Below are 72089 nucleotides of genomic sequence, written 5' to 3'. Positions count from 1 at the left end.
CCTATTTTGTTGCTACCAACCATTGGTGAGGTCGGTCGGCATTGTTTTTGGTAGGTCGGCCATTTGTTTGGTCAATCAGCCATATTTTCTGGCGAGGGCTTCTTTTTTGCCTTTTTCAAGCATTTTTCATGCCAGTTGTGCCAGCTGGAGCACACATACCTATCCTCCATACACGTGTATGGAGGATTTGCACCCTTTGCACCCTTTTTGCTCTAGCTTCTTGAGGAAGCTTGAACCCTTTGCCTTAGCTTCCCCAAGAAGCTTGGACCTTTGCCTTAGCTTCCCCAAGAAGCTTGAACCTTTGTTCTAGCTTCTTGAGGAAGCTTGATCCCTTTGTCTTGGTTTCTCCAAAAAGCTTAGGCCCTTTTTGTTCTATAAAAGAGGGCCTCCCTCCTCCTTTAGAGGGGTTGAACAAAAAAATCAGAGATATATATCAGAGATATATATCACACATGCCACTCTCTCTCTATATCTACCCCTCTCTCTAGATTGTGTGTGTATTAGTGTTCAAAAGTGTGTTTTTGTTCCTATTTTTGCACTAAAGAACCTAGTGTTACACCATATTTCGGTTATTAAGGTGTTGAGGGACTACTTTCAGAGTTTTTAGTTTGATTTTGATCAGAGGAAGGGGCTGGAGTTGCTGTTCTTGAAGTGTTCTTCAAGGGTGAGCACTATTGTTTTATATTCCCCATTTTTGCACTAGCTTTTAGCTTATCTTGCATGCGGTTTTGAGCTTAGTGTTTAACTGATAAAAGTTCTATATTTTCATGCTTAAGATGTTTGTTTAAGGTCATTTTGGTGTTGGGGGTCGTCCTCCCCCTCTTAGGCCTTGTTTGGCCTCTTTTTGTGCCTTCTTTGTTGAGCTTTGGAACTTTCATGTATTGGCCTTCTCACCACTGAAATCTAGAGGATTTTCAGTGGTGGTGAAGTGGTTTTGAGGTCTTGTATAGGGGAGGGACACCCCTCTCCCTTTGTGTCTCATATGCTTGTGTTTTTTGCTCATAAGGGTAGCATGCATGCTTAGTCGATTTTGGCTCCATCTCAGTGGGTATTTAGTGATATTTGGTCATGGTTTACCTTTGTTTTAGGTCGGTTTGTTGCCCCCTTGCATGCACCATACACTTGCCTTGCATTCCTCTATTTTGCTTAGAAATGCATCATGCATTTAGACCACCATGCTTGCATGTTTTGACTTAGCTTTGTGAAGTTTTTAGTCATGTTTTAACATGTTTAAGTTTTGTTTGGTGTCAATTTGGTCATGCTTGCCATGCTTTATATAGCCTCTTTGCATTCTAGCTTGTTGGCTTCGGGTGTGTGAGTCATTAGCATGCTTCATTTGAGCTATTTCAGTGATTTGGCATCACTTGTCATCATATTTCAGTCCATGTTTCGTGGCCACACACTTGCATTTGTCACCTATTCTATACTTTGGAGAGTTGTTGTTTCATGCTCCTTACTTGGACCATTGCATGTGCCTCCATGATTTGGTCTTTGGATGACCTTCTCATTGGGTTTTGGGGTTTGTTTTGGTGTATTATAACTCTGATTTTATTTGCCTAAATCATGTCATGTTCGGTTGTAAGAGGTGTAGTGCATTTGCCCTTTTGGGCCTTGTGTGCGTCTTGTTTTGTGCCCTTCTTTACAGCATGTTTTGGCTTTGTTCCATATGAGTTTTAGCTTCATTTTGGTCTGCCTCTTGACTGTTTTGAGTCGCTTTGACCATTTGGGGCTTGGTTGACATAGTCATGGTTCAAGTCTCGTAGCTAGATTTGAGCTTTAACTCCATTAACATGCCATGTTTGCTTTGTGTAGTCGATTTGGCATCATTCTTCATGTGATTTCAAAGTTTATTAGAATGTCATATCCTCATATTTATCACATCTCGCTCATGTTTGAAGGTTGTGCATTGTGGCCTAATTAATGGACCAACATGTGTGCATGTTTATCTCGCATTTTGGTGCCTTATTTTTGGTATTTTGGCCACTGTTTTGGGGCATGGCTGAGGCCTCCCATTTCAGTTTAAGCCCACCCTTGCACACGGTTGCATGTTTGGCATGTTGCATCTTGTTACATCATTTGCATGCTTGCATTATATCATGGTTGCATGTTCTTGTTACATTAGCTTAGCTTGCATGTTAGGTCGCATTGCATTGTATCTTGCATGCTTAGCACATTTTACATTTGCATGTTTAGGTTGCATGGCATTTGGCATGCTTTGCTGACTTAGCCCCATATTGCATGCTTGAAACATTTTTCATATTTGAGCCATATTGCATACATGCATTGCATTGTGTTTGGTTTGGGGTGTCAAACCAAACATGAGGTATGAGGTGTGTTCGTACTTAAAGTGACGAAACACGCCTCAATCCTCGGTCACCGACACTCTTGATCCCAACATGATAGAGTGTGTAGCATTCATTTCTTTTCGTTGCATTCATTTTACATTGATTTGCAAACTTGGCACCTTTGGCTATCATGCATCGAAATGCGTGATTGGTGGCCCAAGGACCGAGAGCCATGCTCCCTTGAGTTCATTGCATGATAGGGAGAGTGGCTATGCACACACTGCCTTGAAAATACCTTGCCATGCACTGTCTATCCACTGTTGTAGCAAAACCAGTATTCTGCAGGAAGAAATGGCCGGTCGGCAATCTTGAGTGCCGGCCGACCACAAAGGTTCAACCGGTGGACCAACTTCTGGTCGGTTACCATATTTCCATAGCCGGTGGTCAGATATCTCGGCCGGTGATATCCCATAATGATCAGGGAGTAATTTAGAAGCATCCTAAGAATTTTCACAATTATCAGAGGTGCAGAATAGTGCAAACAGAGGCAACAGAGGCATGGCAACGGGTTTCCGAGCAAGACAAATCGAGCATGCATCATTCCATCATTCCGAGGCAGGACTACGACCACCTCCTTTTCTAATTAATTTTTTTAATTAGTTAGAGTTTTGTAATAATTAATTAGCTAGAGCAGTTAATTATTCATTTGGTTTGTATTAGTCTTTCAGACCCTCCGAGAGAGGGCAATGTTGTAATAAGTGTGCGTGAGTGTGTGCATGTCTTCCAACCCCACGTTTTTCTCCCTTTTATTTACTAGCTTTTGATGGTTAGTTTAGGGCACGTTTCAATTAGCATACTCATGATAGCATGTTTGCATCATTCATCTGTATTGCATGCACCGGGCTCAGCGCATCATGCTAACTGCATTGTATTTCAATTCCAATTTGAATACATGTATCAAGTTTCATTTCACATGACATCTTAGAGTAGCCGAGCCTATTTCTAGTTGCATTTTGCATGTGTTACATTAGCCATCTTAACATGAACTAGGATCATGCATTTGATTACTAACTAGTTTCTGTTTTGGCTTGGAGTACTAGGTAAGCATTTACGCTTTAGCATCCTTGCACGTGTGTGAGTGTTGCCATGACAGCATGCTTACCATGAGGCTAATTGCTTATGTGATATAACTACCTGAATGCCTGTGGGTGAAGGTTGGGTTGTTTGAATTCGAATAATTCGTCAAAACCCGTGTTTTAGCCTACTTGCGAGTAGCAAACCTCAAACCATTTTCCAAACAAAACAGATATGCGATGCTTTGTTCCAAATTAGGCGATCTAGTCTATACTTGTGTGTTGTGCACATCACATAGTAAAATTCTAGCTAATTAACTGGAATAAGAACACATATGTTTTCAAAACAAAATATCATGCTTAGTAAAGGCCGATCTTCGGATCGGGCGAGTGGGGGTGCTCATAGCTGACCTTCCCCAATCGTACCCAAGTTCCCAAGCCGAGGCAACTTTGGTGATGACGGACACGTGGCCTTAGGCAACGAGTCAGGGTTTCCTAAATTCCCCCAAAACAAAATATTTAGGTGGCAACTCTGTATCTGGAAAAGCAGTCCATGTTTGGCACTTCTTTCTAAAAATCTGTTTTTCAAAACGATTTGTCGGATTTGGACTCTTTGGTGATTTATCAATCTCACATTACACATTGTGAGATCAGATTAAGAACCGTGACAATTTGAGTCCGAACTGTAGTGAGCCCAAATGAACAAAACGGGGATCCCCTCCCGGGACGTTTGGGGACGTCTACAGTTTCTGGCGACTCTGCTGGGGATTTAGAGAACTTGACTCGAACTCATGATATCTCGTTTTGACTACACTTATGTGTTTCTTTGCATTGTATTTGCATCGGTGCACCTAGGACACCGTGTTTGCCGTCTGTTATTCCTGAACAGTTTGCCGGAGGCTTGCTTTGAGAAGCGTGCCATAAGGCTGACCGGTTACGGGCTTTGCCACGATGGGAACATAAACCCCGATTTTTACCGGGGCTCCCTTTTTGACCATTCGACCTAGTGCATATTCGGAATCCATAGTGACTATTCCTAACTAGGACAGGTTGCTTACCCGATTCTAGGTTGTTTGAAACTGCTGTGTGCGTAGTGAAACCCTAGTTCCTGACAAAATAGGACAGGGAAACCCTACCCCAACATAGGGGTGTTTTGGCTCTCACTTGTTTGCTATGTGCTTTTAGAGTGTGTCTCGACAAGAACGCACGTATCAGTTTACAAGTTTGGGTATCAGGACTGAGGGCACCAGTATCGGTATTTTGGGAATCAGTCATCTGCGGATATCAGATTCAGATTTGGGGGCAGTAATTTGGGAACACTGATTGGTGTTTGAGAACAGTGAATTCAGCTTATCAACTGTGTGTTGTGATGCCCAACTGTGTGTTGTGTGTTTATTTATGCTGTTATGCTGCCCATTTGTCTGGTTGTTTATTTCCTTATTATTGCTTTATTTATCTTTTTGCTAGGTAGTTTAGCACAATTGTTTCCGGCCAAGCGGATATTCCCTAAGCGGTCTGGACTAGAGGTCGCCGACTCCATCGATCTGAGGATCTGGTAGATGGACAACCAGCGTTCTATTCTTTACCCTCAGTTGCTAGACGGAGGTCAGTAAGGAACAGTGCATCGGAACTGAGATTGCCAGATCAGTGGTCTTTGAACAGTCGGGTTAAGATTTCTGAGTCTACTGCAGAGGCAGATACACCAGCAGTTCAGATAAATCAGGGCAATATGTTAGGGATGGAAGACATGGTGCGCCAGCTCCAGGAGAGCATGAAAGCCATGCAGGAGGACGCTGTTCGTCAAGCAGAATTTGCCAAACAACAGGCTGCTGCTATAGCCCAACAGGCAGAGCTAATTACCCGGTTATAACAGCAAACCGGAGCATCCACTTCACACCAGGCTCCTCCCCCAACAAGAGTCCCAATACCTGAGGAGACGGCGAATGTCTAGAATGCCCAAGAGGATACAGACATCCCAACAGGGCCGACTCCGCCCCCGATTCTACCACAACTATCCAAGGCACCCACGCCTATCAATCAACCGGACTCTCCCTTTGAGTTCGAGGTGGACCCTACAGCATTGAAGTTGAGCAAGCTTGAAAAGTTGTTCAAGAAGTCCCAAGGGGTAAAGTCCATCCCAGATATTGAGGACGGGTATACCGACGTGGCTGTGACGCTGCCAAATCGGTTCAAGATGCCACAAATCGACCGCTTTGATGGGTCCGGGGATCCCATGGTGCATCTACGTTTATTTTCGGATATATTAAGGCCGATGGGCCTCATCAGACTACAGAAGCTTTCATTGTTTGGGCGGACCCTATCGAGTGTGGTGGCCATCTGGTACGCAAAATTGGAAGATGATATCAAGCGGAACTAGGATAAGATGGCCGAGGCTTTTGTCGCCCAGTACTCCTATAATACGTAAATCGAGATTACAACCCGTGATCTTAAGACAACTAGGCAGGAGCCTAACGAGAGTTTTTCTGAGTTCGTAACCCGGTGGAGGACCAAGGCCTCAATGATGACCTTAAGGCCCACAGATAAAGATCAAATTCGGATGATTGTGCGCAATCTCCAGCCTAAGCTTATGCAGAAAATGATTGTCCTCCCCTTCCCCACCTTTTCAAATCTGCACGAGATGGGGGTACAAATCGAGGATGCTTTGAAGCAGGGCTTGATTGACAATGACAGAGAGCAACCCAGGAGAACCTTCAACAACCACAGTACGAATGCCGGCACAAGCAATGCTGTAGCTGCCAGATCTCAGGAAGTAAGCATGGTCACCACCAACACCCCAAGAACCCTTGCAGCTACGCCATTCACCGGTGCATCCGGTAGTAGTTCGCAAATAGCCAAATACCCACCTAAAAGCCAAAGAACCTTTGCTCCACTATATATGCCCCTGTCCAAAGCTCTGGGGGTTTTAATTAAAAAAAGGGCACTTGAAGCCCCTAGAGCCGCGGCCATTACCGAAAAAACTCCCCCCTTCCCATAACCCAGCCAAATACTGCTCGTTTCACCAATAACACGGTCATGACACCGACCAGTGCTTCCGATTATGCCATGAGATTCAGGATCTCATTGATAATCGGGTGATCATGCCTCTAGAGAAACCCAATGTCACAACCAACCCTCTCCCACCGCACAACCAAGCTCCACCTCCCAAATGCATCAACTTTATCCAGACCGGGGTCATGTCATACTACCCCAGTATATATATCACCCCATCCCACCTACCCAAGCCGGAGGTGTTCCTTTTCGACAGCATAGACTTGTGCATGTTGGACATCTCCCAAGCCCGTCCCAAGCCAATGGTGGTGATCATCGAAGATGGAACAGGGATGATTTTGGAAGAAAGTAGGGCTGTTGGCTCAGAATTCGAGGAATCTGGGAGTTTTGCTGAGGAGGTATATAATCCGAGTGATTACATTGTGTCAGCAGGTCAAGCTGGGCCGAATCTGGAATTGCCGACAGGGGCAGAAATTTGTTTACTACAGGGGGATGGATTTGGTCAAAAAATAGATGACTTAGCAGCTTTGGAAGGGGATATGGCCAACCTGTAGTTTTTCGAAGAACAAGACTCGGTAGTTAGCTGGTTTGATTTTGAGGAGTCAACAGAGGCTACCGGGTGGCTTGAGGGTCAACCAGATGTTGTTGAAGAATCTCAGCCGGGACAGGGTCTGTCAGGAACAAGGACATCAGTTGTGGTCGGAAAGGCCGAGGACCAAAATGCATCACCATAGAGCGTCGGCGCCAAGAATTTCGCTCAGGATTTGAACATTTTGAATACAGGGAATTCTGAACAGCAGATTGCATTGACACAGCTAGAACGGGAAGGAATTGAAGACTCTGAAAGAGCCAGAAAAGCTAAGGCCCCTGTGGGGACTGAAAGTGTTGTGTGCGCAAGAACAGAGGGTACTACGAACACATGGACAGAAGGTATTGTGAGTACAAGGACAGTCATACCGGAGCCGGACAGGTGTCTGTTGGCTGCCGAGGGAATGTGGTGGGAAGACGATGACTTATGTCTTGCCCACACGGATGAAGACTAGGGAAACAATCAACCGGATGAAACCTGGTATATCGACGAAGTCAACCATATGACTAGGAGCGGGCGGTATTTCAAGCCCCCACACCTAGATCAGCTAGAGGCGTCCGGGAAGGACAAGGAGGCAGATAAACAGAAAGAGAAGCAACTCGAAAAAGAGGCTGTGTTGAAACAGTTGAAAAAGATACAAGCAAACATCTCCATCTGGGGACTGCTTATGGCTTCTCAAGTACATAGACAGGCCGTCATTTCAGCCATGGACAAGGCCAAACTCTCAATAGGCACCACGCCAGAGCAGCTAGTTGGATTGGTTTTTCTGGGAGGAGGTTCCCCGACGTTGACCTTTTCTGACAAAGAACTACCGCCTGAGGGCGCAAATCACAACAAACCTCTCTATATCTCTGTGGAATGTAGAGGTAAGTGGGTATCAGTGGTTCTTGTCGACACGGGATCCGCCATTAATGTGTGCCCATTGAGGACGGCATATGCAATCAGGTTAAAGCCTGCGGACTTCGTGCCAACTACCTAGGTGATTCGGGCGTATGATAACATGAGCAGGGAGGTGATGGGGACTGTCAAAATTCAGACCCAGGTTGCTCCAGGACAACACGAGATCGATTCCCATGTCTTGGACGTTCCCGCAACCTTTAACCTACTTTTGGGGCGGCCGTGGCTGCACCAGGTAAAGGCAGTCTCTTCCACCTTGCACCAGATGTTGAAATACCCCCACGGGAAGGGGGTGGCTATTGTTTTCGGGAATTCGTCAATCCATCTGCCGCCAAAAGTGTCTACACCAGTTTTGGAAATCGAGCACGGCACGGAGGATGTGTTCTTATCAGGGTTTACTCTGGCTGAAGCTCGAGTCGTGCAAAACATCTTGGCTATTAATGAGGGGGTGTATGTTAGAGCGCAATCAATATACCTCATGAACAAGCTTCAACACATCCCCGGAATGGGATTGGGAAAGAGTGGCCGGAAAGGCATCGCAGTATCGGCCGAAGTGCCGCATAACCCACATACCTTTGGCTTGGGTTATCTACCCACCAAAGAGGACTGGACGAGGAAAGGCAAAGAAATGGCTGGGAGAGCCAGAGCGAAGAAGGCGGGGAAACCATATGAGTTAATGCACCGACCCATTCAGGGTACCCTGAATGGACACTTCATTCGGGAGGGGGAGAATTTTCCATTCTGCGACTTCCCAGAGCCATGGTTGAATGTGGAGAGGAAGCACGTACCAAGTTTTGAGATTTTTTTTGACCTGCAGTTATCCGGGGATGATGTTACCGAGGAGCAGACAGACCCATCAGCTAAGGTTGAGCAGAGTAAAAATGTGGATTCCGAGAGCGCTGAAATTGAAATGGGGGTAGCACTGGCTTGTCTACTTTCAGATCCTCCGATCGAACAGAAGTGCTTGGGGGATAACTTCTCGGTGTCCATGATTGGGAATGAAACGGCTGTGGGCCTACCGTCAAACATTTTGGATGCATCCATCTCACCCTCTCTCATCTGGCAGTACGAGGAGGGATTTTTGTCAAACAGCATCAGGTCAAGAAGTGAGCCGGAATCTGATTCCACCAAATCTGTTGAGTCGGAATTAGGTTCTAGCTCGTCTGAGTCTGAGTCCGGTATTCTTGGGAGTGATAACCCGGATGCCACAGTCCTGTCCAGGTTGTCTTTTTCTTTCTCTTTTGAGTTTGTTGTAACAGAAGAATCTGACGATTTGGAATTGCTTAATGAGAACGGAATGGATGTGGTTTCTGAGTACTTTTCTGTGCTCTTGATTTATTGTATTAATCAGGACTTTCAAAATTTTGATGAAAACGACAAGGAAGAAATTCCTCCAGTTTTGCAACGCTTCATTGATCAAAAGCAGGAGAGATTTGTTAAACCTTTAGTTGTTGAAATCACTACTGTTAATGTTAGTACTAAGGAGGACCTGCGGCTGGTCCAAATCGGGTCCACGTTGTCTTCGGAGGAACACGAGCGCTTAGTCGCTTTATTAAAAGATTTCAAAGATGTTTTCGCGTGGTCCTACAAAGACATGCCTAGAACCGATCCTGAGATTGTACAGCACCGAATCCCTCTTGACCCAGAGGCCCGACCCATTAAACAGAAACTTAGAAGGATCCGTCCAAACTGGGCCCTCAAGATTAAAGAAGAGGTCACCAGGCAAATTGACGCAGGGTTCCTGCTGGTATCCGAATACCCAACTTGGTTGGCCAACATTGTTCCGGTACCGAAGAAGGATGGCAGGATCCGGGTATGCGTGGATTTCAAGGATTTGAACAGAGCCAGTCCGAAGGATGACTTTCCCTTGTCGCATATTGATGAGTTAGTGGACTTCACAGCGGGGCATGCTTTGCTTCCGTTCATGGATGGATTCTCGGGCTATAATCAGATAGTGATAGCACCTGAAGACCAGGAGAAGACTGCTTTCACCACCCCGTAGGAGACTTACTATTACAGGGTGATGCCGTTTGGGTTGAAGAACGCTGGGGCTACATATCAACGGGCCACGACCACAATATTGCACGACATGATCCACAAAGTGGTTGAGGTGTATGTGGACGACATGATCGTCAAGTTCAAAGAAAGAGAGGTCCACTACACCGCCTTGCAAAAGTTCTTCCAAAGGATCAGAGAATTTCGGTTGCAGCTGAATCCTCAGAAGTGTACGTTCGGTGTCACAGCAGGGAAAATGTTGGGGTTTCTGATTACACAGAGAGGTATCGAAGTCGACCCTTCCAAAATCAAGGTCATCCTAGAAATGCCACCACCAAGGACTGAAAAGGAAGTGCGAGGCTTTCTGGGTAAAGTGCAATTCATAAGACGGTTTATCTCAAAATTAACCTTGACTTGTGAACCACTTTTTGGTCTCCTGAAGAAAGGAAAGAAGTTCCAATGGGACGGCCGATGCAAAGCTGCTTTTGAACAGATTAAGGAATACTTACAAAACCCACCCGTGTTGTCACCGCCCAAGCCAGGGAAGTCGTTGATTTTGTATCTTTCAGTGACTGAGACTACAATGGGCTGCATGCTCACACAAGAGTCTGAGGACAAGGTGGAGAGGGCTATCTACTATCTGAGCAAGAAGATGTTGGAGTATAAAACCCGCTACACACCGTTGGAAAGGCTTGCTTAGCCTTGGTATGGGCTACCAGGAAGCTGCGGCACTACCTGTTAGCTCACTCTGTAATGTTGGTTTCAAGATTAGATACCATCAAATATCTCTTCGAGAAACCGGCACTTACGGGTAGGCTAGCTCGTTGGTTGCTGTTGGTTTTCGAATTCGATCTGAAATATGTGACGCGCAAGTCAGTCAAGGGAAGAGCGGTAGCGAAATTCTTAGCCGATCATCCAGTGGAATGAGGTGAAGCAGTTGAGTACTTATTCCCAAATGAGGCCATTTTGCATATCGAAGACGAAACTTGGACGATGTACTTTGACGGGGCGTCAAACCAGTACGGGTATGGGATAGGGGTGTTGCTGATAGCACCCGACAATTCCCGTATTCCACTAGCCTTCAAACTCCGATTCAAAGTCTCAAACAACGAAGCAGAATATGAAGCATGCATTGCTGGTTTAGAAGCAGCCCTGGAACTAGGGGAAAAACGGTTGGACATCATCGGGGACTCGAACCTTGTTGTATCCCAAGTTAAGGGAGATTGGAAAGTCAAAGAGGAAAAGATGATAATGTACCACCAAACCTTGGACCTACTGATTCCTCGGTTTGAGAAGCTAAACTTTACTCATCTACTAAGAGAAAACAACTGGTTCGCAGATTCGCTAGCAACTCTATCTTCCATGATAGACATCCCTTTTGGAGTCCGGATGCGTCCAATCATTATTGACCAGAAGTTTGCGCCAGCCTACAAGTCAATTGCTGCCATAGAAGAAGTTCAAGACGAGAACCCCTGGTACTACGATGTCTGGAACTTCTTGGAAAAAGAGGTGTATCCACCAGGGGCAAATGCCAAGGTTAAAAGGGCAATCAGAAGAATGGTCATTTAGTTCATCATCTACGGGGATAAATTGTATAAGAGGGGTCATCTGGAGATGCATAAGCTGTGTGTTGATGCCGAAGAATCGAAGCGCCTGATGGAGGCCATCCATAGAGAAGAGTGCGGAGCACACATGAACGGGGTGATGCTAGCACGAAAGATCCTTAGACAGGGTTACTACTGGTCTACCATAGAGGAAGATTGTATCAGCTTTGTTCGGCGATGCCACAAATGTCAGATCCATGCAAACCGCATGAACATCCCGCTGTCGAAGCTGTATAATATGACTTCGCCATGGCCATTTTCAGTGTGGAGAATCGATGTGATCGAGGCTGTCACTCCGAAGGGGTCCAATGGGAATGAGTTCATTCTGGTCGCAATAGACTACTTCACAAAGTGGGTTGAGGCCCAATCTTATGCAGTGTTGAAGGCTTCACATGTCGCAAAGTTCATCCGGAATAACATCATCTGTCGCTACAGGGTCCCAAATGAGATTATTTCAGATAACAGTTCCCACTTCAAGAAAGAAGTGATTGACTTGTTGGAGAAATACAACGTGGCTTTTCATAAGTCGTCTACATATCGGCCGCAGACCAATGGAGCAGTCGAGGCCGCCAACAAGAACATCAAGCATATTTTACAGAAGATGGCGGAAACCTATCGGGATTGGCCAGATATGCTGCCATTTGCTCTGTGGGGTTACCGGACTTCAATTAGAACATCTACTGGAGCGACTCCGTATTCGTTGGTTTATGGGATGGAGGTCGTTCTACCTATCGAAGTTGAGGTTCCGTCATTACGAGTATTGGCTGAGTGTTAGATAGCCGAAGTAGACTGGCAGCAGAGTAGATTTGAGGAACTCATGCTCTTTGATGAAAGAAGACTGAAACCACTGTACCACGTTCAAGGTTATCAACGAAGAATTGCCAGGTGTAGACACCCCATTTTTGACCGACCTTAAGACTCAGACGTCACCGATTGAGCGCTTGGTGATGTTGCATAATGTGCTTGTTCAGAAGCTTCAGAGTCACGGTCGTGAGCCCTGCCTCCGGACTTCCGAACCCTCTTCTGTGCCTTGTCTCGGTTTGCGAACCAAACTCGGTTTTCTCTGTTTCTTTTCCTGAGGGAAGGGAGAGGTCCCGTAGACTATCTCTCAATGCCCGTAGGCTACATTTGGCGGCCGCAGGCCATTTTGCCCATTTCGGAGTCCGGTTTCCGGTTTTCGGAGCCGTCAGGCCGTGTGCCTCGGTTCGGGACCGCCTAACCATCTCCGTTTGCTCTAATTTTTGTCATACTCCTTATTTGCTCCCTTTTGAGGGACACTGGGGGCTGAGAAACCCACTTCGTGGCCGAACGCCACTTTCGGTGCTTGACAGCCCATTTTCGGGACCTCGAACTGCGCGTTTTGGTCCCCGAGCATTCGTTTTGCAACGGTTTTCGTTCATTTTTGGCAGGTACCTCTGTTTCATCACTAGGAAGGTCACTGAAGGGTGGGAGGCCAGCAATTGTTGCAGCAACCAGTTATACATCCTCCGGCGCCCGTTTTTCGCACTTCCGGGCTAATGTTGAACACCTTGGGCCCACATTCTTGAACTTTGAACCACATATTTGTGATGTACACACATGGGAGGATCCTAAAAGTTGGTGGCCGGCCATTAATGTTACTTGACCCTTTTGACCCCCTCCTTTCCGGGCTAATGTTGAACACCTTGGGCCCACATTTTTGAACTTTGAACCACATATTTGTGATGTACACACATGGGAGGACCCTAAAAGTTGGTGGCCGGCCAGTAATTCCACCTGACCCTTTTGAACCCCTCTTTCCAAGCTAATGTTGAACCCCTTGGACCCACTTTCTTGGACTTTTAACCACAGGGTTGTGTTGTACACACATAGGAGGACACCATCAGTTGGTGGCCGGCCACTAAATCTGATTGACCCTTTTGACCCCTAGCCGGCCGGCTAGGGGGTGTGGCCGGCCGGCCACCTGCAGCAAAAGTAATAGGCCGGCCGAGCTCCTTGCACTGTGCACTTTACAGCTGTGGAGCTTTATCCCCCAGAAAATATCTTTATCCGGGGGATATTTTGTGGGGGAAAGTTTGTCTCCTTTTCCCCCACCTTTACACCCCCTTTTTGGCCCTTATAACAAGCAAGCTATATCATTTGTTGGGGTTAGAAAATTTGGTCTTCAAGCTTCCATACACAAAGCCATCTCTATACCTCTCATTTCCTTGAAAATTCCTAAGTCCCTAAGCACCATTTCTTCTACACCACCAAGCTCTACCACCACCACCTCATTTCCAGAAACAAGGAAGGCTTCTCAAAGGCTAAAGGAGCTGCAAATTGGTCCAAGAAGCAACAAAAGCTTTAGTCTTCAAGGGTAAGTAACACTTCTCCTCTTTTGACCCTTTTTCTTGATCCATTTGTAAGCCCCACATGCTTTTTGTTTCAAGCTCCGGCCCTAACTGAAAAGGGCCTTCTTTTGAGCTCATTTTAACTTTTCATTAAGGGCTCAACCCTGTTTGAGCCCTCCATGATGCACTTGCTTCATTGATCCTCTTATATGTCATAATCTTGCATGCTATTTTTGGCCCAAGAGTAATCTGTTTTTGAGCATGTTGTAAACTGATATTAGCCTTATTTTGAGCCCCTCTTCAACATTGAAGAAGGGCTCAACACCATTTGGGACTTCCATGTTGTACTTACCTTTATACTCCTCTTTTATTCCCCATTCTTGCATGCAATGGCAGCCTACCATGCTTTTGTTTTTGGACATTTTACAGTTCTGAAAAAGTGCTTATTTTGGTCCATTCTTCATATTTCATTTAGTTCCTTTCATGGTTTGGGGCCTCCATATGCCACTTCATGTTATATCTCTCTTTTATTCCCCATTCTTGCATGTTTAGTTAGCCTACCATGCTTTTGTTTTTGGCCATTTTACAGTTCTGAAAAAGTGCTTATTTTGGCCCATTCTACATGTTTTATTAAGGGTCTTTGGCTGTTTGGTGAATATTTTGCATACCTCATGTTATAGCCACTTTTGAGCCTCATTTTGCATCACATTTCTATCATGATTGTATACTGATTTTGGGGCTGCCATATACTGTAAATATTCATATTTTTGGTCCCTCTTCAATGTTGTAGAATGGAATTTTTCAGTTTGGATTTTGCTTATATCACTTGCTTCATTACCCATCTTTTGGCCCCTATTCTTGCATGCCATTTTTGCCATACCTATGCTTGCTGTTTGGCCATGTTTATAACTGTGAAAGTGCCTTTTTTGAGACTTCCTAGCTTCTGTCTTTGCATTGCATGTCCATATTGTGCATGTTTGGCATAGCTATAGGCCATTTCGGGTGCCTAAATTCGCATTTCGGGACAATTCCATGCATTTGGTATCATTTCGCCTCATTTCGGGACTGCTTTCCCCCATATTTTAGTGCTGAAATTCCATTAGAATGATTGCATGCCATTTCCATGCCATTGCATCGCATTTTGTCATCGCCTCGGTTTGCGTGCCCGTGTGCACGCATTTTGAGGCACTTCATTTTTTTTATCCGCCGGCATCCTATGTGAGTGTGGCTGAGGCTCACTCATGTTGGTATAAGCCCATATCATGTTTTCATGCCATTGCATCACATTCCGTCATTGCCTCGGTTTGCGTGCCCGTGTGCACGCATTTTGAGGCACTTCATTTTCATCCATCGGCCTCTTATGTGAGTGTGGCTGAGGCTCTCTCATGTTAGTATAAGTCCATGTTGCATTCTACATGCCATTTTCATGCATTTAGATCGCATTCTGTCATTCTCTCGATTTGCGTGTCCATGTACACGCATTTCGAGGTATCTCATTTTTACAGCATAGTGCATGCTAGGTTGTATCTTAGATCGCATTCTGTCATTCTCTTGGTTTGCGTGTCCATGTGCACGCATTTCGAGGTATCTCATTTTTACAACATAGTGCATGCTAAGTTGTATCTTAGATTGCATTTTGTCATTTTCTCGGTTTGCGTGTCCATATGCACGCATTTCGAGGTATCTCATTTTTACAGCATAGTGCATGCTAGGTTGTATCTTAGATTGCATTCTGTCATTTTCTCGGTTTGCGTACCCGTGTGCACGCACTTTGAGGCATCTCATTTTCGTAGCATAGTGCATACTAGGTTGTATCTTAGATTGCATTCTGTCATTTTCTCGGTTTGCGTGCCCGTGTGCACGCACTTCGAGGCATCTCATTTTCGTAGCATAGTGCATACTAGGTTGTATCTTAGATTGCATTCTATCATTTTCTCGATTTGCGTGCCCGTGTGCACGCACTTCGAGGCATCTCATTTTCGTAGCATAGTGCATACTAGGTTGTATCTTAGATTGCATTCTGTCATTTTCTCGGTTTGCGAGCCCGAGTGCACGCACTTCGAGGCATCTCTTTTTCACAGTATGGTGTATGTTAGGATTGCATCTTAGTTGCATGTCATGCATATTGCATCGTGTTCAGAATAGGAGTTAGCCCGGGCACGGGAAACGAGGTGCATTTCGTACTCCGAGTGACGGAATGTGTCTCAATTCCCCAGTCACCGACACTCCGGATTATCCATGATTGAGTTAGGTTTTAGCTGTAGTTTCATGTGCATTCATTCTATATTGAGTTGTGCATTTCGACTCCTCGGCCATCATGCCTCGATATGCGTGATTGGTGGCACGAGGACCGAGACATGCATATACCTGTGCAAATACATTGCTATGCCCCTTTCCTGCTCTCTGTTGCAGCAAAACGAAGAATCAGCAACTTTTTTGGGGCTTGGCACGCATTTCAAGAACAGGTGTAAACAGAGGCTAATTGGGGCATTCCGGTGGATTTTCGCGCAAGACAACCCGGACATGCATCATCCATCAGAAGCAAGGCAGTCCCTGGCTTGCATGCCAGTTTTATTTATTTTCTTAGTTAATTTGTTAATTAATTAGGAATTTGTACATTATTCGGACTGTAATATTTTGGACTGTACTATTCTTTCATTTGGGACTGTATATTTATTCAGACCCTCTGCGCGAGGGCACAACCATAATAAAGTGTGTGTGTGTGTGTTGTATGTCTTCCAACCCCACGTCTTTCTCCCTTTTATTTACCTGCCTATGATGGTTAGATTAGGGCATATTTCAATTAGCATACAATATGATAGCATGTTTGCATTCATTCATCTGCATTGCAATCACCGGGCTCAGCGCATCATACTAACTGCATTTGTATTTCAATTCCAAGTTGAATACATGTTAGTTGTAGCATTCCATATGCCATGTTTAGAATAGCCGGGCCTACTATAGATTGCATTTTTTGCATGTGTTGCATTAGGCATTTCTGTATAGTTAGGATCATGCATGATTTCTAATGAAGTTTCTATTTTGGCTTGGAGTACTCGGTAAGTTCTATGCTTTAGCATCCTTGCATGCGTGTGAGTGACTGCCATGAATAGCATGCTTACCATGAGGCTATTTGCTTAGGTGATATAACTGCATGAATGCCTGTGGGTGAAGGTTGGGTTATTTGAATTGGAATAATTCATCAAATGTGTGTTTTAAGCCCACTAGATAGTGGCAAAATCATGTTTTCTAAGCCCACCCGAGGGTGGCAAATCCACGTCTTAGCCTACCTGCGGGTAGCAAAACCTCTTTCAAAAAAACAAACATGAAATGTTTTGTTCCAATTCAGGCGATCCAGTCTATACTTGTATGCTGTGAGCATCACATAGTAACCTAGGCTAATAACCGGAACAAGAACTCACAATGTTTTCAAAAATAGATATCATGGTTAGTAGAGGCCGATCTTTGATCGGGCAAGCGGGGGTGCTCACGAAGTGACCTTCCCCAATCGTACCCAAGTTCCCGAGCCGAGGCAACTTTGGTGATGACGGACGCGTGGCCTTTTGGCACCGAGTCAGGGTTTCCTAAATTTCCCAAAATAAAATATTTAGGTGGCGACTCTGTATCTGGCAAAGCAGTCCATGTTTGGCACTTCTTTCAAAAATCAGTTTTCTCAAAACGATTTGCCGGATTTGAACTCTTTGGTTCAGACTTAGAACCGTGACTAACGAAAGTCGAGTCCGAGCTGTGGCGAGGTCCCCCGCGGGCTTGTTACAGTTTCTGGCGACTCTGCTGGGGATTTAGAGAACTTGACTCAAACTCGTGATATCTGTTTTTGACTACACTTGTGTTTCTTTGCATTGCATTTGCATTGGTGCGCCTAGGACACCGTGTTTGCCATCTGCTATTCCTGAACGGTTTGCCGGAGGCTTGTCTTGTCAAGGCATGACCATAAGGCTGACCGGTTGTGGGCTCTACCAGTATGGGAACACAAACCCCGATTTTACCGGGGCACCCTCTTTGACCATTCGACCTAGTGCATATTCGGATCCATAGTGACCATTCCAAATTAGGACAGGTTGCTTACCTGTTTATAGGTTGTTTGAAACCGCTGCGTGCGTAGTGAAACCCTAGCTCCTGACAAAATAGGACAGGGAAACCCTCCCCCAACATAGGAGTGTTTTGGCCCTCACTTATCTGTTATGTGCTTTAGAGTGCGTCTCTACATGAATGCATGTATCAGTATATGAGTTTGGGTATCAAGCCTGCGGGCATCAGTTCAGTATTGACAGCATCAAGCCTGCGGGCATCAGTTCAGTATTAACAGTATCAGGCCTGCGGGCATCAGATTAGTATATGAGTTTGAGCATCAGGCCTGCGGGCATCAGTTCAGTATTATGGGTATCAGGCCTGCGGGCATCAGCCAGTATTTGAGAATTAGTTATCTGCGGATATCAGATTCTGTTTTAAGGGACAGTGATACAGGGATAATAATCAGTGTTTGAGGACAGTGTGTTATTCAGCTTATTGACTGTGTGTTGATTATGCCCGGCTGTGTGTCATGCATTTTATTTTAAGCTATTATGCTGTCCGTTTATCTGTTTATTTATTTCCATTTCGCTTTATTTATCTTTTGCTAGGTCAGTTTTAGCACAATTGCTTCCAACCCAGCAGGCATTCCCCAAGCACTTTGGACACAAGGTCGTCGACTCCATCGATCTGAGGATCTAATCAACGGACAGCCAGTGTTCCATTCTCTACCCCCTGTTACCAGAAGGAAGCAGAAAAAGCGCAGTGTATCTGAACAGAGAGCATCAGAACAGTGGTTTCCCCCATTAGTGGACAGTCAGATTGAGATCCCCATTGAGACAGATCTGCTGGTAGTTCAGATAGATCAAAACGGTATGACGGCACCAACAGGAGTTGAGGAAATGATGCGCCAAATGCAGGAAACCATGCGGGCCATGCAGCAGGATGCCGTTCGCCGAGATGAACTCGCTAAGCAGCAAGCTGAGATTATGACCTAGCAGGCTGAGCTGATTACCAGGCTGCAACAACAGAATACAGCATCTGCTTCACACCAAATCCCTCCTCCGGCAGGGGCTCCATTACCTGAGCAGACACCTGTTGTTCAGAACGCTCCTCCGAACACCCAGAATACTGTGCCGACTATCCAAAATCTGCAAGAGGACACAAATCTTCCAACGGGGCCAGCTCCGCCCCCGCTTCCACCACAACTGTCCAAGGTCCATACACCCAATCACCCGGACTCTCCATTCGAGGTCGAGGTTGATCATACAGCTCTGAAATTGAGCAAACTGGAGAAGCTATTCAAGAAATCCCAAGGGGTCAAGGCTATGCCGGATATCGAAGATGGATATACCGAGGAGGCCGTAACACTCCCCGATAGGTTCAAAATGCCACAAATCGACCGCTTTGACGGGACCGACGACCCCATGGTCCATATCCGACTGTTTGCAGACATCTTGCGGCCAATGGGCCTAACACGACCACAGAAGCTTTCATTATTCGGCCGAACCCTGTCGGGTGTGGCCTCCCATTGGTACGCAAAGTTACAAGATGAAGTGAAGAAGAATTGGGATGAGATGGCTAAGGCCTTTGTCGCGCAATATTCATACAACACTCAGATCGAGATCACAACCCGTGATCTCGAAACGACAAGGCAAGAGCCCAAGGAAACTTTCTCGGACTTTGTGATCCGATGGAGGGCAAAAGCGTCAATGATGACTTTAAGGCCCACTGACAAAGATCAAATCCGGATGATTGTGCGCAATCTCCACCCAAAGTTGATGCAAAGAATGATTGTAGTCCCCTTCCCTACTTTCGCAGATTTACATGAGATGGGGGTGCAAATCGAAGACGCAATGAAACAAGGTCTGTTTGACCACGACAGGGAACAACCGAGGAGGACCTTCAACCGTAACAACAATACGGGCCCGAGTGGCGCTGCAAATACGAGAGCCTCGGAAGTTAGTATGGTCACCACCACTCCCCCTCCCCCTCCAAGGCCCATGACTGCCACACCCTTCTCCGGCGCGTCCGGAAGCAACACACAAACCAACAGATTCCAACCGCGAGGCCAAAGAACCTTTACCCCGCTATATATGCCCCTGACCAAAGTTCTGGGAATATTGATCAGAAAAAATCATTTAAAACCCCTGGAGCCAAAGCCATTACCGAATCCACTCCCCCCTCTTATGACCCAGCCAAGTACTGCGCATATCACCAACAACACGGTCACGACACTGACCATTGTTACAGATTGCGTCATGAGATCCAAGATCTTATTGACAAACAGGTGATCGCGCCTCCTGATAAACCCAATGTCACAACCAACCCTCTCCTACCACATAACCAACCTCCCCCTCCCAAAAGAATTAATTTTATCCAGACTGGGGTCGCATCTTACGATCCTAGCATCTATATTACGCCCACCCATCTACCCAAGCCGGAGGTGCTCCTCCCCGATTGCACTGACTTCTTGTGCATGGTGGACATCTCTAAAACCCAACCAGAACCGATGGTGGTGACCGTCAAAGATAGGGCAGGGCAGATTTTGGGAGAGAATGAGATTGTTGAATCTGAGACTGGACAGAGTTTTGCTAGGGGAGCCTATGATCCAAGAAAGTACATCCTATCAACGAGCCGAATTGGGCTAGGTATAGAATTGCCAGAGACAGGAGAGCTATGCATGATCCGGGGGGATGGATCTGGGCTATGGGCAGATGATCTGACAGCCGTAGAGGAGGACTTTGCCAACCTACAATTTCTCGATGACCAGGAACTGGGGGATGCGTCAATCAATTGGTACGATTATGAGGGATCAGCGGAGGCCACTGGATGGCTCGAGGATCAACCAAATGCAGTGGGGGAAGCCCAACCAGAACAGAGCCCGACAGGGACGGAAGTATCAGTTGTGGCCGGAATGGCCGAAAGTCAAGTTGTATCGCCGGAGAGCGCCGGTGCTAAGAATTCCGCTCGAGACATGGGCATTATGGATACGAGAAATGTTGAACAAACAGCTGTGCTGATGCAGCTGGAACGAGAAAAGTTCGAGGAGGCTGAGAGAATTAGGAAAGCTAAAGGCCCTGAGGGGACTGAAAGTGCTGTGTGCACGAAGATAGAGAATGCTGCGAGCATGTGGACAGGGAATACTGCGAGTGCAACTAAACTGGAGCCAGACAGGTGTCTGTTGGCTGCCGATGGAATGTGGTGGGAAGACGATGACTTATGTCTTGCCCACACGGATGAAGACTGGGGAAATAATCAACCGGATGACACTTGGTACCTCGATGAGATTGACCACATGACGAGAAGTGGGCGGTATTTCAAACCCCCACACCTGGACCAACCCGAGGCATCCGGGAAGGATAGAGAAGCAGAGAAACAGAAGGAGAAGCAGATTGAGGATGAAGCTGTGTTGAAACAGTTAAAAAAGATACAAGCAGACATCTCCATCTGGGGACTGCTAATGTCATCACGAGTACATAGAGAAGCTGTCCTATCTGCTATGGACAAGTCCAAACTCTCCATAGACACCACGCCTGAACAGCTGGTTGGGCTAGTTTTTCCGAGAGGAGGTTCCCCGACATTAACCTTTTCGGACAAGGAGCTACCGCCTGAGGGCACAAGTCATAACAAACCTCTCTATATTTCTGTGGAATGTAGAGATAAGTGGATACCGGTGGTACTTGTCGATACCGGGTCTGCAATTAATGTTTGCCCGACCAGAACGGCATATGCAATCGGGTTGAAGCCCGTGGACTTCGTCCCAACTACCCAAGTGATCAGAGCATACGACAATACCAGCAGAGAAGTGATGGGGACTGTTAAGATTCAAACCAAGGTTGGTCCAAGACAACACAGTATCGAATTTCATATCTTGGACGTTCCCGCAACCTTTAACCTACTTTTGGGGCGACCGTGGTTGCACCAGGTCAAAGCAGTCTCTTCCACTCTACGTCAGATGCTAAAGTACCCCCACGGGAAAGGAGTAGCGATCGTTTTCGGGAATTCATCAATCCATCCGCCGCCGGAAGTGTCTACACCTGTCTTGGAGATCGAGCACGGCACGGAAGATGTGTTTTTGTCGGGGTTCACTTTGGCCGAGGCTCAAGTGGTGCAGAATGTCATGGCTGTGAATGAGGGCATGTACGTTAGTGCACAATCTATCTACCTCATGAACAAGCTAAAACATACCCCCGGGATGGGATTAGGGAGAAGTGGCCGGAAGGGCGTCTCAGTGTTGGCCGAAGTGCCACACAACCCTCACGCCTTTGGACTGGGTTATCTACCCACCAAGGAGGATTGGGTGAGGAAAGGAAAAGAAATGGCCGGAAGGGCCAGGGCAAAGAAGGCCGGGAAGCCATTTCAGTTAATGCATAGGCCCATCTGGGGTACCCTAAACGGACGCTTCGTCCGGGAGGGGGAAGATTTTCCATTCTGCGGCTTCCCGGAGCCAGGGCTAAACGCGAAGGGGACGCGCGTGCCTGGTTTTGAAATCTTCTTCGACATACAATTATCTGGGGATGACGTTGCCGAAGCGCAGACAGACCCACCAACTGAGGTTGAGCAATGTGAAACAGTGGATCCTGAGAGCACAGAGCTTGAAATGGGGGTAGCAATGGCGAGTCTACTATCAGATCCTCCGATCGGCCAAGAGTGCTTGGGGGATAACTCTTCGGTTTCTGTGATTGGAGATGAAATAGCTGCGGGCTTTCCAGCGCCGATCTTGGATGCATCTATCGCACCTTCTCTCATCTGGCAATATGAAGAAGGCTTTTTATCTAGCAGCTCCGGGTCAGGTAGTGAGCCAGAATCTGATTCTACCGAATCTTATGTGTCGGAATTAGATTCCAGCTCGATTGAGTCTGAGTCCGGTATTCCTGGGGGTGATAACCCGGATGCCACAGTCCTGTCTAGGTCGTCATTTTCATTTTCTTTTGAGTCTGTTGTAACAGAGGAATCTGACGGCTTGGAAATATTTAATGAGAATGATGTGGATGTGGTTTCCGAGTATTTTTCTGTGCCTTTGATTTATTGCTTAAATCAGGATTTTCAAAATTTTGATGAAAACAACGAGGGAGAAATTCCCCCAGTTTTGCAACGATTAATTGATCAAGAGCAGGAAAGATTTGTTAAACCTTTAATGGATGAAATCACTACTGTGAATGTTGCTACTGAGAAGGACCCGCGGCTGGTCCAGATCGGGTCCACGTTGTCTTCAGAGGAGCGCGAGCGCTTAGTCGCTTTATTAAAAGATTTCAAAGATGTTTTCGCGTGGTCCTACGAAGACATGCCTGGAATCGATCCTGAGATTGTACAGCACCGGATCCCTCTTGATCCTGAGGCCCGCCTTGTCAAACAGAAACTCAGAAGGATTCACCCGGACTGGGCTCTCAAAATTAAGGAAGAGGTCACCAAGCAAATTGACGCAGGGTTCCTGCTGGTATCTGAATATCCAACTTGGTTGGCCAACATTGTTCCGGTGCCAAAGAAGGATGGCAGAATTCGGGTCTGTGTAGACTTCAGAGATTTGAACAGGGCCAGTCCAAAGGATGACTTTCCCTTGCCACACATTGATGAATTGGTGGATTTCACGGCAGGACACGCCTTGCTTTCGTTTATGGATGGTTTCTCAGGCTATAATCAGATAGTAATGGCACCCGAAGACCGGGAGAAGACTGCGTTCACTACCCCGTGGGGGACATATTGTTATAGAGTGATGCCATTCGGGTTGAAAAATGCTGGAGCTACGTATCAACGGGCAGCAACTACAATATTGCATGATATGATCCATAAAGAGGTCGAGGTGTATGTGGACGACATGATTGTCAAGTCCAAAGATAGAGAGGGCCACTACACCGCCTTACAAAAATTCTTTCAAAGGATCAAAGAGTTTCGGCTGCGACTGAATGCCCAGAAATGCACGTTTGGTGTTACAGCAGGGAAGATGCTAGGGTTTCTGATTACACAAAGGGGCATCGAGGTCGACCCTTCCAAAATCAAGGCCATCTTAGAAATGCCACCACCAAGGACTGAAAAGGAGGTGCGAGGCTTTCTGGGTAAAGTGCAATTCATAAGACGGTTTATTTCTAAATTAACCTTGACTTGTGAACCACTTTTTGGTCTCCTGAAGAAAGGAAAGAAATTCCAATGGGACGGCCGATGTCAAGCAGCTTTTGAGCAGATCAAAGAGTATCTACAGAACCCACCCGTGTTGTCACCACCAGAGCCGGGGAGACCGTTGATATTGTACCTTTCGGTAACTGAGACTACCATGGGCTGCATGCTCGCGCAGGAGTCAGAAGACAAAGTGGAAAGAGCCATCTACTATCTGAGCAAAAAGATGCTGGATTACGAGACCCGCTATACACCGCTGGAGAAGGCTTGTTTGGCCTTGGTATGGGCAACCAGGAAGCTGCGGCACTACCTGTTAGCCCACTCTGTAATGTTGGTTTCACGTTTGGATCCCATCAAATATCTTTTCGAGAAACCAGCACTTACGGGTAGGCTGGCTCGCAGGCTGCTATTGCTCTCCGAATTTGATTTGAAGTATGTAACGCGCAAGTCAGTAAAAGGGAGAGCGGTAGCGGAGTTCCTTGCCGACCACCCGGTTGAGGGGGATGAAGCGGTTGAGTATCTATTCCCAGATGAAGCCATTCTGCACGTCGAAGATGAAACTTGGACGATGTACTTTGACGGAGCGTCAAACCAGTATGGGTATGGGATAGGGGTGTTGCTGATAGCGCCTGATGATTCCCGTATCCCTTTAGCATTCAAGCTCCGGTTCAAAGTTTCCAACAATGAAGCAGAGTATGAGGCATGTATTGCTGGCCTGGAAGCAGCCCTGGAACTAGGGGAAAGACGGTTGGACGTCATTGGGGACTCGAACCTTGTTGTGTCTCAAGCAAAAGGAGATTGGAAAGTCAAGGAGGAAAGGATGATAATTTACCACCAAACCTTGGATTTGTTAATTCCTCGATTTGAGAAGCTAAATTTCACCCACCTCGTAAAAGAGAACAACAGGTTTGCAGATTCATTAGCAACTCTATCTTCTATGATAGACATCCCGTCCGGAGTCCGGATGCATCCAGTCATTATTGATCAAAAGTTCGTGCCAGCATACGAGTCAATTTTCGCCATAGATAAGGTTCAAGACGGCAACCCCTGGTATTACGACATCTGGAACTTCTTGGAAAATGAGACATATCCACTAGGGGCAAATGCCAAAGATAAGAGGGCCATCAGAAGAATGGCTGCTCAGTTCATTATCTGCGGGGGAAAGCTGTACAAAAGGGGTCATCTGGGAATGCATAAGCTCTGTGTAGAAGCTGAAGAGTCAAAACGCCTGATGGAAGCCATCCATGGGGGGGAGTGCGGTGCACACATGAATGGAGTAATGCTGGCCAGAAAGATCCTCAGGCAGGGCTACTACTGGTCAACCATGGAGGAGGATTGTATTAGTTTTGTTCGGCGATGCCACAAGTGTCAAATCCATGCAAATCGCATGAACATCCCGCCGTCAAAACTGTACAACATGACTTCGCCATGGCCTTTTTCAGTCTGGGGAATTGATGTGATCGGAGCTGTTACCCCGAAGTGGTCAAACGGGCATGAGTTTATCCTAGTAGCGATAGATTATTTCACAAAGTGGGTTGAGGCCCAATCATACGCGGTGTTGAAGGCGTCGCATGTCGCAAAGTTCATCAGAAACAACATCATCTGTCGCTACGGGGTGCCAAACGAGATAATTTCAGATAATGGTTCCCACTTCAAGAAAGAAGTGGTAGACTTGTTGGAAAAGTACAATGTGGCTTTCCATAAGTCATCTACATACCGACTGCAGACCAACGGAGCGGTTGAGGCCGCCAACAAGAATATCAAGCATATACTGCAGAAGATGGTGGGAACCTATCGGGATTGGCCAGACAAGCTGCCATTTGCTCTGTGGGGCTACAGGACTTCAATCAGAACTTCTACTGGAGCAACTCCATATTCATTGGTCTATGGAATGGAGGCTGTTCTACCCATCGAGATTGAGATTCCGTCGTTACGAGTATTGGCTGAATGCCAGATAGCCGAAGCAGATTGGCAGCAAAGCAGATTCGAAGAACTCATGCTCTTTGATGAAAGAAGACTGAAAGCACTGTACCACATCCAAGGCTATCAACACAGAATTGCCCGGGCTTTCAACAAGAAGGTTAAGTCCAGAAATCTGAAAGAAGGAGATTTGGTGCTCAAAGACAACCGAGCTCCCATCCACGACCCAAGGGGCAAGTTCAAACCCAATTGGACTGGTCCTTACATTATCAAAGCTATCTGGTAAGGTGGAGCTGTGGTTCTGATGGATCTAGATGGCTTGGAGTTCTCACAACCGATCAATATGGACAAGTTGAAGAAATACTATCCTTGAGAGGCTCACTAGGCCGAAAACCCGAAAGGGCGACCTAGGCAAAAGTCAGAGCACAAAAAAATTAGAAAATATAAAAACTGAGCTCGCAAGGTTGAAAACCCACAAAGGACGGCCTTGGCAAAAGTTAGAGCGCAAAAGGAGAGTGAAAATACTCGAGTGAACCTGGGCCTGAACTACGTAAGGCTTGATTCCCATCTTTGGGATACGTAGGCAACTTCACCTTGAAGTTCAGCCATAAACTTTTCCCCGATCAACTCTGTCCATTTCGATCATCTCAGTCATCTTTATCCATCAGCATTTATCGCGATCTCCGGTACAGTGCTGTTCAAACTAGGGGCAACTTTCCGTTGCCGCGACGGTGCAAAGTTACTCAGACTAGGGGCAACTTTCCGTTGCTTTGCAGTGCCGCATTGTTCTTCAGACTAGGGGCAACTTTCCAGTTGCAGGGATCTGGGGTTGTGCATCTCAGTGACAGATCTTCGGTGTGTCCAGTTCTGATCCACATCGAAAATAGTTTTGAAAAGTTTTAATAAAAGTTGACTTTGTTCAAATCAATCTTTTTACGACTAAGACCATTTTTGGACCAAAAGCGGAAAATTTTCAGTACCACAACTTTCAATTTCATTGATTTCAAAACTGAGTTCTCCTGCTCTTGCATTACAATCGAGGTTGCTTTTTTTGGTACATTCATAAAGAAAACTTGAAAACGCTAAATAAGCAATAAATTTGGGGCATAGTTGAATCAAGTATCTCTGCGTCCCCTTCCAGAGCTGGACGAAGCGTCTGATGCCAAGCTAGGCCCAACCTGTGCCTCCTCATTGAGCCAATCCAAGCACTCATCGGACAAAGTGCAACTGAAAGTTGAAGCAGGGGCCAGGAGCTCTCTAGTCCTCCATGCCGTGGCATATCGGGCAAGCTGTGCACCCCGGACCGGGAAAGCAGCTGGGTACTCAATCCCCTCCGGTGGGCAGGTCTGATCATGACCAAACTGACGCAGGAACTGGAACGGAAAATAGAATACGCAGTGGGTTAGACCAATCAATTGGATCCCAATCAGCTGAGACATACTATAGCTCATTGCCGGGAGGTTGAGCCAAGGACAACGCCAAGCAATGCCGTCTGCGGACAAATTGCACATCCAATTGAACCACCACCTTTCGTCAAGAGCATTGACTAGACGCTGCCGAAAGAAGTAGCCTCGAGCTGAATAGGCCGGGCAAGAGTCCACAACCTGCAACTTGTCCATTAACCATACCTAGGGGAGGGATGGAAAATGAGAGAATAAAGAACAGAGAGATGTACGATGAGTGAAAAAGTAAGACAAGGGTTTTGTGAGAAAAACCGAGCCTGAGGGTCGAGTGATGTGAGCAAATATATATGTAAGGTCGGGTGGGAAACATTACCTGCAGCAGCAGTGGACTCCCGGCAAACCTAGTCGCCTCCCGGCGATAGACAGAATCTAAGCCCATCAGTGTCTCGGCCAAGGTCATGGCAATACAGCTCTTTCCTTCTCTCAAACCTTGGGCGACTTCAATCAGGCGAATGCTAGCCCCGCCGAAGCCCAAGGAAAGCAGAAAGTGAGACAACAAACATAAGCAGAGGGCGTGTTGCCGGAAACCCTGCCAATAATGGTTGCTGCGGTCACCGGCGTCGGAAAAACGGTGGATCAAGCCGAGGATGTCCAGTTCCCCACTGCAGATCAGAGATCAAGCGTCATGCGCCGTAAGCCCATACATCCGCCCTAAAGCCTGAGCATGGCCAAAACGAAGCTGGGGCAAGATCACTTCAGAGCATTCAGACTCCATCAAAACCTGAAAATCTTCGAAAGTGTGACACATCTCTTGGCCGCCAAAGCTAAAAACGTGCGTCACTGGATTCCAGAACCTTGCCGCGGCATGGAGAAAAGGGAGCTGTAGCAGAGTACGGCTCAGCGTGAATAGTGCATTCAAGCCGAAACCCCGAAAATTCAGCTTTTCCGAGCCATCTAGAGAAGAGATCCAAGATGTGACATTTTCTGCGAGAAACGCCTCCATCTTTGTCTAAAACTAAGATGAAATGAATGTTCCCGAAGTTGAGGCTTTTATAGAAGGAAAAACACTATTCACGGGGACACATGTCAAAAATCAGGTGGCTGCAGGACTGAGTGGCCGGCCGGCCACCTTTTCTGGTTGGCCAGCCATTTACTTTTTCAGAAATGGCCGGCCAGCTGTCTCTCTCTACAAAATTGGCCGGCCGGCTCCCAGGGATGGCCGGCAATGCTGCAGTGTATCTCCTTGGCCCTGTTTTACCCTTCGAGGGAGAGTTCCAAGCATTTCCATGCAACGGGAGAGTCAAAGGCCTTCATCTCCCTCCGTTTCAGATGCGTTCCGGTGCCCAGATCATCAGAAGTACACTCTGTTGTTGCTGAGTTTTGTTTATTGAGTTGTTGTTTTGATTATCGAGTTGTTGTTTTGCTTATCGAGTTGTTTGTCGAGCGGACGTGTTTCGTGTTTTTTTTTGAGCCATTGTTCTCTGTTTAAACAATCTTTGTTAAAGTCTTGTTTATTTGCGTTGTCAACATTGTTGCATTTTGCTTATCGAGTTGTAAACTTCCTAAGGTCCTGCTATATCTTAGTAAGTTGAGTTGCTTAGTTTGTTGCGTCGGTTCACTACCTGACTTGGTGACTACACAATGCGCATTCCCATTCAATTTCATTCTTGTGCAAAATAAATGATGCGATACGATGCTAAAAGTTTAAAATACAAACACCTTTTCAGAAGCTATTTCATTCCATCATGCTTTACAACAAACAAAGGTACAAGTTTTACAAAAAATAAAACTGCCTAACAATGTGCAAAGTGCTACAAACTACTAGCAAAAAGAAAAATAAAGCAGGAAACAACAGCATCAAAGTCCTCGGGAACGGGAACGAGAAGCACTCCTCATCCTCTTCTGCGGGACAACCTCTGCACCATCATCATCATCTGGGTCAGAGCTGTCATCCTCAGGATCCCCCTCAGCCTCACCTCTGTTCCCCGAACCAAAACCGGAGCCCCCCTCCTCAGCAGATGTCTCTGACTGACGATCGGTGGCCTCCTCCTCCTCCTCCTCAGCGTCCTCCTCCTCCTCATCAGGCTCCACCTCTACAACGTGAGCCCTGCGTCTGCGGACAGGCCCTCCTCGAGCTCCTCGAAAAGGCCTAGATGGCCCGGCTCCTCGGGAAGGCCGAGATGGCCCCGCCCCCTGAAAAGGCCCAGATGGCCCAGCTCCCCAAGGAGGCCCGGGTGGCCTGGCCTGCGGCTGACCGGACCATGAAGGCATCTGAAAACAAAGAGTTCAATTCAAATACATCAGTCCAAATATATACATCAGATGCAGATACAAGCAAAGGCTATGTGAAGTGGGTGCATGTAAATGCAGTGTCCAAGTGGGGTGTGTGTCAGATGTGCTCTACACAAGTAGTCTATCGATGCAGTAGAAATCAGCATGTCATCAGAAGTATGATAAATGCCAGAAAACTGAAGGGTACCTGAATGCCCGCGACAGACAACTGTGCCTCCCTACGCAGGACCATGCCCTCGAGTGTGGCCACCAGTCCAACCACCTCCTCCATGTACCCTCGCGGTGGCTGCAAATATGAGCTCATAGTCATCAGTGAACAAAAAATGTCTAAACATCTGAATGATGAATTAAAAACAGTGGAGCATACCAGCGGTGAGTCAAGATCAATGGCGTATCGATCACTGGGCATCGGAGGCTCTAGCGGGATCGGGGTCGGAGAGATAGCTCCATACTGCCACGCCATCAACTCAGTAGGCATATCTGGCCATCCAGGATGAGGATAAGCCGACGGAGTCGGAGGAATCGGTCTACTCCCACCTCTGGATGTACCAGCCCTGCTAGTAGAAGGGGCGTCTGCAGCCCGAGCCCGAGCCTGGCCCGAGGATGACATACCGGTGTAGACACCCCATTTTTGACCGACCTTGAGACTCAGACGTCACCAGTTGAGCACTTGGTGATATTGCATAATGTGCTCGTTCAGAAGTTTCAGAGTCGCGGCTGCGAGCCCCGCCTCCGGACTTCCGGACCTTCTTCGGTGCCTTGCCTCGGTTTGCAAACCAGACTCGGTTTTCTCTGTTTCTTTTCCTGAGGGTAGGGAGAGGTCCCATAGACCATCTCTCAGTGGCCGTGGGCTACATTTGGTGGCCGTAGGCCATTTTGCCCATTTCGGAGCCCGGTTCCCGGTTTTCGGAGCCGTCAGGCCGTGTGCCTCGGTTCGGGACTGCCTAACCATCTCCGTTTGCTCTGATTTTTGGCATACATCTTATTTCATCCCTTTTGAGGGACACTGGGGGCTGAGAAACCCACTTCGTGGCCGAACGCCACTTTCGGTGTTTAACAGCCCATTTTCGGGATCCCGAACTGCGTGTTTTGGCTCCCGAACATTCGTTTTGCAACGGTTTTCGTTCATTTTTGGCAGGTACCTTTGTTTTATCACAGGGAAGGCCACTGAAGGGTGGGAGGCCAGCAATTGTTGCAGCAGCCAGTTATCTCTCCTCCGGAGCCTCCCGGCGCCCGTTTTTCCAACTTCCGGGCTAATGTTGAATACCTTGGAGCTAGTGTTGCCAACTTTCAACCACATATCTGTGATCTACACACATGAGAGGCCACTAAAAGTTGGTGGCCGGCCATTAAGGTCACCTGACCCTTTTGACCCCCTCTTTCCGAGCCAATGTTGAACCCCTTGGACTCTTTTTCTTGAACTTTGAACCACATATCTGTGATCTACACACATGAGAGGCCACTAAAAGTTGGTGACCGGCCAGTAATTCAACTTGACCCTTTTGACCCCCTCTTTCCGAGCCAATGTTGAACCCCTTGGACCCACTTTCTTGGAATTTTAACCACATGGTTGTGTTGTACACACATAGGAGTACCTCCCCAGTAGCTGGCCGGCCAGAAAATCACATTGACCCTTTTGACCCCTAGCCGGCCGGCTAGGGGGTGTGGCCGGCCGGCCACCTCCAGCAAAAGTAAGAGGTCGGCCGTATTCCTCGCACTGTGCACTTTACAGCTGTGGGGCAATGTCCCTCAGATATTTTCTGTATCCGGGGGATATTTTGTGGGGGAGTTTTGCTCTCCTTCTCCCCCACCTTTACACCCTCCTTTTGGTCCATATAACCAGCTGCCAACATGCATTAGAGAGGTTAGAAAAACTCTCCTTCAAGCTTCCATAGCCAACTCCATCTTCTTCCTTCTCAACTCTTGAAAAAACCCTAAGTCCCTAACCATTATTCCTTCTACACCACCAAGCTCTACCACCACCATCTCATTTCCAGCAACAAGGAAGGATTCTTGAAGGCTAAAGAAGCTGCAAATCCATCCAAGAAGCAACAAAAGTTTGAATCTTCAAGGGTAAGTAACACTTTTACCCTTTTGACCCTTTTTCTTGATCTATTTCTAAGTCCCACTTCTTTTTGGTTTCAAGCTCCGGCCCTAACTGAAAAGGGCCATCTTTTGAGCTCATCTTCACTTCTCATTAAGGGCTCAACCCTGTTTGAGCCCTCCATAATATACTTGCTTCAATGATCCTCTTGTATGTCATAGTTTTGCATGCTATTTTTGGCCCATGAGCAATCTGTTTTTGAGCATGTTATAAACTGATATAAGGCTTATTTTGAGCCCCTCTTCAACATTGGAGAAGGGCTCAACATTTTTTGGTGCTTCCATGTGTCACTTGTAGTTATATCCCCTATTTGGCCCCATTTTTGCATAAATTGATGGCCCTCTTTGCTTCTGTTTTTGGCCCTTGGTCCGAACTAAAAGTGGCCTTATTTTGGCCTATACTTCATGTTTCATTCACACTTTTTTTCTGTTTGGTGATTATTTTATATACTTCATGTTATAGCACCTTTTGAGCCTTGTCTTGCATCACATTTTTGGCATATTTGTATACTGATTTGAGATCTGCCATATACTGTAAATGTTCATATTTTTGGTCCCTCTTCAGTGTTGTAGAAGGAAATTTTTCAGTTTGAATTTTTCTTATACCACTTGCTTCATTACCCCTCTTTTGGCCCCTACCCTTGCATGCTATTTTTCCCCTACCTATACTTGCTGTTTGGCCATGTTTATAACTGTGAAAGTGCATCTTTTGGGACTGTCTAGCTTCTGTCTTTGCATTGCATGTCCATATTGTGCATGTTTGGCATAGCTATAGGCCATTTCGGGTGCCTAATGTTGCATTTCGGGACATTTCCTTGCATTTCATGTCATTTCGCTTCATTTTGGGACTGTTTTCCCCCCATATTTTAGTGCTGAAATTCCATTAGTATGCTTGCATATCATTTTTTCCATATTTCATCACATTTTAGCATCGCCTCGGTTTGCGTGCCCGTGTGCACGCATTTCGAGGCATCTCATTTTCTGCCATCAGCATCTTATGTGAGTGTGGCTGGGGCTCTCTCATGTTAGTATAAGTCCATACTTCATTTTTCATGTCATTTGCATTGCGTATGCATTGCCTCGGTTTGCGTGCCCGTGTGCACGCATTTTGAGGCACCTCATTTTCTGCCATCGGCATCCTATGTGAGTGTGGCTGAGGCTCACTCATGTTGGTATAAGCCCATTTATCATTTTTGCCATATTTCATCACATTTTAAAATCGCCTCGGTTTGCGTGCCCGTGTGCACGCATTTCGAGGCACTTCATTTTTACCCGCCGGCATCCTATGTGAGTGTGGCTGAGGCTCACTCACGTTGGTATAAGCCCATTTGTCATTTCCATGTCATTTCATCGCATTTTTGCATCGCCTCGGTTTGCGTGCCCGTGTGCACGCATTTCGAGGCACCTCATTTTTATCCGCCGGCATCCTATGTGAATGTGGCTGAGGCTCACTCATGTTGGTATAAGCCCATTTGTCATTTCCATGTCATTTCATCACATTTTAGCATCGCCTCGGTTTGCGTGCCCGTGTGCACGCATTTCGAGGCACCTCATTTTCTGCCATCGGCATCCTATGTGAGTGTGACTGAGGCTCACTCATGTTGGTATAAGCCCATTTGTCATTTCCATGCCATTTCATTGCATTTTGCGTTGCCTCGGTTTGCGTGCCCTTGTGCACGCATTTCGAGACACTTCATTTTTACCTGCCGGCATCCTATGTGAGTGTGGCTGAGGCTCACTCATGTTGGTATAAGCCCGTTTGTCATTTCCATGTCATTTCATCATATTTTATCATCGCCTCGGTTTGCGTGCCCGCGTGTACGTATTTCGAGACACATATCATTGCCTCGGTTTGCGTGCCTGCGTGCACGTATTTCGAGACACATATCATCGCCTCGGTTTGCGTGCCGAGTGCACGCATTTCGAGACATATATCATCGCCTCGGTTTGCGTGCCCGTGTGCACGCACTTCGAGGCACCTCATTTTCATAGTATTCTACCATTTTCTCAGTTTGCGCGCCCGTGTGCACGTATTTCAAGGCATGTCATTCCACAGCATTGAGTATGTTAGGATTGTATCTTAGCTGCATTTCACGCATATCATGCATATTGCATCATGTCCGGAATAGGAATTAGTCCGGGCACGGGAAACGAGGTACATTTCGTACTCCGAGTGACGGAATGCGTCTCAATTCCCCCAATCACCGACACTCCTGATTATCCATGATGGAGTTAGGTTTTAGCTGTAGTTTCATGTGCATTCATCCTATATTGAGTTGTGCATTTCGACTCCTCGGCCATCATGCCTCGGTATGCGTGATTGGTGGCACGAGGGTCGAGACATGCATATATCTGTGCAAATACATTGCTATGCCCCTTTCCTGCTCTCTGTTGCAGCAAAATCAGGAATCAGCAACCTTTTGGGGCTTGGTACGCATTTCAAGAACAGGTGTAAACAGAGGCTAATTGGGACATTCCGGTGGATTTCCGCGCAAGGCAATCCGGACATGCATCATCCATCAGAAGCAAGGCAGTCCCTGGCTTGCACGCCAGTTTTATTTGCTTTCTTAGTTAATTCATTAATTAGGATTTTGTAATATTTCGGACTGTAATATTCTTTTATTTGAGACTGTAATATTTGGGGATTGTATATTTATTCGAACCCTCTGCGCGAGGGCACAACTGTAATAAGTGTGCGTGAGTGGGATGTATGTCTTCCAACCTCACGTCTTTCTCCCTTTTATTTATCTGCTTATGATGGTTAGATTAGGGCATATTTCAATTAGCATATAGTATGACAGCATGTTTGCATCATTCATCTGTATTGCATGCACCGGGCTCGGCGCATCATACTAACTGCATTGTACTTTCAATTCTAAATTGAATACATGTTAGTTGTAGCATTTTCATATACCATCTAGAATAGCCGAGCCTGCTATAGTTACATTTTGCATGTGTTGCATTAGGCATTTCTGTATATTTAGGATCATGCATGATTTCTAATAAATGTCTATTTTTGCTTGGAGTACTCGGTAAGTTTTTATGCTTTAGCATCCTTGCATGCGTGTGAGTGACTGCCATGATAGCATGCTTACCATAAGGCTATATGCTTATCTGATATAACTGCCTGAATGCCTGTGGGTGAAGGTCGGATTACTTGAATTGGAATAAATCATCAAATATTTTAAGCCTACCTACGGGTAGCAAAACCTCTTTCAAAAACAAACACGAAATGTTTTGTTCCAATTCAGGCGATCCAGTCTATACTTGTATGCTGTGAGCATCACATAGTAACCTAGGCTAATAACCGGAATAAGAACATACAACGTTTTCAAAAATAGATATCATGGTTAGTAGAGGCCGGTCTATGACCGGGCGAGCGGGGATGCTCACGAAGTGACCTTCCCCAATCGTACCCAAGTTCCCGAGCCGAGGCAACTTTGGTGATGACGGACACGTGGCCTTTCGGCACCGAGTCAGGGTTTCCTAAATTTCCCAAAATAAAATATTTAGGTGGCGACTCTGTATCTGGCAAAGCAGTCCATGTTTGGCACTTCTTTCAAAAATCTGTTTTTTTTTCTCAAAACGATTTGCCGGATTTGGACTCTTTGGTTCAGACTTAGAACCGTGACTGACGAAAGTCGAGTCCGATCTGTAGCGAGGCCCCCCCCCCCCGCGGGCTTGTTACAACCGGCAGGCCTCATCATCGGGATACGAGCTCCCGTCAATGGAGGCTCAAATATATGTGACGGTAAGTGGCGTAGTCCCCCTCCTCAACATATAATAAAGCATCACTACCCAGCATGGCGCCGACTACCTCCGAGTAAGAGAGCCTGTTAGCAGTCCGCATACTGACTGGGGGTACTGCGGGAGGATCCTGAAAAAGATACCCCCATACCTGGCGCAGAAAGCGTTCCCCCAGGAACCATGCCCTGCCAACCGGCCCTTCGAGCAGGATCCTATACTGGGAGATGTCTGACCCTCCGGTATACTGAAGTCGGAGACCATCACCCAGGGACACCCAGGGCTGCCATGTGATCTGCGGATGATAAATGCATAAACCAATCAGAAATCGAGAATATGCAGAGCAAATCAAAGATGAAAATGAAAGGAACTGAAAGTTCTGAGGTACCTCTGAATGTCGCACAGTGTCAAAGTACTGTCGCAGGTAAAGGAGGGTCTCTCGAGGTCTCGGCCGGTGCAGGCCCTCAAACACCAGTGAGTATGGGGTCATGGGAACCCCTACCACCTCCAACTCTGGGGCTAATGCTGGGAAGTATACATAGACCCATAGCTGAGAAAAGCAATGCAGAATGTAAGTACGAAATGCTGAGAGTAAAATACAGACTGTAAAAGTGCGCTGTGTGTGCAATGTACAAGTAATGAAGAGCAGAAATGTAAATCAAGAGGATAGTAAAGTACCTCCCAGGCTCTCTAGTAGCCGCCAAGTAAATCGCCCCGCCCGCGGGAGGTCGCGCTCATATAAAAGTAAAGGGTAGCCAGGCCGGCGCCACCCCAGTCATATCGATGGACCTGTGATAGGTCAACCAGAGCGCTCAGCAGGTATAGCCCGACTGTGTTCCCTCTATCAGCGAACAGGGTAGTCCCGAAGAGGAACATAAGGAAACCACGGGCATACTGCTCTGTCTCCTCGGGAGTCTCGGGCACCATCTCCGCCCGCCGGAAGTGGGAAGAGAACCAAGTATATCGGACTCTCCCAGAAACCCTGTCAACAGGCGGGCGAGCCCCCAATAGATACATCCAAGCGGCCTCCCACTCGCCCATATCCTCATCATAAGGGATGGACCAACCTCCTATGTCTAAGCCAGTCAACACAGCGAAGTCTAGAGGCGTCATGGTCATGTCCCCGGTAGCAGAGAAATGAAAGGAGTTGGTGGTGTCCCACCATCTCTCTACCAAGGCTGCCATCAGTGTCCTCCTGGCAGGACAACGTGACAACCCAACGCAGAAGGGCCCGAATCCTGCCAAATCTACCAAATCTCAGACACCCTCCGGAAGCTCAGCGTACCAGTCCCGCGTGATGGTGGAACCATACCCCCGCACACTGCGGGAACCAACCTGCATTCAGAATGAATACATGTGTCAATAATGAAATGAATGGGCTGTGTGCCAATGAAATGAATGGGCTGTGTGCCAATGAGATGAATGGGCTGTGTGCCAATGAGATGAAATGGGCTGTATGCCGATGAAGTGAAATAAGCTACGTGCAAATTTTAATCTGGGCTGCGTGTTCACTATTTAATCTGGGCTGCGTGTTCAGAAAATTTAAAGTTTGGGCTGCGTGTTCAACTTTCTATCAGTGTGGGCTGCGTGTTCACTATTTAATCTGGGCTGCGTGTTCAGAAAATTTGAAGTTTGGGCTGCGTGTTCAACTTTCTATCAGTGTGGGCTGTGTGTTCACTAATTAATCTGGGCTGCGTGTTCAGAAAATTTGAAGTTTGGGCTGCGTGTTCAACTTTCTATCAGTGTGGGCTGCGTGTTCACTATTTAATCTGGGCTGCGTGTTTAGAAAATTTGAAGTTTGGGCTGCGTGTTCAACTTTCTATCAGTGTGGGCTGCGTGTTCACTATTTAATCTGGGCTGCGTGTTCAGAAAATTTAAAGTTTGGGCTGCGTGTTCAACTTTCTATCAGTGTGGGCTGCGTGTTCACTATTTAATCGGGGCTACGTGTTCAGAAAATTTGAAGTTTGGGCTGCGTGTTCAACTTTCTATCAGTGTGGGCTGCGTGTTCACTATTTAATCTGGGCTGCGTGTTCAGAAAATTTGAAGTTTGGGCTGCGTGTTCAACTTTCTATCAGTGTGGGCTGCGTGTTCACTAATTAATCTGGGCTGCGTGTTCAGAAAATTTAAAGTTTGGGCTGCGTGTTCACTATTTAATCTGGGCTGCGTGTTCAGAAAATTTAAAGTTTGGGCTGCGTGTTCAACTTTCTACTAGCGTGGGCTGCGTGTTCACTATTTAATCTGGGCTGCGTGTTCAGAAAATTTGAAGTTTGGGCTGCGTGTTCAAATTTCAACTAGCGTGGGCTGCGTGTTCACTACTCTAATCTGGGCTGCGTGTTCAGAAAATTTAAAGTTTGGGCTGCGTGTTCAAATTTCAACCAGTGTGGGCTGCGTGTTCACTATTTAATCTGGGCTGCGTGTTCAGAAAATTTGAAGTTTGGGCTGCGTGTTCAACTTTCTATCAGTGTGGGCTGCGTGTTCACTATTTAATCTGGGCTGCGTGTTCAGAAAATTTAAAGTTTGGGCTGCGTGTTCAAATTTCAACTAGTGTGGGCTGCGTGTTCACTATCTAATCTGGGCTGTGTGTTTAGAAAATTTAAAGTGTGGGCTGTGTGTTCACTTTCGAATTCGGGCTATGTGTTCGACAAATCAGTGTTTGAGCTGTGTGTTCGCCTCTTAACTAATGTGTATTGTGCGTTCACAATTAATTAATGAGCCGAGTGTTCAGAAATTCGAGTGTTGAAATTACATGTTTAGGATGCAAGCAAAGTACTATGTCATAAGCTAAACTGCATGTTCAAGCATGGCAAAGGTGCGAAATGTACGAAAAATACAGAAAATGAAGTAAATACCTCTCGGGCCTCATGAGAGAGGTGATGCTCCGGCTCTCGGAGAAGCAGATCCCCGGGTGCTCGCTCGTCAAAGCTAGTAAAGTGACGGAAGACAGCACGAGGGAGGACATGTGCCGGCGGACGGTACCTCCCGGGAATAAAAGGTCGGGTCCTCGGGGGTAGAGTCATGGGATCAAAATCATCTCCGGCACCTGGAAAACCTCCGCCGTGGGGAGAATTACCCGCCACTTTCAGAAGATCTGCAAAGGGAGCAAAAATGAGCAAAATGAGCCGAAATTGGAAAAAGTCAACAAAAGTCAACTCTCGGGAAATGAAAAAGTCAACAAAAGTCAACTCCCGATAAAATCTTCCAAATGTTGAGACAAACTTACCTCAAGTGGCGAAAATGCGAAAAGAAGCTCCGAAACCGAAATCTAATCGCTTCATAGTGCTCGAAACTGAATATTTTTGCGGAAACAATTTACGTGGGGCGTTGGAAAACGCGTGTGGAACTCAGATCTGGAGAAGAAAGTGGTATAGGAGGCAAGAAAGGGGAAGGTCTCGGCTGCCTTATATAGGCCCCAAGTCTTGGATTGAAGGAGCATCAAAAAGGAGGTGAAAAAACCAAAAAGCCCCCGGATTTGGGCATATGGCCGGCCGGCCCTCTTTTCTAGCCGGCCAGCTATCTGCTTTTTGGAAAACTGGCCGGCCAGCCATTTGCTTTATGGAAAACCGGTTGGCCACCTCCCCTTGGGAAGATAAACGGCCGGCCATGTCCCCCACATGCCCACCTAGCTCTCTGCAAATTTTGAGGAAGATCGGAGTTCCCGGGACCTGAAAAAGTTCAAGAAAAGTACACTTCCGGTCGCGAAATAGCTCCGCCGGGACTTCGGCTTCGAGTTCTGACATATGTCTCATCATCATTCATCGAAATCAAAGTGTATCCTTTTTGAATGAGTTATAACCTTTTAGGGAAGCGGATCGGAGGCCGTGATCAAGTCGCCTTCGCCGAAACGCGCATTTCCATACTCGTTGTTTCGTAACAAATGAACACCCTGATTCATGCTCGTTTCGCACTATCATGCACATAACTTGCATCCTCATGAGCATACCTGCATTAACGTGCACATTTCTTGATATTGGCATACCTCTATGTTTGAGCATACGTTGTCACGCATGTTCCACTTTTGCATTGCGATGCATACACTCACCGGCACTGCGTGTGTCGAACTTTCGGAATCACATTAAATATATGTTGGTAGCATATTGTACTTGTTGCAATTTGTCTCTTTTGCAGGCACGATATTGTATGTACGGTTCAATTGAGGCTGGTGCTACCAAACGAATCGCGCAGGTATCGTATCTTCTCCGTGTGAGATGTGGCGGGGATTGAATAATCCTCCGCATTCTTAACTGCATGAAATGTAGTTGTTGCTTTGCATTCTTGCTTAAAACTGTTGCATCTATTTGCGAATACTTGCTTCATTACAGCTTGCTGCATTTGCATGACCATTGGGTTACCTTCGGCTTCTTGCATATCATTTGCATTTTGCCCCTGCCTGCGGGCATGCCTGCGGGCACATCTTTGATTATCTTGCCTGTTTGTCTAAGTCTTCGGCCTTGTCAAAAATGGGTCGTCTCTGGGCTTTGACATTCACTCCCGTCACTTGTGACTTTCGAGTTCTGTCAAAGAGGGGCAACTGTAGACACCCCATTTTTGACCGACCTTAAGACTCAGACGTCACCGATTGAGCGCTTGGTGATGTTGCATAATGTGCTTGTTCAGAAGCTTCAGAGTCACGGCCGTGAGCCCTGCCTCCGGACTTCCGAACCCTCTTCTGTGCCTTGTCTCGGTTTGCGAACCAGACTCGGTTTTCTCTGTTTCTTTTCCTGAGGGAAGGGAGAGGTCCCATAGACTATCTCTCAATGCCCGTAGGCTACATTTGGCGGCCGCAGGCCATTTTGCCCATTTCGGAGTCCGGTTTCCGGTTTTCGGAGCCGTCAGGCCGTGTGCCTCGGTTCGGGACCGCCTAACCATCTCCGTTTGCTCTAATTTTTGGCATACTCCTTATTTTCTCCCTTTTGAGGGACACTAGGGGCTGAGAAACCCACTTCGTGGCCGAACGCCACTTTCGGTGCTTGACAGCCCATTTTCGGGACCTCGAACTGCGCGTTTTGGTCCCCGAGCATTCGTTTTGCAACGCTTTTCATTCATTTTTGGCAGGTACCTCTGTTTCATCACTAGGAAGGTCACTAAAGGGTGGGAGGCCAGCAATTGTTGCAGCAACCAGTTATACATCCTCCGACGCCCTCCGGCGCCCGTTTTTCGCACTTCTGGGCTAATGTTGAACACCTTGGGCCCACATTCTTGAACTTTGAACCACATATTTGTGATGTACACACATGGGAGGACCCTAAAAGTTGGTGGCCGGCCATTAATGTTACTTGACCCTTTTGACCCCCTCCTTCCGGGCTAATGTTGAACACCTTGGGCCCACATTCTTGAACTTTGAATCACATATTTGTGATGTACACACATGGGAGGACCCTAAAAGTTGGTGGCCGGCCAGTAATTCCACCTGACCCTTTTGAACCCCTTGGACCCACTTTCTTGGACTTTTAACCACAGGGTTGTGTTGTACACACATAGGAGGACACCATCAGTTGGTGGCCGGCCACTAAATCTGATTGACCCTTTTGACCCCTAGCCGGCCGGCTAGGGGGTGTGGCCGGCCGGCCACCTGCAGCAAAAGTAATAGGCCGGCCGAGCTCCTTGCACTGTGCACTTTACAGCTGTGGAGCTTTATCCCCCAGAAAATATCTTTATCCGGGGGATATTTTGTGGGGGAAAGTTTGTCTCCTTTTCCCCCACCTTTACACCCCCTTTTTGGCCCTTATAACAAGCAAGCTATATCATTTGTTGGGGTTAGAAAATTTGGTCTTCAAGCTTCCATACACAAAGCCATCTCTATACCTCTCATTTCCTTGAAAATTCCTAAGTCCCTAAGCACCATTTCTTCTACACCACCAAGCTCTACCACCACCACCTCATTTCCAGCAACAAGGAAGGCTTCTCAAAGGCTAAAGGAGCTGCAAATTGGTCCAAGAAGCAACAAAAGCTTTAGTCTTCAAGGGTAAGTAACACTTCTCCTCTTTTGACCCTTTTTCTTGATCCATTTGTAAGCCCCACATGCTTTTTGTTTCAAGCTCCGGCCCTAACTGAAAGGGGCCTTCTTTTGAGTTCATTTTCAGTTTTCATTAAGGGCTCAACCCTGTTTGAGCCCTCCATGATGCACTTGCTTCATTGATCCTCTTATATGTCATAATCTTGCATGCTATTTTTGGCCCATGAGTAATCTGTTTTTGAGCATGTTGTAAACTTATATTAGGCTTATTTTGAGCCCCTATTCAACATTGAAGAAGGGCTCAACACCATTTGGGACTTCCATGTTGTACTTACCTTTATACTCCTCTTTTATTCCCCATTCTTGCATGCAATGGCAGCCTACCATGCTTTTGTTTTTGGCCATTTTACAGTTCTGAAAAAGTGCTTATTTTGGTCCATTATTCATATTTCATTTAGGTCCTTTCATGGTTTGGAGCCTCCATATGCCACTTCATGTTATATCTCTCTTTTATTCCCCATTCTTGCTTGTTTAGTTAGCCTACCATGCTTTTGTTTTTGGCCATTTTACAGTTCTGAAAAAGTGCTTATTTTGGCCCATTCTACATGTTTTATTAAGGTTCTTTGGCTGTTTGGTGAATATTTTGCATACCTCATGTTATAGCCACTTTTGAGCCTCATTTTGCATCACATTTCTATCATGTTTGTATACTGATTTTGGGGCTTCCATATACTGTAAATATTCATATTTTTGGTCCCTCTTCAATGTTGTAGAAGGGAATTTTTCAGTTTGGATTTTTCTTATATCACTTGCTTCATTACCCATCTTTTGGCCCCTATTCTTGCATGCCATTTTTGCCATACCTATGCTTGCTGTTTGGCCATGTTTATAACTGTGAAAGTGCCTTTTTTGGGACTGCCTATCTTCTGTATTTGCATTGCATGTCCATATTGTGCTTGTTTGGCATAGCTATAGGCCATTTCGGGTGCCTAAATTCGCATTTCGGGACAATTCCATGCATTTGGTATCATTTCGCCTCATTTCGGGACTGCTTTCCCCCATATATTTAGTGCTGAAATTCCATTAGAATGATTGCATGCCATTTCCATGCCATTGCATCGCATTTTGTCATCGCCTCGGTTTGCGTGCCCGTGTGCACGCATTTCAAGGCACTTCATTTTTTTATCCGCCGGCATCCTATGTGAGTGTGGCTGAGGCTCACTCATGTTGGTATAAGCCCATATCATGTTTTCATGCCATTGCATCACATTCCGTCATTGCCTCGGTTTGCGTGCCCGTGTGCACGCATTTCGAGGCACTTCATTTTCATCCATCGGCCTCTTATGTGAGTGTGGCTGAGGCTCTCTCATGTTAGTATAAGTCCATGTTGCATTCTACATGCCATTTTCATGCATTTAGATCTCATTCTGTCATTCTCTCGATTTGCGTGTCCATGTGCACGCATTTCGAGGTATCTCATTTTTACAGCATAGTGCATGCTAGGTTGTATCTTAGATCGCATTCTGTCATTCTCTCGGTTTGCGTGTCCATGTGCACGCATTTCGAGGTATCTCATTTTTACAGCATAGTGCATGCTAGGTTGTATCTTAGATTGCATTCTGTCATTTTCTCGGTTTGCGTGTCCATGTGCACGCATTTCGAGGTATCTCATTTTTACAGCATAGTGCATGCTAGGTTGTATCTTAGATTGCATTCTGTCATTTTCTCAGTTTGCGTGCCCGTGTGCACGCACTTCGAGGCATCTCATTTTCGTAGCATAGTGCATACTAGGTTGTATCTTAGATTGTATTCTATCATTTTCTCGGTTTGTGTGCCCGTGTGCACGCACTTCGAGGCATCTCATTTTCGTAGCATAGTGCATACTAGGTTGTATCTTAGATTGCATTCTGTCATTTTCTCGGTTTGTGTGCCCGTGTGCACGCACTTCGAGGCATCTCATTTTCACAGCTTAGTGCATACTAGGTTGTATCTTAGATTGCATTCTGTCATTTTCTCAATTTGTGAGCCCGGGTGCACGCACTTCGAGGCATCTCTTTTTCATAGTATGGTGTATGTTAGGATTGCATCTTAGCTGCATGTCATGCATATTGTATCGTGTTCGGAATAGGAGTTAGCCCGGGCACGGGAAACGAGGTGCATTTCGTACTCCGAGTGACGGAATGTGTCTCAATTCCCCAGTCACCGACACTCCGGATTATCCATGATGGAGTTAGGTTTTAGCTGTAGTTTCATGTGCATTCATTCTATATTGAGTTGTGCATTTCGACTCCTCGGCCATCATGCCTCGGTATGCGTGATTGGTGGCACGAGGACCGAGACATGCATATACCTGTGCAAATACATTGCTATGCCCCTTTCCTGCTCTCTGTTGCAGCAAAACGAAGAATCAGCAACTTTTTTGGGGCTTGGCATGCATTTCAAGAACAGGTGTAAACAGAGGCTAATTGGGGCATTCCGGTGGATTTCCGCGCAAGACAACCCGGACATGCATCATCCATCAGAAGCAAGGCAGTCCCTGGCTTGCATGCCAGTTTTATTTATTTTCTTAGTTAATTTGTTAATTAATTAGGAATTTGTACATTATTCGGACTGTAATATTTTGGACTGTACTATTCTTTCATTTGGGACTGTATATTTATTCGGACCCTCTGCGCGAGGGCACAACTGTAATAAAGTGTGCGTGTGTGTGTTGTATGTCTTCCAACCCCACGTCTTTCTCCCTTTTATTTACCTGCCTATGATGGTTAGATTAGGGCATACAATATGATAGCATGTTTGCATTCATTCATCTGCATTGCATGCACCGGGCTTGGCGCATCATACTAACTGCATTTGTATTTCAATTCCAAGTTGAATACATATTAGTTGTAGCATTCCATATGCCATGTTTAGAATAGCCGGGCCTACTATAGATTGCATTTTTTGCATGTGTTGCATTAGGCATTTCTCTATAGTTAGGATCATGCATGATTTCTAATGAAGTTTCTATTTTGGCTTGGAGTACTCGGTAAGTTCTATGCTTTAGCATCCTTGCATGCGTGTGAGTGACTGCCATGAATAGCATGCTTACCATGAGGCTATTTGCTTAGGTGATATAACTGCCTGAATGCCTGTGGGTGAAGGTTGGGTTATTTGAATTGGAATAATTCATCAAATGTGTGTTTTAAGCCCACTAGATAGTGGCAAAATCATGTTTTCTAAGCCCACCCGAGGGTGGCAAATCCACGTCTTAGCCTACCTGCGGGTAGCAAAACCTCTTTCAAAAAAACAAACATGAAATGTTTTGTTCCAATTCAGGCGATCCAGTCTATACTTGTATGCTGTGAGCATCACATAGTAACCTAGGCTAATAACCGGAACAAGAACTCACAATGTTTTCAAAAATAGATATCATGGTTAGTAGAGGCCGATCTTTGATCGGGCGAGTGGGGGTGCTCACGAAGTGACCTTCCCCAATCGTACCCAAGTTCCCGAGCCGAGGCAACTTTGGTGATGACGGACGCGTGGCCTTTTGGCACTGAGTCAGGGTTTCCTAAATTTCCCAAAATAAAATATTTAGGTGGCGACTCTGTATCTGGCAAAGCAGTCCATGTTTGGCACTTCTTTCAAAAATCAGTTTTCTCAAAACGATTTGCCGGATTTGAACTCTTTGGTTCAGACTTAGAACCGTGACTAACGAAAGTCGAGTCCGAGCTGTGGTGAGGTCCCCCGCGGGCTTGTTACACCAGGACTTTCAACAAGAAGGTTAAGTCCAGAAATTTGAAGGAAGGAGATTTGGTACTCAAAGACAACCGAGCTCCCATCTATGACCCTAGGGGCAAGTTCAGACCCAATTGGACTTGTCCTTACATCATTAAGTCTATTTGGTCAGGTGGAGCTGTCGTTCTAGTGGACCTAGATAGCCTAGAATTCTCACAACCGATCAACATGGACAAGTTGAAGAAATATTACCCCTGAGAGGCTCGCTAGGCCGAAAACCCGAAAGGGCGACCTAGGCAAAAGTTAGAGCATGAAAAATTTGAAATTACAAAAACTAAGCTCGCAAGGTTGAAAACCCGCAAAGGGCGGCCTTGGCAAAAGTTAGAGCGTAAAAGGAGAGTGAAAATATGTAACGCCCCCAAAATAATAACAATAAACCCATCAGATAAGGCATACATTTACATATAAACTAACCACATTCTTTTATTCATTAGAGTTCCACTACATACGTATTACATGTTAACATCATAACAAAATGCCCTACGGGCTTACAGCTTTCCAAGTTAACACTTGGTTACAACAAAAGAGTACTAACTCGTTTACACATTAAGCCCTAGGCTTGAAGTTACATGTAATACATCAAAAGTTAAGCGACAAAAGTATGTCCGCCACTAGCCTCCCAGCTATGTCCTTGGAGGTGGCATGCTTCCTGCACCTGAAAATGATATTCCCATATAGGGTGAGCCACAGCCCAGTAGAAATACACTAAACCAGCCATGGACAAAGACTAAAATATTAGCAATTGATAGATGGTCAACACTGATACAATCACATAAATCACATATTTATGTCTTACAACTTATGAGTCTAAGTTACCTTTCATTTTCCCTTTTTCAACAGATAAGCATGCTAGCTCTATCAACATTTCCACAGATATGTATAAAAACTATATCTCACATTCAGATAAGCATAAAAGCTATATCCACATTCTCAACAGATATGTATAACAACAATATCCCACATTCACAGATAAGCATATAAGCTGTATCCACACTTCACAAAGATAAGCATATGAGCTCTATCTTCACTTCTCTAGACAAGCATATGAGCTGTGTCTACGGAGTTCATCCCCCTATCTCCTCCCAATACCTATCCGGTTTAGAGGTACATCCCCTATCTTCCCCTAAACCGCGGAGTACATCCCCTATCTCCTCCTCTACACAAAACGTATATAAACACATTGGTTCTATATACAATCACACAATACATACAATTAATGTATTCTATCAACCGTCAAGTTCCATGACACATTCCATTGATTAGTTTCCGTTTACCTAATCATCATGCATTGTCTACAACAATCTCGACTATCCTCCACCGATAGCCCAAAGCAGTTATTTCTAAAACAGAAAATAAATGCACAAATGGATATTCAATCAACATTTCATTTCCTCATTTCTCACCAATTAATTATCCCAATTAATTAAACAATGTAATTAGGCCATTTTCCATAATTACCATTTCAACCCTTAGGTCCATTTTCATCAATGATTCAACATCAATTCCATTTCTCCATGCCAAACATGCATCTAGGTTTATTATGAATAAAACCCCAACTTTTGTAAAATTACACAAAAGCTCCAAACTTTCACAAAATTACCAAACCAAGCCCAACATCTCAAAATACCAAAAATTAAAGACAAAACCCATAGAGAGGAGTAGGATATCCCTACCTTGAAATTTTAGCCCAAAAGGAGATGAAGACTCCAAGATCAACTTGCTCCAAATCCAAACTTTTTCAGATTAAATCGAAGCTCTCAACGCCCTCTATCTTTTTAACAAAGGCCCTAGGCTAGATTCACACCCTAGGGAGATCAAACCTTAGAAAGAGTGCAAGTTTGGAGAGAGAGAGGCTCGGATTAAGGGTTTTGGATCAAAAAGAAAGTGAAAAAGTGATGTTTTAGACGCTGCTGTCCGCTGATATAAAACACGCTCGCTCGAGCGAAGGCTTGGTCGCTCGAGCGACCAGACACAGAAAACTCTCGCTCGAGCCAAGAAGTTCTCGATCGAGCGAAGAAAAATCCAGACCGCTCGAGCGAAGGAAGCTCGCTCGAGCCAAGAAAGACAGCTCTCAGGTCCAGAACCAGACGCAACACCACTCTCGCTCGAGCGACAAACTCTTCGCTCGAGCGAAGGACCAAAAATCTGGGCAGCAACACTAGGCTCCCAAACACAACCAACCTGTAACAAACCTGCCCAACACATCCCATAACTCAATATACAAAGTACAAAGGATGCAAACACGATAATAAACAACAACCAAAATCCACGGACACATGTCCGGATCACTGTACAACAAGGGTAAACCCGGGATCGCTATAAAATACCCGAGTGAACCCGAGCCTGAACTACGTATGGCTTGATTTTCATTTTTTTTGGGATACGTAGGCAACTTCATCCTGAAGTTCAGCCATAAACTTTTCCCCGATCAACTTTGTCCATTTGATCATCTTGGTCATCTTTGTCTATTCAGCACTCAAAAGCTCGGTTGTGATCTCCGGTGCAGTGCTATTCAGACTAAGGGCAACTTTCCAGTTGATGGGATTCGGGGTTGTGCATCTCAGTGACAAATCTTAGGCGTGTCCAGTTTTGATCCATATCGAAAATGGTTTTGAAAAGTTTTAATAAAAGTTGATTTTGCTCAAATTAATCTTTTACAACTTAGACCATTTTTGGACCAAACAGAAAATTTTTAGTACCCACAACCTTCAATTTTATTGATTTCAATACAGAGTTTTCCTGCTCTTGCATACAAATTGAAGTTGCTTTTCATTACATTCATAAAGAAAACTTGAAAGTTCTGATTAAAGCAAATAAATTTGGGGCATAAATGAGTCAGGTGTTCCTGCGTCCCCTCCCAGAGCTGGTCGAAGCTTCTGATGCTAAACTGGGCCCAATCTACGCCTCTTCATTAAGCCAATCTATGCACTCATCAGATAAAGTGCAACTGAAAGTGGGAGCAGGGGCCAGGAGTTCTCTAGTCCTCCATGCTGCGGCATGCCGAGCAAGCTGCGCACCCCGGACCGGGAATGCGGCTGGATACTCCATCCCCTCTGCCGGGCAAGTCTGATCATGGCCGAACTGGCGCTGGAATCGGAACGGGAAGTAAAATACACAGTGAGTCAAGCCAATCAACTGAATCCCAGTCTGCCGGGACATGCTGTAGCTCATTGCCGGTAGGTTAAGCCAGGGACACCGCCAAGCAATGCGGTCTGCGGACAAATTGCACATCCAGTCGAACCACCATCCCTCATCTAGGGCGTCAACTAGCCGACGTCGGAAGAAGTAGCCGCGAGCTGATTGTGCCGGGTAAGAGTCCACAACCTGCAACTTATCCATCAACCACACCTGTTGAGGGATGAAAAATGAGAGATTAAAGAATAGAGAAGTGTATGTTGAGAAAAAAAAAGTGAGAAAGGGTTTTGAGAGAAAAAATCGAGCCTGAGGGTCAAGTGATGTGAGTAATATGTATGTGAGAAAAGGGTGGGAAACATTACCTACAGCAGTAGTGGACTCCCCGTAAATCTGGTCGTCTCTTGGCGATGAAAAGCATCCAAGCCCATCAATGTCTCGGCCAATGACATGGCAACGCAGCTGTTGCCTTTCCTTAAGCCCTGGATAACCTCGATCAACCAGACATTGGATCCTTCGGAGCCTGAGGCAAGCAAGAAATGAGACAGCATGCACAAACAAAGGGCATGTCGCCGAAAACCTTGCTAATGATGGTCACCGCGGTCACCGGCATTGCAAAACCGGCAAATTAAACTCGGAACGTCCAGTATTCTGTCACAAATCAAAGATCGAGCGTCGTGCATAGTGAGTCCACACATTCGACTCAAGGCTAGGACGTGGCCGAAGTGGAGTTGGGGCAAGATTTCTTCGTTGCACTCTGATTCCATCAAAACTTGGAAGTCTTCAAAGGTAGGACACACCTCTTGCCCGCCAAAGCTAAAGACATGAGTCACCGGATTCCAAAACCTTGCCGCGGCATAGAGAAACGGAAAGTGCAGCGGAGTGCAACTCAGCGTGAATAGTGCATTTATCCCAAAGCCCCGGAAATTCAGCTTTTCCGAGCCATCTAAGTTGGCAATCCAAGTTGTGAGATTTTGGGAAAGAAACTCCTCCATTTGGTGTAAATCAGTGTTGAAATGAGGAAAACTACGAGGCTGAGGCTTTTGTGGAGGATAAGGTGTTGAGTGTAAGACAGATGTCAACATTCTGGAGGTCCTTACCATTTTTGGCCGGTCGACCAAAAGTAGTGCCGACCGACCATCTATTTTGGCCTATCGACTAAAATATTGGCCGACTCCAATTAATTTCGGCCGGTGATGTCTCCCTTTGGCCGATGGCCTCTAATTGTGCTCTAAGCCGAATAAGTGTTAAGCATGATGAAAAACTAGTAATTGACACCACTTCTAATGCCTTCTGATGATGTTTTTGCAAACTAATACCTATTACTCCGGCTTGTTTATCGAGTTGTTGTACATCTGCTTATCGAGTTGCATTTTACATCCTTTAAGTCTTTGCTTTGCTTATCGAGTTATATTTACAGTTGGTCAGCTTATCGAGCTCTTTGTTTCGATTATCGAGTTGTTTTTGTCCTTACTCGGTTCACTACCTGATTATTACGTTGCAAGTGCTTAATTTTCAAACAAAGATTCAAATCTCTTTTACATTGTTGTGTAATGCGATGCGATGCGATGCATAAAATATAGCATTTTTTGAACGAAATAGCTGTTTCATTTCCATCATGTCTTTCGCAAAAAGTACATAGTTTTGAGGATAGGTATGTGTGCTCCAGCTGGCAACAAAATAGGCCGGCCGTTTGTTTGGTCAATCGGCCATATTTTCTGGCCGGGGCTTCTTTTTTTCCTTTTTCAGGCATTTTTCATGCCAGCTGTGCCAGCTGGAGCACACATACCTATCCTCCATACACGTGTATGGAGGATTTGCACCCTTTGCACCCTTTTTGCTCTAGCTTCTTGAGAAAGCTTGAATCCTTTGCCTTAGCTTCCCTAAGAAGCTTGGACGTTTGCCTTAGCTTCCCCAAGAAGCTTGAACCTTTGTTCTAGCTTCTTGAGGAAGCTTGACCCCTTTGTCTTGGCTTCTCCAAGAAGCTTAGGCCCTTTTTGTTCTATAAAAGAGGGCCTCCCTCCTCCTTTAGAGGGGTTGAACAAAAAAATCAGAGATATATATCAAAGATATATATCACACATGCCACTCTCTTTCTATATCTCCCCCCCTCTCTAGATTGTGTGTGTATTAGTGTTCAAAAATGTGTTTTTGTTCCTATTTTTGCACTAAAGCACCCAGTGTTACACCATACTTTGATTATTGAGGTGTTGAGGGACTAGTTTCAAAGTTTTTAGTTTGATTTTGATCAGAGGAAGGGGCAGGAGTTGCTGTTCTTGAAATGTTCTTCAAGGGTGAGCACTATTGCCTTATATTCCCCATTTTTGCACTAGCTTTTAGCCTATCTTGCATGCTATTTTGAGCTTAGTGTATAACTAATAAAATTTCTATATTTTCATGCTTAAGATGTTTGTTTAAGGTCATTTTGGTGTTGGGGGTCGTCCTCCCCCTCTTAGGCCTTATTTGGCCTCTTTTTGTGCCTTCTTTGTTGAGCTTTGGAACTTTCGTGTATTGGCCTTCTCACCACTGAAATCCAGAGGATTTTCAGTGGTGGTGAAGTGGTTTTGAGGTCTTGTATAGGGGAGGGACACCCCTCTCCCTTTGTGTCTCATATGCTTGTGTTTTTTGCTCATAAGGGTAGCATGCATGCTTAGTCGATTTTGGCTCTATCTCAGTGGGTATTTAGTGATATTTGGTCATGGTTTACCTCTGTTTTAGGTCGGTTTGTTGCCCCCTTGCATGCACCATACAGTTGCCTTGCATTCCTCTATTTTGCTTAGAAATGCATCATGCATTTAAACCACCATGCTTGCATGTTTTGACTTAGCTTTGTGAAGTTTTTAGTCATGTTTTAACATGTTTAAGTTTTGTTTGGTGTCAATTTGGTCATGCTTGCCATGCTTTATATAGCCTCTTTGCATTCTAGCTTGTTGGCTTCGGGTGTGTGAGTCATTAGCATGCTTCATTTGAGCTATTTCAGTGATTTGGCATCACTTGTCATCATATTTCAGTCCATGTTTCGTGGCCACACACTTGCATTTGTCACCTATTCTATACTTTGGAGAGTTGTTGTTTCATGCTCCTTACTTGGACCATTGCATGTGCCTCCATGATTTGGTCTTTGGATGACCTTCTCATTGGGTTTTGGGGTTTGTTTTGGTGTATTATAACTCTGATTTTATTTGCCTAAATCATGTCATGTTCGGTTGTAAGAGGTGTAGTGCATTTGCCCTTTTGGGCCTTGTGTGCGTCTTGTTTTGTGCCCTTCTTTACAGCATGTTTTGGCTTTGTTCCATATGAGTTTTAGCTTCATTTTGGTCTGCCTCGGGACTGTTTTGAGTCGCTTTGACCATTTGGGGCTTGGTTGACATAGTCATGGTTCAAGTCTCGTAGCTAGCTTTGAGCTTTAACTCCATTAACATGACATGTTTGCATTGTGTAGTCGATTTGGCATCATTCTTCATGTGATTTCAAAGTTTATTAGAATGTCATATCCTCATATTTATCACATCTCGCTCATGTTTGAAGGTTGTGCATTGTGGCCTAATTGATGGACCAACATGTGTGCATGTTTATCTCGCATTTTGGTGCCTCATTTTTGGTATTTTGGCCACTATTTTGGGGCATGGCTGAGGCCTCCCATTTCGGTTTAAGCCCACCCTTGCACATGGTTGCATGTTTGGCATGTTGCATCTTGTTATACTCGAAACATTTTGCATATTTGAGCCATATTGCATACATGCATTGCATTGTGTTTGGTTTGGGGTGTCAAACCAAACATGAGGTATGAGGTGTGTTCGTACTTAAAGTGACGAAATACGCCTCAATCCTCGGTCGCTGACACTCTTGATCCCAACATGATAAAGTGTGTAGCATTCAATTGTTTTCGTTGCATTCATTTTACATTGATTTGCAAACTTGGCACCTTTGGCCATCATGCATCGAAATGCATGATTGGTGGCCCGAGGACCGAGAGCCATGCTCCCTTGAGTTCATTGCATGGTAGGGAGAGTGGCTATGCACACATTGCCTTGCAAAATACCTTGCCATGCACTATCTGTCCTCTGTTGCAGCAAAACCAGTATTCTGCAGGAAGAAATGGCCGGTCAGCAATCTTGAGTGCTGGCCGACCACAAAGGTTCAGCCGGTGGACCAACTTCTGGTCGGTTACCATATTTCCATAGCCGGTGGTCAGATATCTCGGCCGGTGCTATCCCATAAGGATCAAGGAGTAATTCAGAAGCATCCCAAAAAATTTCACAATTATCAGAGGTGTAGAACAATGCAAACAGAGGCAACAGAGGCATGGCAACGGGTTTCCAAGCAAGACAAATCGAGCATGCATCATTCCATCATTCTTAGGCAGGACTGCGGCCACCTCCTTTTCTAATTAATTTGTTTAATTAGTTAGAGTTTTGTAATAATTAATTAGCTAGAGTAGTTAATTATTCATTTGGTTTGTATTATTCTTTCGGACCCTCCGAGAGAGGGCAATGTTGTAATAAGTGTGCGTGAGTGTGTGCATGTATTCCAACCCCACGTCTTTCTCCCTTTTATTTACTAGCTTTTGATGGTTAGTTTAGGGCACGTTTCAATTAGCATACTCATGATAGCATGTTTGCATTATTCATCTGTATTGCATGCACCGGGCTCAGCGCACCATGCTAACTGCATTGTATTTCAATTCCAATTTGAATACATGTATCAAGTTGCATTTCACATGACATCTTAGAGTAGCCGAGCCTATTTCTAGTTGCATTTTGCATGTGTTGCATTAGCCATCTTAACATGAACTAGGATCATGCATTTGATTACTAACTAGTTTCTGTTTTGGCTTGGAGTACTAGGTAAGCATTTACGCTTTAGCATCCTTGCACGTGTGTGAGTGTTGCCATGACAGCATGCTTACCATGAGGCTAATTGCTTATGTGATATAACTGCCTGAATGCCTGTGGGTGAAGGTTGGGTTGTTTGAATTGGAATAATTCGTCGAAACCCGTCCTTTAGCCTACTTGCGAGTAGCAAACCTCAAACCATTTTCCAAACAAAACGAATATGCGATGCTTTGTTCCAAATTAGGCGATCTAGTCTATACTTGTGTGTTGTGCACATCACATAGTAAAATTCTAGCTAATTAACTGGAATAAGAACACATATGTTTTCAAAACAAAATATCATGCTTAGTACAGGCCGATCTTCGGATCGGGCGAGCGGGGGTGCTCATAGCTAACCTTCCCCAATCGTACCCAAGTTCCCGAGCTGAGGCAACTTTGGTGATGACGGACACGTGGCCTTAGGCAACGAGTCAGGGTTTCCTAAATTCCCCCAAAACAAAATATTTAGGTGGCGACTCTGTATCTGGCAAAGCAATCCATGTTTGGCACTTCTTTCTAAAAATCTGTTTTTCAAAACGATTTGCCAGATTTGGACTCTTTGGTGATTTATCAATCTCACATCGCGCATTGTGAGATCAGATTAAGAACCGTGACAATTTGAGTCCAAACTGTAGTGAGCCCAAATGAACAAAACGGGGATCCCCTCCTGAGACGTTCGGGGACGTCTACACAATGCAAAGAACATACATTTGTGAATAAAATTTCACATCATGAAATTTAAGTTAAGTTCTCTAATTTCCCTAGCAGAGTCGCTAGAAACTGTAGCGTGTTTTTCGTGCTCCTTTCTGATACGACTAGCCCTACAGTTCGGACTACTGTGGTTTTTAATCTAATTCCACAAGTGCGATGTAAAATAGATAAACACAAATGAGTCCAAATTCGACAATCCTTTTGGAAAATCGATTCTGAATCAAAATACCAAAAATGGACTATTTTGCCAGATTACAGACTTACCACCTAAATATTTTTGGAAAATTTAGAAAACCCATGACTCATGTCAAAGGTCACGTGTCCGTCATCACCAAAGTTGTCTCGGCTTGGGAACTTAGGTACGAGAGGAGAAGGTCATAAATTTAGCACCCTCACTCGCCCGATGAAAGATCGGCCTCTACTAATCATGATGTGATTTTTATTTACATTATATGCTCTTGTTCTGATTATTAGGTTAACCTTACTATGTGTTGTACACAAGTATAGACTAATTTGTAAAAATTGGAACACTTTGATTTCATGTTTGTTTTGAAAAAAAATATTTGAATACGTACCACTTGAAAAAGTGGGCTCGTATGTACAGTCATCAAATTATCCCAATTTGAGCAACTAGCCTTCATCCACAGGCATTCAAGCAAGCATAACACTTAAGCATTTAGCCTCATGGTAATCATACTTGGCATGGCAACAATCGCACGTTGCTAAAGCAATGAAATGCTCACCTAGTACTCCACAGTAAGCCAAAACAAAACAAAACAAAAAAAAAAACTAGAAAGCATGCATGCTCCTAACTAATGCAAAATGACTAATGCAACACATACGAAAATGCAACTAACAAGCTCGGCTACAAATATAGCATGTGAATCAATTTGATATCATGCGGCTTAAGCACATTTTCAAAAAAGTATTTAAACGACAATGCTTGCTAGCATAATGAACCGAACCTAATGCATGTGAGACAAATGAATGCTTTATATATGAAAAATGTTGAACAAAATACGATGTGCTACACTATCCATCATAAGCAGGTAAATGAAAGGGAGAAAGACGTGGGGTTGGAAAACATACACATTATTACAAGTTTGCCATCACGCAGAAGGGTCCGAATGAATGAATTAGCTAAGCTAGCTAACTAATTATTACAACGAATTTAACTAACTATTCTAGCTAATTAAATAATTACAACATAAAATTAAATCAACTAGTTAGTCTAACTAATTAATATAAATTAACCAATCAAAGTAACTAATTAGTTACATTGAGGAATTAATTAACTAAGTAATTACTTACAAGTTGTACAACATACTACTATTAGAAGAAAAAAGAATTTAATGGGTCCCGAGGAGTGAGGAAATGGCTTATGCATGTACATGAATTTCTCCCCCCCTCCCGAGAATGCCTCTGCACTATTTTACACCTCTGCTCTGCTCTGTGAAGACAGTGGTACTGCCTGGCTGAAAGTGGTAGCCGGCCGCCCACTAATGGTGGCCGGCCGCCCACTAATGGTGGCCTGCCGTACAAAAATGGTGGCCTGCCGCCCACTAATGTTGGGTTTCTCTGTTGTAACAGAAAACAAATAGAGTACAAACAGAGCATTCTCAGGGGATGTCTATCCACCCTACCTCTCCTTATCATCAAACAACTCAAAGAATAGGGAGGCTCGATTCGCAAGTCATCAATCGACGCAAATTCATTGCGTGATAACTTATGAACCAAGGGATACAATTTCAATAAATGCACAATTAAAGACTCATGAACCTCCCCCCTATCATGATATTGATTCAGGGAAGCGGTTGATGTTGAAACTTGAACCATTTTCATCACTAGTTAGTATGAAATGCTTCAAGACTCAACGGGTTCAATTAACGTCCGATTGAACCTCAAACTATTTTATTATCTTGCAACTCTTTTAGTCCAACTTATTACCTCTTTTAAATTACCTTACATTCATTAGTCAATTAAGTTCAATAATGAAGAGTAAGTCCACTAACGGAAATAAGTATTAAACAAAGGGTTGTTTTGGGCATGAGAGAGATGTCATGCCGTTGGTAATGAACCTCCGAGGAGATTAAACCGTTAAGCACAACGATCTCTATCTCAAGCTTAAACAACCAATCGATTGAAACAACTCTCAAGGCAATGAAAAGCCAAGAAATGAGAGAGATGCTGTCATGACCCGAACCCGCCCTCGTAGGTTAAGGACATAACCGGCCAGTAATCATGAGATTACCTACGGCCTCAAACCAAACCAAACATATTTTAACAGAGTTAACGGGGGCCAAACGGAAGTAATTTAAAACTTTGTCCATAGAGCTGTGCTTACATGGCACATCATAACAAACCATACATATGTACATTAATAACTCACAACAGAAGTACAGTACCATAAAGTTCTGTACAGATAAGATCATCCAAAACTAAGTCAACCCATGAAAACTATATACAGACATGTTCAAAGACTTCGCCAACATGACAACATAAAACAAAATGACAAAAAGGCGAAGACGAGTCTCGTGCGTGAGACGCAAGGGCTGACTCTTCAAAATCTTTGTTGTTCCACACGTACTTCACTGGGGCTGGGTTTGGACTTCTCTTAGCTCACCTACAAACACATGAATGAGCATGAGCGATAGCCTAGTGAATAATATCAAATAAAGGAGTTATACAAACGGTACGTAGAACAACATGCTTCAAACGACCTTGGGCCCAATTCGTATTTCTATTTAACATATATATATATATATATACAATTTAAGTCAAGTGACTGTGGTTCCAAACATACTGGCCTTTGGCCCATTTATCTTCCATTTGTCAAGCTGGTCTTTGGCCCATTCAGATTTTCATGTCAAACTGGCCTTTGGCCCATTCAACTTTCATTCATGTCAAACTGGCCTCTGGCCCATTCATTCATGTCAAACTGGCCTCTGTCCCATTCATTCATGTCAAGCTGGCCTCTGGCCCATTCATTCATGTCAAACTGGCCTCTGGTCCATTCATTCATGTCAAGCTGGCCTCTGGCCCATTCATTCATGTCAAACTGGCCTCTGGTCCATTCATTCATGTCAAACTGGCCTTTGGCCCATTCATTCATGTCAAACTGGCCTTTGGCCCATTCATTCATTCATATCAAACAGTTGTCCATAATTCAAACTAGCAAACTTATAAGTCTTATAAGGAAATAAGCAATTGGACAAATGACAACTTCAAAATATCGATATTACTCACAGTGATCGGTTGGTTGGTTTGCCCTGGAGCTCGACCCTACACATTCCATGAACACAAAAGGGTCACAAACAATTCGATTCGTTCTAAATTCACATATTCCTCTTTAGGCTTCATTCTTATCTCTTTAACTCAATTGCAATGCTCAATGCATGCCTAAGAGTACTTGGGAGTGAAAGAGAACAAAAAATGAAGCACAGAATGTCTTTTTAAAATTTCAGAAAATAGGGTCCCCGCTCGAGCGTGGACTTCCCCGCTCGAGCGTACCCTTGAGGCCTGCAAAAGTACTAGATATGTCAAATTTACGCTCGATCGCGAACTCCGGTGCTCGAGCGGAAGGCCTCACTACATGGCTCCCCGCTTGAGCGTGAACTTCCCCGCTCGAGCGGACATCCATGTCTAAAAAAAAATACTGGGAGCACGAATTTCCCGCTTGAGCATCTCTTCCCCCGCTCGAGCGGACATCAAAAATTTTGAGTTTTCCAGAACACATTCTTGAGCTTCAACTTGATGTTCAAAGGTTCCAAATGCATGATCTTGGCTCAAACTTCGCATATATATATACTAGCATGGTATAAACATTGAATTTCAACATTATGAAGCTTAATTCCAAGAATTTCTCACAAGCATGCCTCAAATTAACCCAAACTCATCACCAACACATCAAATTCAAACATGCAAAGCTCACACCTCCATGATCTACACTTGCATGTGAGAGATATTCATTATTCTCAATTTAATTGGTGAAGAGATGATCAAATACATGGATTTCAAACAAGATTCATCGTGGATTACACAATTTATGCTTAAACATGGAAACTTATTGCAATTTCCTACATGCATGCCTCTAATGACTTCAAATATAACAAAATCAACTCAATTTCCTCATAATCAATTTAATCCATGTTCTTGACCATTATTCAAACTTGAATTCACAAGATGATAACTTACAATTCATGAATTCACTTACCTAGAGGCTTAATTCTTCCAACTATAGCAAATTCTTGAGTTTAATTTCCCAATCTCACAAACCTTGAGCCAAAACATGCAATCCTTCCTCTTTACCTTTCTAGCCGACCCTCTCTTCCCTCTCTTAGAGTTGCTATCAGCCAAATGATTTTAAAGAGAAGGAATGAATATAATAAGGCCCTTATAAAGCCCCACTAAGTCACATTATTTTAATATCAAATAATTGAGCACTTAATTAGTCGTTCTGAATCTAATTATTTTGATTCGAATCAATTTTCAATTAAATTTCACCGTAGGCTCTAAAAATTACGCTAATCACGATGGCGCAATCAATTTCGGGTTCTGTGGCCGATAAGGCCTTCAATTTAATTTCCAAAGCAGACAATCAAACAGATATTCCTACGGTGAACAGATAGAAATTCAAAACCACATATTTTCACATATTGGCTCACAAAATCATATTAAACACATAATCATGCTCATATTAAGGTCCAATTAACATATTACGGAACAGGGATTTCACAGTCTTCCCCCCTTTAGGAAGTTTGGTCCTCCAAACTTGTTTTACCTTCGTCGGGAAACAAATGTGGATAGCGTAGTCGCATTTCCTCCTCTTTTTCCCATGTAGCATCCATCCCATAATGTTCCTTCCATTCCACTTTCACCATTGGGATGGACTTGCTTTTCAATTGTTTCACTTGCCGATCAACAATTCATTCCGGCCATTCGGCGTATTCCATATTTTCATCAATAGCTACCCGGTGATAATCAATCACATGAAACGGGTCTCAGAGGTAACCCCTCAACATCGACACATGAAACACGTTATGGATTTGTTCGAATCCCGATGGCAAAGCAACTCTATAAGCAACTGGGCCAAGCCTTTCTAGAATCTGAAACGGCCCATTGTAACGAGGCGACAACTTGCCCTTCTTTCCAAACCTGACTTGGCCTTTCATTGGAGATACACGGATGAACACATGGTCACCAACCTCATACTCAAGAGGTCTTCTCCGAACATTTGCATAACTCTTTTGTCGGTCCTGAGCTGTTTTGAGCCTTTGCCGAATAATCTTGATTTTCTCAGAAGTGTCTTGCACAATTTTAAGCCCAAGTAAAGCTCTATCCCCGACTTCTATCCAACAGATAGGTGATCTACACCTTCTACCGTACAAAGCCTCGTATGGTGCCATACCGATGCTGGAGTGGAAGCTGTTATTGTATGCAAACTTTGTAAGTGGCAAATAGTCTTCCTAACTCCCCTGAAAGTCCAAAGCACACATCCGAAGCATATCTTTCAAAGTCTGTATTGTTCGTTCTGATTGCCCATCTGTCTGTGGGTGGAATGCAGTACTGAATCTTAGTTCTATCCCCATAGCTTCCTGCAAACTCTTTCACAATCTAGATACAAATTTCGGATCTCTATCCGACACAATGGATACCGGAACTTCGTGTAAACGGACAATCTCATCAACATAAATGGTAGCCAATCTATAAGCATTAAATGTGGTTCTAACTGGTAGAAAATGTGCAGATTTAGTCAGTCTATCAACTACAACCCAAATAGAATCCATACCTCGAGAAGTCCGAGGTAGGCCAACAACGAAATCCATAGTCACATGCTCCCACTTTCATTCAGGAATAGGGAGAGGTTGAAGTAGACCACCTGGTTTCTGATGTTCAGCTTTGACTTGCTGACATTGAAGACACTTGGACACATATTCTGCAATCTCTTTCTTCATTTTAGGCCACCAATAGGTTTATTTCAAATCCCGATACATTTTATTATTACCCGAATGCATAGCAAATACGGATCTATGGGCTTCATCTAAAATCCTCTTCTTTAGTTCCGAAATATCTGGGACACACATTCTGTTCCGAAATCTCAACACTTCATTTTCAATACTGAACTCTGCCTTCGGACTTGTCTCAAATTCATCAATCACTTTCTTGAGGAATTCATCCTCTTTCTGTTTCCGCTTGATTTCATCAATGATTGCCGGCTCGGCTGTAATAGCGGCTATCAATCTGCCCTGTTCACACATTACCACTTCAATTTCAGACTTCTCAAAATCTTGCAAGATTTCTTTCTGTTTAGTAAGCATACAAGCCACACTCCCCGTTGATTTCCTGCTCAAGGCATCAACAACTGTGTTAGCTTTCCCGGGGTGATAATGAATCTCTAAATCATAACCCTTTATCAGTTCCAGCCATCTCTTCTGTCACATATTCAACTCTTTCTGTGTGAAAAAGTATTTCAAACTTTTGTGATCCGTGTAGACTTCACACTTTGCTCCATACAGATAATGCCGCCAGATTTTCAAAGCAAAAACAACTGCGGCCAATTCTGGGTCATGCGTTGGGTAGTTTTTCTCGTGCAGTCTCAACTGTCGGGAGGCATAAGCAATAACCCTTCCGTTCTGCATTAATACACAACCCAAACCTTTATAAGATGCATCACTGAAAATCACAAAATTCTCCATACCTAATGGTAGTGTCAAAACTGGTGCAGTGGTCAGTCTTGTCTTCAATTTATGAAAGGCAGACTCCCTTTCATCATTCCATTCAAATGATTGTCCCTTACGTGTCAACTGGGTAAGTGGTACTGCTATCTTTGAAAAGTCTTTCACAAACCTCCTGTAATACCCAGCTAAGCCCATGAAACTGCGGACTTCTGTTGCATTTGTCGGTGTAGGCCAATTCACAATTGCCTCTATTTTCTGCGGGTCCACTAAAATTCCTTCCTTGTTGATCACATGTCCTAAGAAAACAATTTCATCTAACCAAAACTCACATTTCTTTAGTTTAGAAAATAATTTCCTTTCCCGAACTAATTGTAGGACAGTTCTCAAATGATGTTCATGTTCAAGTCTATTTTTAGAATATATCAAAATGTCGTCAATAAAAACCGCAACAAATTCGTCAAGGTAGGTTTTAAAGATTCGGTTCATTAAGTCCATAAATGTTGCCGAAGCATTAGTCACTCCAAATGGTATAACAAGAAACTCAAAATGTCCATACCTCGTTCTAAATGCGGTTTTCTCAACATCCTCTGCCTTAACTTTCAGCTGATGATACCCGGATCTCAAATCAATCTTAGAAAACACCTGTGATCCCTGCAACTGGTCAAATAAGTCATCAATACGGGGTAGGGGATATTTGTTCTTTATTGTTACCTTGCTCAATTCCCGATAATCGATGCATAAACGCAAAGTTCCATCATTCTTTTTCACAAACAATACTGGTACACCCCAAGGCGAAGTGCTAGGTCGAATAAACCCTTTGTCAAGCAGGTCCTTCAGCTGTTCCTTCAGTTCTTTCATTTCAGTAGTAGCCATTCTATAGGGAGTTTTAGAAATGGGCTGGGTGCCTGGCACAGTTTCAATAGTAAACTCTATCTCCCTATCTACCAATTCCCCCGGTAATTCATTTAGAAACACATCTGGAAACTCTCTAACAATAGGAACATCATTCAATTCAATGTTCACAGATTGTTCAAACAACACATAGCATAAATAACCCTGGCACCCTTTCCTGATCAGTTTACATGCTTTCACTGCAGACATCAAATAAGGTGGAGGCACTACCCCATTACCCACAAACACAATCTCTTTCTGTTCTGGTGGTTTAAACACAACCCGTTTTGTCACACAATCAATGGTGGCACAATATTTGGTCAACCAATCCATGCCCAAAATTACATCGAAATGCCTAAAGTTCAAAGGTAACAAATCTACATATAAAATAGCATCCTCAACACGCATATCACAAAACTGGTATATAGATTCACACAATACAGATTCCCCAGACGGAGCATTCGCACATAGCAGATATGGTAGTAATTCTAGAGGTCTATTCAGTCTAGATGCAAATGCACATGTCATAAAAGAGTGTGTGGATCTGGAGTCAATTAACACAAAATCATCCTGATTACATATAGAAATAGTACCTGGGACAACTGCGTTGGCATTCCGTGTATTGCCCGGAACAAGCGCAAAAACTCTCCCCTGTCTCACAGTATCCCCGGTGGTAGCAAGTCTCAAAGTATTTCCCGGCTTCGGGATCGATGCAGTTGAGCTGGCAACTAGCTTCCCACTGTTCTGATTACAATCTCGGGCCATGTGCCCTTGTTTACCACACTTGAAACAGGCCCCTGACACACGGTAACAAACCCCACGGTGCCTTTTGCTACAAATATTGCACATGGAAGATGCGTCTCGGGAAGAATTCGAAGTACTTGAGGAGCCCGTGTTTTGCTTTTTTAGAAATTTTTTCTTTGAAAAAAAGCCTTGTCTTTTATTGCCTTTCTACTCTGTTGGTCGCTTAGCCTATCTAGCTATGTTAGCCTCTGATATGATGGCCCTGTTTAGCACCCCAATGTAAGTCTCCAGCTTCAAGACATTCACTCTTTCTAAAATGTCACTTCGGAGCCCACCTTCAAAGTGTCTCGCCTTCTTATAGTCAGTATCAATTACATGCGGTGCAAACCTGGCCAATTCTATGAATTTGGCCTCACACTCAGCTATGGTCATACTGTCTTGCCTTAGTTCCATGAACTCTACTACTTTCCTGTCTCGAACACATTGCGAGAAGTACTTGTCATAGAAAATTTCCAAAAATTTCACCCAATCAACATCCCTGTGATTTTCTCGCATTAACATCCACCATCTTCTTGCCTCGTCCTCTAGCATAAAGGTGGCTAGAAGCACTTTCTGTGTCTATGAGCAAGGGAACACTTCAAACAGTTTCTCAATGCCGAGAACCCATGCCTCAGCTTTCAATGGATCTAATCCACCATGGAATTATGGTGGTTTCATCTTCTTGAATTCTTTGGTGAGAGCTATTATCCGATCATCATTCTGATTATCTGGCACGAGTGGTGCCGGAGGTGGAGGTGGCAGGTGTGGTTGCTGCCATTGTTGTTGCCACTCCTGTTGTTGTCTCAAAGCTTCTACCATTTCCTGTATCAGTCTTTCCATTCGGTCTATTCTGGCAGTAGAGGATTCCTCTATCTCATCACCTCTTGTTCTCACCATCTGATTAAACTTAGATTATACTTCATACAAAAGATTTACAAGTATGCATATATTAAAGAGCATACATATTCAAATAATTTGCAATGCAAGCAAATCATAACTTATAACGCATAGTTGTTCATATCAAAACATTTAAGCATATACATGATGCTTTCAAATTCAGACTTATCACATGAATGCATCCTAAATCTTTTCTACACGCTTATTGTTCATTTGGACAAGTGTGTGAGTTATTAACTCGTGCTCTGATACCACTCTGTCATGACCCGAACCCGAACCCACCCCCGTGGGTTAAGGACATAACCGGCCAGTAATCATGAGATTACCTACGGCCTCAAACCAAACCAAACATATTTTAACAGAGTTAACGGGGGCCAAACGGAAGTAATTTAAAACTTTGTCCATAGAGCTGCGCTTACATGGCACATCATAACAAACCATACATATGTACATTAACAACTTACAACAGAAGTACAGTACCATAAAGTTTTGTAAAGACAGGATCATCCAAAACTAAGTCAACCCATGAAAACTATATACACACATGTTCAAAGACTTCGCCAACATGACAACATAAAACAAAATGACAAAAAGGCGAAGACGAATCTCGTGCGTGAGACGCAAGGACTGACTCTTCAAAACCTTTGTTGTTCCACACGTACTTCACTGTGGCTGGGTTTGGACTTCTCTTAGCTCACCTACAAACACATGAATGAGCGTGAGCGATAGCCCAGTGAATAATATCAAATAAAGGAGTTATACAAACGGTACGTAGAACAACATGCTTCAAACGGCCTTGGGCCCAATTCGTATTTCTATTTAACATATATATATACAATTTAAGTCAAGTGACTGTGGTTCCAAATATACTGGCCTTTAGCCCATTTATCTTCCATTTGTCAAACTGGCCTTTGGCCCATTCAGATTTTCATGTCAAACTGACCTTTGGCTCATTCAACTTTCATTCATGTCAAACTGGCCTTTGGCCCAGTCATTTATGTCAAACTGGCCTCTGGCCCATTCATTCATGTCAAACTGGCCTCTAGCCCATTCATTTATGTCAAACTGGCCTCTGGCCCATTCATTCATGTCAAACTGGCCTTTGGCCCATTCATTTATTCATATCAAACATTTGTCCGTAATTCAAACTAGCAAACTTATAAGGCTTATAAGGAAATAAGCAATTGGACAAACGACAACTTCAAAATGTCGATATGACTCACAGTGATCGGTTGGTTGGTTTGCCCTAGAGCTCGACCCTACACATTCCATGAACACAAAAGGGTCACAAACAATTCGATTCGTTCTAAATTCACATATTCCTCTTTAGGATTCATTCTTATCTCTTTAACTCAATTACGATGCTCAATGCATGCCTAAGAGTACTTGGGAGTGAAAGAGAACAGAAAATGAAACACAGAATGTCTTTTCAAAATTTCAGAAAATAGGGTGCCCGCTCGAGCGTGGACTTCCCCGCTCGAGCGTACCCTTAAGGCCTGCAAAAGTACTGGATATGTCAAATTTATGCTCGATCGCGAACTCTGGCGCTCGAGCGGAAGGCCTCACTACATGGCTCCCCGCTCGAGCGTGAACTTCCCCGCTCAAGCGGACATCCAAGCTTGAAAAAAAATACTGAGAGCACGAATTTCCCGCTCGAGCGAACATCAAAAATTCTGGATTTTCCAGAACACATTCTTGAGCTTCAACTTGATGTTCAAAGGTTCCGAATGCATGATTTTGGCTCAAACTTCACATATATATATACTAGCATGGTATAAACACTGAATTTCAACATTATGAAGCTTAATTCTAAGAATTTCTCACATGCATGCCTCAAATTAACCCAAACTCATCACCAACACATCAAATTCAAACATGCAAAGCTCACACCTCCATGATCTACACTTGCATGTGAGAGACATTCATTATTCTCAATTTAATTGGTGAAGAGATGATCAAATACATGGATTTCAAGCAAGATTCATCATGGATTACCCAATTTATGCTTAAACATGGAAATTTATAGCAATTTCCTACATGCATGCCTCTAATGACTTCAAATACAACAAAATCAACTCAATTTCCTCATAATCAATTTCATCCATGTTCTTGACCATTATTCAAACTTGAATTCACAAGATGATAACTTACAATTCATGAATTCACTTACCTAGAGGCTTAATTCTTCCAACTATAGCAAATTCTTGAGTTTAATTTCCCAATCTCACAAACCTTGAGCCAAAACATGCAATCCTTCCTCTTTCCCTTTCTAGCCGAACCTCTCTTCCCTCTCTTAGAGTTGATATTAGCCAAATGACTTTAAAGAGAAGGAATGAATAAGGCCCTTATAAAGCCCCACTAAGTCACATTATTTTAATATCAAATAATTGAGCACTTAATTAGTCATTTTGAATCTAATTATTTTGATCCGAATCAATTTCCAATTAAATTTCACCGTAGGCTCTAAAAATTACGCTAATCACGATGGCGCAATCAATTTCGGGTTCTGTAGCCGATAAGGCCTTCAATTTAATTTCCAAAGCAGACAATCAAACAGATATTCCTATGGTGAACAGATAGAAATTCAAAACCACATATTTTCACATAATGGCTCACAAAATCATATTAAACACATAATCATGCTCATATTAAGGACCAATTAACATATTACGGAACAGGGATATCACAGATGCAAAGGTGATTAGAGATGAACACAAGTATGGAAAGCGCTAAATAAATGTTATCAACTCAAATAGGTTGGTGTCTAATGCCTAAAACCTATGAAGACCATTACACTACAAGCCTATCAAACAAAGCATGAATGGAACAAATGCATAAAAAATAGTCCTAAAATAGGCTAAAACAGTGCTGGAATTGAAGTCAAAAGAGCTAAAGGAGTAAGCTACAATAATGAAGATTTTAAGCTAGTAAACAAGCCAAAGGAGGGGTGGCTAACCCCTTCATTTTTGGGACTTCAAAGCCATTTTTTTAGCCTCTGAAAACCTTTGAAAATCAGTGGTAGCAAGCTCAAAAAAAGAGTTAATGAAAAGGTGGGAAACACAATACAAGGTTCAAAGAAGGGTGGTCTACCCCTCTACCTTTAATGGCTTTAAACCACAAGTTTCAGCCCACAAATACAGGTGAAAAAAAAAACCCAAAAAACATCAATAAATGATAGAAATAAATAAAGAAAAGAAGCTTGAAGTTGTACCTCTTGAAGAGGAATGATCCTTTTGAATTATAAACACTAATTCCACACCCTCAAGAGCTAAAATGCAAGCTCAAACACCTCTGCCATGAATCCTCAAGGTTTGGTTTAGAGTGTCTAGGCAAAGGGTATAGAAGTTGTAAGAGAGAGAGAGAGATGTAGAGAGAGAAATATTTTCCAAGATTTTTACTCCACAAATTTTTCTAACCCTAATTTTTGAGAGAGAGTCATCTATATATAGAAATATATCAGACCATCTCGAAAATATCCATACAGATACAGCTAAGGCAATGCATGCATCTGTGGAGAAAGCTGGCACAGCTGGCAAAAAGATCTGAATTTTTACACAAGTGGCTGACAAGCCACTAATAGTAGGCGACAGGTCACTAGTGGGTCTGCTGGTCCCTTAGATGGTCAAGCTTGAAAAACTACTATTTTGGTCCAAAAACAAGGAACAAGGTTTGTAGGTTCAAAACTGAGGTTTCCTGCTGAGGAAATCGAGCATTTGGACAAGCGTACAAATCATCATTGGGTGATCAAATCGGTAGCACCCAAGTCCTAAGGGCGGTCAAAAGATAAAGAATCCATTTTGTATCATTTTTTTTGAATATTAAGAGTGAGGGTTTTAAGGATAGTAGGATCTATTAAAGAAACTTCAAAATTTAGAAAACATTCAAAATAAATTGGACCGTGAGCAAGACTAGATTTAATAACGCCTAAGAGGGAATCATCATAGTTATGGTGGCGCATATCTTGAAGGGTGCATATAACAGATTTATTCAGATGGAGGTGAGTCATAGGTTTGACACCAACTTGGACAAGACCTAAATGAAGGAAATTTAACTTCTTTTGAAATTTAAGAATTGTATCTCGATCGAGTAATTGGAAATTTTTGTTATCTTGGGTTATAAATAATATTTGTTCAACTGTTTTGATTTTGTAAGTCTGTTTGAGTTTAAATTTTTTATCATAAAGATAGTCAATATCTTTGGTAGGTAATTTTCAATTTTGTAGACGTTCTTCAATCTTTTCTATATCTAAATCACTTTGGTTAATAATAACTGGTTTTGTTAAGGAACCTTCACTAGAAATCAGATTAGAGAATGATTTTAATATTCTTGCCATTGTAATTGTAGCTATCAACAGGTGGCTCTGCCTAAGCTCTAACGGTCAATGATCGCCTCCTGCCTAAAGACCTAACGGCTTACAGATTTCTGCGACTTGAGTGCTATGTCAGTTATAATATCCATTTACTCATCTTAGATATGAATTCATGTATGAAAATTTATTAATTTTACTCTATTTCAGTCCATTTATATTTGTATAATTTTTATAATTAATGGATTAATTTGTACAAGTCTATAAATAAGAGAATAAAATAATACGCATTAATAATTGAATAAGTTTTTATATAATTAACCTCTTATTATGTCAATATTGAATATCAAAATTTAAAAAGGCGAATATAATCACAAAATATTAAAAAAGATTTTTATATGGCGTTTAATTTTTTTAATTTATTTATGAATAGATGCTGCGTAAATTTTTAGTGTGTTGAAAAATATATTTTACTATTAAGGATTATTTTGGATATGATTTATAAATTGATTTTTTTTTTTTGTTTATTATAAAAAATAAAAATAAAGAGTTACGAAAAATAGAGTGATGATGTAATAGAAATAAGTTAATAAGCCAATATATAACTTATTTTTATTGTCTCCAAAAATGATCGATTTTCATCATTTTGTAGATTTGTGCTCTGTTTTTCACTTGCACGTTAATTTTCCAAAATTATTGAACAACTTATTTATCGATTAATTTCCGCCTTTTGTCACAGTTTTTACAGATAATTTTATAACTTATTTGAAGCTTTTTATGCTAGTAATTTAAGTACGGATTACACAGTGTTGTTGGATCAGCAAGACCCACCATGCATTTCTATTCTAACAATCTAAGTTGTTTATTTTATTGGCTCTTATGTGTAAATTATTTATAAAATATCAAATTGAGTTGATAATTTTAATCACACAATTCTTTATTCTTGTCTTCAAAATCATATTTATAGTTCATTTTCGAAATATAAATATAATATAATTATATAATTATGATCATCAAATTAAATTTTTTTTTTATTTTTATGCATAATCTATACCTTGGGTCTAATAGGGTAAAGTATTTAGAAATTAGTATGCTACATATTCTTGGGCTATCTCTAACGTTTATTCAAATCTATTATTAAATTTAAATTTGATAAAAAAAGGTTAAAACATGAGCTCTAACCTTGTCATTAAAATCATATCAAATAAAAAATGCGATAAATTTTTCAACAAATTAAGAAAGCGATTAATTTTTAGGGCAAACTTCACTTTACCCTTTATGGTTTGGGCCATGTGCGAATTACCCCCTAATGTTCGAATATCACCACATAACTCCCTTGTGGTTCATGGGGTGATGTGCACAGTTAGCTTTTCCATCCATTCTAACCGGCCGTGCATGACACGCGCATAATATGCAAATGGGCATAAAAATATGATTTTTCCTCCTAATTGAATGACTAAAATGCGCTCATCTTTATCATCAATTTCCAAAACCTACCGTCATCTTTATCATCAATATCCATATATTCATTTTTCAAAACATAACACATCTCTCTCTCTCTCTCTCTCAATTTCACATCTTCTTCCTCCAACTCAAGGCCAAGAACAATAAATAAAAATTATAGTCACTTCTGAAAATCAAAGGCCCCCAAAAACCCAAAACAAAGACCTAAATTAATTTAAACAACATAATTTCTATTAAAAATTAATGTATCTATATATATATATATAATCTGTAGCTATATTTATGTATATATATATGTTGAGAATATGGTACAAGAATAAAACTGTAGCTATGTGTGTTGTATAAATTGTGTGATAATATAAATCAAATAAATTCATATATTTATCAATCTGAATTTCATGTTGAAAATTATACATAGATAGAACATAAATTCATAAACAATAAAATTGCAGAAGAAAGCAAACCGAAGCCTGCACTAGATAGTGTCTTTAAAACAGATTTGTCGCCTCACTGGTTGGGTGCTGAAGGTTGTTCAACGTCTGTCTCCCAGGATACGACGGTTAGACCAGCTATGTAATGCACTGACTAAATATCTTCGGCGAACAGAACTTTGTAGCACTCTCTCACAGGAATAATAAAATAAAGTGGAAAACTAAGGAAAACAAGAATTACAGCAATTTTTTGTGTAGAAAGCTGAAGGAAAAGGCTTCCTTTAATACACATGGAGGGAGAGATGAAGAGGCTCTCCTGAAACAAATGTAAGAATTAATTCTGCATTAATCCTGAATTAATTCTACAAAATTGATGGGTTTAATTCCATCATCAATAAAGGAGACTAGGTTTTCCTACAGCTCACACATCTGACTTAGGTGGGCCAAGCCCAACCCCCGCACTCAATCCAAACCCAAGCCCAAGCCCAAGCCCAAGCCCAAGATTCACGACCCATGGATCACGGACCACGAACCCGGACCAGGTCCAGTTTAGTCCGGTCTGGGTGGCGCGATCGTGCGCACGCATGTGGCAATTTTTGCATAACCAACTTGGACCATAGTCTCGGCGCAAGTCCATCCTTAAAGCATCCATAATTCCCTTCCTTCGGAAAATTTGGATGTCCCAAAGAGCTTGCACCCTTATGCAAAAAAAGGTTTTAAATACCCATCAATGCTCTCCTCTATAATCAATGTGGCATAGAGGTTTTACACCTTTCCCAACACCTCTTTCATGAGGCCAACTTAATGAGTCAATTTCTCATTCAAGCCTTAATGGTTTTTGGTCATTCTTTTTGTGATGTAAAGATCTCACTACAAAGAATCTAAACCCACTTTACTCCACCTCAATTGAGGATTGACACCCAATTTAATTTTGCATTAAAGTCACCAAAAAATCATTATTTTTTCAACAATCCCCCACATGAATAAAAATTAACCGAATAACAATAAACGAACAACGCTTAACAACAAAAGACTTGGAGAGAGTGCAACGAAATAACCCCGGCATCGGAAAAGGTAGCTTTTGGCTTTGAACCCCTCTTAGTGAAGTCTATTGGATTTACTAGATGTCCAATAAACACGAAGTCTTGAACTATTATGTCGTTTATGTAAACCAAGACAACATACCTCACACAAGAATTACTTCAACCATCGTTCTGTTCTCACTGTTGTGTCTGGTTTGGCCTTGGAACACTAGCCTGGTTCAATGAGTGGTTTAAAGAATTAGGCCCTATTAATTCTTATAGAAGCGGCCCCACTTCACACTCACATAGGTGACTCTACTTGAGTATCATGCTATACTCAGCTCACCAGCTTAATACACTAGAGTCATTAAAAGCTTAGCTTAACCTCTACACTTGCAGGTATCACTGATAAAAAGAATGGCTGGAGGTTTAACCTTCTCAGTGACATACCATCGTTACACGCAATTAGGTTATCCCATTGAACCTAGATCTTGGGATCTCCAGTCAACTAGGTTAGGTTTCCATTCCAGTAACACCTTACACTAAAGGCCTTAACCCCATTCCTTCTGATGACTTCTTTACTAACACTCGATTTAATCGTTTGGTTAGCGGATCCGCAATGTTGTCCTGAGACTTTACATAGTCTAAAGTGACAACTCCGTTCGAGAGTAGTTGCCGTATGGAATTGTGTCTATGATGAATATGTCTAGACTTTCCATTATACATATTACTCTGTGCCTGTCCGATCGCCAATTGGCTATCATAATGAATACAGATTGCTGGCACAGGTCTCGACCAACGTCGAATATCCTCAACGAACTAGTGAAGCCATTCAGTTTCTTTAGTTGCTTCATCCAAAGCAATAAGCTTAGATTCCATCATTAATCTCGATATACACGTTTGCTTAGAAGATTTCCAAGACACGACTGCCCCTCCGATGGTAAACACATAACCACTAGTGGATTTGAAGTCTTTTATATCAGATATCCAATTAGCATTACTATAACCTTCTAGTACCGCTGGATATCTGGTATAATGCAGCCCATAACCCTAGGTGTAGCGTAGATAACCTAACACCAACATAATGCCCCTCCAATGAGTAACATTCGAATTACTCGTGTATCTACTAAGCCAACTAACAGAGTAGGCTATATCCGGCCTTGTATAGCTCATCAGATACATCAAACTTCCATTGACTTGAGAATATTCTAGCTGAGAAACACTCTCACCATTATTCTTGGTCAAATGTAGACTCACGTCTACCAGTGTCCCAAACACACTTGTGTCTGATTTGCCAAATTTCTCAAGTACCTTCTCAACATAGTGAGATTGAGAAAGCACAATACCATCAGATATTCTGGTAATCTTAACACCCAAAATTACATCTACAAGGCCCATATCTTTCATGTCAAACGTAGAGTTTAACAAGCTCTTGGTAGTTCGTATCATTTCATCATTACTATCAACAATGAGTATGTCATCTACGTATAGACACAAAATGACATAACCTCTGTCAATGTCTTTAACATATACGCATTTGTTACACTCATTGATTTTGAACCCATTTGATAACATAGCGTTGTCAAACTTCTCATGCCATTGCTTTGGAGCTTGTTTCAAACTATACAATGATTTGACAAGCTTACAGACTTTCTTATTTTGTCCTAGAGCTGAGAACCCCTCGGGTTGCTCCATATAGATTTCTTTATCTAAATCTCCATTTAATAAAGCTATCTTTATATCCATCTGATACATCTCTAGACCTTGTAAAGCTGCTATCGCAATCACCATGTGAATGGGTG

The sequence above is a fragment of the Camellia sinensis genome, chromosome 1, assembly GCF_055761805.1.
Source record: "Camellia sinensis isolate YWXY chromosome 1, ASM5576180v1, whole genome shotgun sequence".
Taxonomy (NCBI): Eukaryota; Viridiplantae; Streptophyta; class Magnoliopsida; order Ericales; family Theaceae; genus Camellia; species Camellia sinensis.
Note: the sequence above shows the minus strand (reverse complement) of the source record.